General features: G+C 44.6%; 1 protein-coding gene across 1 annotated transcript; it reads right to left on the bottom strand.

Moving 5' to 3' along the window:
• Positions 1 to 32,394: 32,394 nt before the first annotated feature.
• LOC138256533 (myb-related transcription factor, partner of profilin-like) lies at positions 32,395 to 57,603 on the bottom strand. The gene is made up of 3 exons (XM_069205865.1): positions 57,228 to 57,603; positions 56,664 to 56,855; positions 32,395 to 32,963 (listed from the first exon to the last, which is right to left on the bottom strand). Exons 1-3 carry the CDS (start codon positions 57,601 to 57,603, stop codon positions 32,395 to 32,397), a joined length of 1,137 nt encoding a protein of 378 aa, XP_069061966.1.
• Positions 57,604 to 72,089: the final 14,486 nt, after the last annotated feature.

Genomic DNA, 72,089 nt, shown 5'->3' with positions numbered 1-72,089 from the left:
TCGAACATTGCCTACCTGACTGTAATCTACTTAGGATAAGAGTTATTCAGCGAAGGCAGGGCTTTAGCTCTAGACTTCCTTCAGATGTGCACTACTTTGCAACCTCCTGATACACTGAAAAAGTTTAAATCCTTGCTGGGATTTCTTAACTTTGGACATAATTATTTGCCTCAGAACACTGAGAGAGTAAAGCCCGTGTCTGACTTGATTTCACCCACATTTTCATTTAAACAATGGCTGAATACAACCACTGATATCTTGCATGCTCTGCAGGCAGCCATGCTTGAGACTAAGGCCCATATTTATACTATTTTAGCGCTGCATTTGCGTCATTTTTTGACACAAAATCGGCGCAAACTTACAAAATACAACTGCATTTTGTAAGTTTGTGATGATTTTGCGTAAAAAAACTACGCAAATGCCACGCTTAAAAAGTAAAAATATGGGCCTAAATATTTACAAACTAGGTAGAACAAAACCAACCTCGCTATCAGAGTCATACCCAGTTACTATGGTTATATCAAAGTGACTTACAATCAAGTGTAGACTGACCCAATTGCTTACAAGTCTCACTTGTATTCCCTAGCTGAAGCAGATTTTGCTAATATTACAAAGATCCTGATCCCTGTCCAAACAACTGTTTTAAAGAAGTGCCCTTTAGCGCAGGGAAAACTTGTCATTATTGTTTCTCACAGACCAGCACTAGAATCAGCCAACAAGGCCAGCATTTCTAATGCTTATGCCCAACTACCAAGATGGGTACAGTGGGCCTCTTCTTTAAGTACAATGGATGTGAAGTTTTACTATGATCCCTCTCTTCGTACACAAGCTTTTCTCAGGCTTGAATAGAATGTTGCCTCTTTACTCATTGAGTTTTACCAGAGCACATTCTATACCAATGGCTCTCCCCATCCTGTAGTAGAAGCAAAAATAAAAAAAATACTCCACAGCCTGTGTGGCAGTACAAGCTGTAGTGAAGGATGGTGAATTCATCCCACAGTGCACTCATACTAAACTCTTAGTTGACAATGCTGCACAACATGCAGAATTACATGCCCTGTTACTTGCATTGAAAAAGGCTTACTTGTCAGTTCCCGCACTTTATATGTCTGAATCATCCTTCTGTGTGCAAGGTTACAATTTTGACTTGCTGCATTGGCAGGTGAATGGATTCAAGGATTCAAAGAGAAAACCTATTAAGAATAAACAGCTCTGGGGAAAGGTAACTGTCTTACAAAATAAGCTTCCACTGGTCCATGTGATGAACACTGAATCATTTGAGTGCTGACATTCACACCAAAGAAAATTGTACAGGTGTTCTAGCTGCAAAAGCTGCAATTCAGCCTGCTAGAGTAGCATTCTTAACCAGATCTCAAATGAAGATTGGCACAGATATTTTAGCAGCCATAAATGCAACCAACCAACTTCCTTCAGGCTTTCCTCCCCAATACTCCTACAGCCTTAATTCAAATAGCATTACTGAAGTCATGATAACAGCAGTGGGAGACAGAATAATACCTAATTATCTGTTTAGATTAGATTTAGCCAAATAAGCCCATGCAGGGTTGTTATCTGCTTATGCAGACATTAATGCAACTGCAGCAATGCTAAATCAACACCATTGGTGGCCTAGTTTTATATCACAAAGAAAGAACAAAGATCAAAATGGGAGCTAATAGTGTGGGAGATGTATTGGGTCCTGTGCATGATACTCCCATACATAGAGAAAAAAAACAACAGATGCACAGTTCCCCAGAAGATGCGGATCCTCACTGCCTAATCGGGGAGGAATCTGCTGGTCCCTACGGGTGTTCAACACTAGGAACAGGAGCTCTCTCTCACCTCTTGGTAACATGCTTCATCATCAGGCTTTGCTTCTCACCAGGCCGGCACTGCAATGCCTGACAGGCCCCTCAAGGGGACTCTTTGCCAGAGATGTTTTGAAGATGTCTGCCGGTGGTGAGTGCAATAGTGTGGTATTGGTAGAAAGAGTTGTTAAAATTGACTAGGGAGAACCAGAAGTCGGACCTTTATTGAGAATATGGAACCATTGTCAAGGTTAAAAACTACCAAAGTAAGGCAAAGGTGAGTATAATGGCACAGATCCCCTACTGGTGGTTAAAGAAAAGAGTTGTGTACCCTTACTCTAGGGATTGGCTTTTTTGGCCTAGTTTTATTAACAGATTAGGGTTATGCTAGGCAGCGTGATATTTGTCAGCAGATTAAATCTTCCACTGTCAAAAGAATTCTACTAACTACCGTCTTGATATAAACAAATATCCTCTTCTGGGTGATTTATTTGCATCGTATCAGTTCCCTCCTCTCAGCCAACTGCTATCAGTACATACTGGTGGCTATTGATTCATGCTGTTGTTTCCTTTGGTTTTGGCCACAGAGAAATGCAAGTGATTCAGCTGTAGTAAAAGATTTGAGGTGCCTTGTCACAATAGGAACAGTTCATTCATTTAATTAAGATAACAGTCCTGCATTTGCCTCTAAGGCTTACAGGAATTCAATGTCTGCTCTGGGAGTTTTCTGCAGTTCAGTAACCCATTCAAAGCTGAATTGAAAGGCATTTTAGAGTGTGATAATCGCATGATTAAGCTAGAGTGCTAGGTTCAAGTCTTATTTGGTACTAGAATTTGTATGGAGTTCAGATAACATGCCTAGATGAGTGCTGGGAGAACGCACTCCACACAAGTTTCTTTCTGGCGTTCCTATTTATGTGCCTGACTAAGATAATTCTGGGAAGGTGGGGATGAATATAAATTTGACCTGGGGAAACATTTGAATATTTTACAGAGTATCCAAGAAGTCAAAGACAGGTTGTCTAACACCAACCACTCTGACGCTGCTACCTATAAAGAGAAGGTATTCACTGATGCCGGCAGATAGGTTCTCAAATGAGAGGGCCTATTTCGGGAAACATTCACAAAAAGCAAGCCTTTGGACCATCTTACAGACAGCTCATCACTGTCTTTGGAGTGAGAGGCTACCAACCTGTCATGCTGCCTCTTCTGCCTGGCTCAAGAAGAAACAGACAGGTATCTATTGACCACCTTAAAAAGAACTATGTGGCAGGTCCTCTATAGCTGCCCACCACACACAACAAGAAGGATTCAGATTTATGCCTCCCAGCCTCTCACTACTCTGAATAGGTGACCCCCGACCAAAGCTGTAATATTTCTGGCTCTGGTTCCCAGCAAGGGGATATTTGAGTAGAATACTCTGTGCAGAACATTGAGTGCAACAAACACAGCTGATGCTGTCAATAAGACAGTGGCTTCTGTGCAATGCAACTCCATGGTTAACTGTAAAATTCCACCTGACGCTACATCATTTGAACTGGTGCCCTTGTGGAAGCCCACGAGACCAGTGACATTTAAAATGACTCTGGATATTTCACCGGAGACTTTTCAACCCCTTCTACAATCACTTAACACCAAAGATTGCTTCACATCTGTCAATGGTTTCATGACAAGTACATGATTCCTCCATGGTCCAACGCCTGGATCATTTTGGGAACTTTTCTTTTCATCATGTTGTTGTCAATGATAGTCGGCATTCTACTGCTACTCAATGGACATTTCTTCTCTGGAAGAGCAATTGCCTTGCCTGTGGTTCGTGAGCTACAGGCACACTCCTCATCTCACAGAGACTGAAGAGGTATCAATGCTGCAAACATTATAGCTTATCTTGTGCCTGAGTGCATAGCCTGGGGAAAGATTCCATCTCAAACTATGGGGCCCATTGCAACATTGCAATTGCCATATGTGATAAATGTTTCAATTAATGATGTTAAAATACCTGGTTCTATTTGAGATGATTGGAACATTGACACTGTTAAAAGAATGATATCTGATTTACAGGCATATGCTACTTTGAATATTGAAGATCCTTGTTTAAATTCAGTTAATTACATTACATTATTTCATACATATCACAATGTATCCTTCAGGAATTCACAATTAAACACAAAGGGAACTTTGTGAGACTCCACCTCCTGACAGTCATTCTAATTTCTTGAAGAAATTCACTTTCTTTTAGAGTGATGACAGATCACACCATTCAGTCTTTTATTTCATACGGAAGCTACAGTAAATAACAAAAATTCAAATTGCTATGAACAAGCTGATTTACTTAGTTGACTTTAGTTAAAATCTGGCTATTCAAGGATATGAGTATTGGAAAGCAAATGTTGATGAAGAAAGTATTTGGGGAGCCACATTTTGTCAGATCCAAGGCAAAGAAACCTTATTTCAAGGTTCAATATTACCAAAAGAAATAATCTTTGTAAACAAAACTATCCAAAGTACTATCTAGGATTTGGAACATGAAGGATTAAAAGAAACCTTCTATACCAAAAGCCAATTTGACCATGTACAATAATTGGCAATTCCAAATTAATGTATCTGAATCCGACATGAATGATATAATAGAAAATAGAAGCTATAGTTCAACCCAATTTCCTGTCGAAGGTTTAGCCGTATGTTCTTGTGATTTTGATACCTGGATGCAGCGTTTCCATCTAGCATTCCATGACCTAAAATTAATTATCTTGACATACTTTATAATACACAAATTTCTAAAGCAGTTACCACCTAATGTCCAGGTACGTTATGCCAATGATGGCTAAAGAATTCTAGTCTATCATAGATGAAGTAACACTTTTCCTTAATTGATGAAAACATGGATTTTTCAGAACTTTTTGGGACCATGTCCTAAAAAAACCAAAAGATACCTTGCCACAGGTATAAATGTCATCTATATTGAGTTAAAAGCAGAGATGAAAGCAGCAGAAAGAATTAGGCAAAAAGATCAAGAAAACTGCCAAATGTTTTTTGAAGTCATTTACAATGGAATGCACACACTTTCTAAGAGAGTGTACTCATTAAATCACATTCTATGTTCAGCCTTAGACCTTATAAAAGGAGGACTAGGCTTATTACAACATGGGGAGGCTCAGTTAAGAGCAATTATACAACTAAATTGGTCACTACAAAGAATACGATCAGGATTTGTGTCTTGGCAACTTCTAAATGAAACAGCCCTGTTTGAACCATACAATTGGACACTCACTAAAAAACAATGGGCAAGAAAGACTCTACATATACACGGTTAAGTATAGAACAAGATGATGCACCATTTACTTTCAGTGGTATTTCACCTATTACCTGTTTAATACCCAGCATTATTTAATTGCCCATTACAACCTTTTGTTTCCATGATTGTCAAAAATATTAATTATTTGGCTGGTATGAAGCCATGCACAATTCACAATTGTTCCATTCATGGAAATGTCCTTTCTCTTACATGCGTGACTATCTGAACTCAGTGAGTACTAAATTCTCACATTGCACAAATTGAACAGTCCACAAGTGAAACCTATATTTTCTGGTGCATAAACTGTCTGGTTGAAATCATCTTGGATATACAGCCTGAACTGCCTGCAGTGGCCTATCTTACTATGGAAATGATGGTTCAACATCTACATGAGCACCAGGGGCAATGTCGAGCAATGCATCTGTCCCTTCTACGAGATGCTACCTATGACAGAGCAATATCAGCGGTGGCACCTTTTGATGCTGCTCTTGATGAGAGGTTTGACTCAGTGTAATTCTTTGAGCCCCCTGCAGAGGAACTACAATTACCACTTAAGTACCTCTGACAAGCACCCAGTTGCTGGTCCATCACATATACAAACTGTTAACTATGAAGTCCCTCTGTATGGTTTTCACAAAGATCCCACGTGTGCTGCATGTGCACTTGACGATACTGATATGTCCTCTGATGAAGAGTGAATTCAACTTGTAAGTCAACCAATGACAAGTATTCAATGAATATACCAAAATGTCCTGTATGTACTGTGAACTAAAGAAAACCTTTTTCTTTTTCAGAAATTACTTTTAAAATTATGTTTTTTATCTATTGCATGTTTTTAATATGGCCTATTTTATATTGCCACTGTTATTTAATCACCAACATACATAAAACACTCTCGTAAGATTATAGTATATATACATATATATATATATATATATATATATAGAGAGAGAGAGAGAGATAGATATAGATATAGATATTGTTAGAATTAAGGGCCCATATTTATACTTTTTTAGCGCCGCATTTGTGCGTCTTTTTGATGCAAAAGTGCACAAACTTACAAAATACAATTGTATTTTGTAAGTTTGCGCCTCTTTCGCGTTAACAAATGATGCAAAAGCGGTGATAAAAAAGTATTAATATGGGCCTAGGTCTCTAGTTGGCAGTCGCGTTGCACCCTGTCCAAGTAGGGACCCTCATTCTAGTCAGGATAAGGAAGATACCTGCGCAGATAACCCCTGCTCATCCCCTTGGCACGAGCAGTCAGACTTATCTCAGAAGCAATGTGTAAAGCTTTGGCCCATAACACACAGTAACAAGTGAAAACACTGCAAAAGACACCACACCAGTTTTAGAAAAAAAGCCAATATTTATCTGTGTAAAACAAGACCAAAATGATAAAAATCCAACATACCGTGCTAAAGATATTTTTTTGAAATATTTATCTTAAAAATACAGTTTCTTGAAGTCGATAGCTCCATCTAGGGCTATCACAGCATTGTGAGCAACAAAACCACCAGTTCAGGCTGGCCGCAGCGTTGCAGACCAGCTACGGTGTCGGAAAAACCTGCAAACAGTATCTTGGATTTGTAAGGCGTAGTGATCCTCGTGGTGAGCTCATGAGTGCGGCATCACTGGCGTCACGGTGTCAGTTCCGGAGTTGGTACGGGAGTCGTCTGGCCCTTGAACTCACGCACCTTGGGGATTGAACTCCAGGTTGATAAAATCAGATGCGCTGGTGTGGATGGCGTCGGGGCTGTGGTGCAAAGCAGGACAATGCGAACTGCGGTGCACACAGGTCATGGTGCAGGCATCGGCTCGGTGATGGAGTCCAGCAGCTTCGGTGAGATCAGGGCTGCGGTGTCAAGTGGGGCTGTGTTGACGTGCGGCGTCACCAGGTCATGGTGCAGGCAGCGTCGTCATTGTTGCTGAAGCGCTGTCGTCGGTAGGCCCAAGCCAGTGGTGCGGGACGGAATGGTGCTTCATGACCCTCACGAGCAGTGTCCACAGGCCACAATGCAGACAGGTTGCCTGGTAACGACACAGGAGTCGATGACGCTAGCGTCGGTGGACCGGGGCTACGGTGGGGGTGTTGCTTCATGTACCTCGTCAGAGGTGTCCACAGGCCACTGTGCAGGCAGCAGCACAGGTGTCAGCAGGAGTGGTGTCGTCAGGGATGCCCAGGCTGCAGTGTGAGCAGGCGATGCCGGAATGCAGGCCAACAGGTTGCGATGCGAGCAGAGGCTCAGAGAAGTCATCCAATTATGGCATTGGTGAGACCAAGGTCACGGTGCGAAGCGAGGCAATGCGACTCAGTGGGTCACGGTGGAGGCCAGCGGCTTCGTTGGTGGCATTGCAGTGATTTCTCCTCTTGAACAGCACAAAACCCACAGTTCCCAGTGCTGCAGGTCGAGGAAACTGAAGTCTTTGGTTTCCCTGAGATTTCCAACAGGAAGCAAGCAGTACTCCAAGCCCTTGGAGAACTTTCTCAACCAGGACACTCAGCAAAGTTCACCCTTTGCACTCTTGTCAGGCAGAAGCAGCAACTGCAGGCCAGTCCAGCAAAGCAACACAAGCAAATGGACAGTACTCTTCCTCCTGCTCTTCTCCTGGGCAGAGGTTCCTCTTGATTCCAGAAAGATTCTAAAAGTCTGGGGTTTTGGGTCTTCCTCTTATACCCCTTTCTGCCTTTGAAGTTGGCATACTTCAAAGCAAAGTCTCACATGTTTTCCAGATCCTTCCTTGTCTAGGACAGGCCCCGGACACACACCAGGTGGTTGGAGACTGCATTTTGTGAGGGCAAGCTCAGTCCTTTTAGGTGTAAGCAACTCCTCCCTCCCCTGTAGCTCAGATGGCCCCTCGGGATATGCAGGCTGCACCCCAGGCCCCTTTCTGTCACTGTCTAGAGAAAATTCACAACAGCGCAACTGTCCCCAGAGAGGGAATCCACAAACAGGCAGAGTCACAGAATGGTTTAAGCAACAAAATGCCTACTTTCTAAAAGCAGCATTTTCAAACTCACAATCCAAAAACCAACTTCACTAAAAGACGTATTTTTAAATGGTGAGTTCAGAGACCCTAAACTCTGCATTTCTATCTGTTCTCAGAAGGAATCTGCACTTTAAAATTATTTAAAGGCAGCCCCCATGTTAAACTAAGAGAGTTAGGCCTTGCAACAGTGAAACCGGAATTTGGCAGTATTTCACATTTAGGACATGTAAAACACACCAGTACATGTCTTACCCTTAAAATACACTGCACCCTGCTCATAGGGCTACCTAAGGCGTAACTTGGGGGTGCCTTACATGTATAAAAAGGGAAGGTTTAGGCCTGGCAAGTGGGTACACTTGCCAAGTCGAATTGGCAGTTTAAACTGCACACACAGACACTGCAGTGGCAGGTCTGAACCATGTTTACAGGGCTACTAATGTGGGTGGCACAACCAGTGCTGCAGGCCCACTAGTAGCATTTGATTCACAGGCCGTGGGCACCTCTAGTACACTTTACTAGGGACTTAACAGTAAATCAAATATGCCAATCATGGATAAACTAATCAACAGTACAATTTACCTAGGGAGCACTTGCACATTAGCACTGTTGGTAAAGTGCGCAGAAGCAATAAACCAGCAAAAACAGAGTACAGTAAACCAAAAAAACAGGAGGTCAGAATACAAAAAGACCAGGGAGACACGTCAAAAAGCTCCCAGGTCTAACAGATACATATATATATATATATATATATATATATATATATATATATATATATATATATATATATATATATATTAATCAATTATCTAAAACTATGCACGGCTTCATGCTTCACTTTACTTGCTCACTATAAGTGTAATTTTCTGCCCTGCTTATATGTTGATTGCCTTTGTTTTATGCCTTGTTTATATGTTTTATATATTAAATGCTTTTCATTGTACTTTACTCATAGTTTGATTACATCTCTATTACTCCAGGTATTTTAGACTGCAGTAACTTAAGAGCATAGATCTCCCTACACATTAGAGACGCCCTTATGATGTAACATTTAGACGTACAGCCAGAAATGACGTAAAGACCCTAAAAACTGTCTTCATTTTATGTAAGCCCTGATTACAACTTGGATAATGAAGATTGACATCTGCTCAATCCTAGACAATAGAAATTGTCATCTTTCTCTATTTATGTGGAATCATTGTAATGTTTGCGATTTGATGCAAATGTCATCTGATCTCATCTATCTAAGACCTGTGAAAGTGTCAAGTCACATGATTAATCACATAGATGCAGCACTTGATGCAACATTTGCCTGGATAAAATGTCTACAATTTACCATGTCAAGGTTTTATAACAACACATACAGACATATTGCTAAAATAGTGCAGTCTGAATTTACAATCCTTTTACTTTGTATGTTTACAGGGAAATGTCTGGGCTGCACACCTGATGCACATCATCTACTTCAGACATTCCTAACCTTATGGGTGGAATTCCAGTTTTTGATACTATTTAGAATATAAGGGCTGACAATTGACCATTTGTCAGGAGCGGTCCTTCGCCCACATTATCACCTGAGATTCTACCAGAAACAGTCTCACCTACTGCCAGCATATTTCGTACATTTCACAGATGCTACATCTCAATTGGCATATGTAATTTACTTGTAAGTTCCTTGTAAAGTGGTATACATATACCCAGGGCCCGTAAATTAAATGCTACTGTGAGAAAGTAGCCTCCTTCTAGCATGGTTACCCCCAGTTTTGGCCTATTTGTCAGTGTTTTTGACTGTGTTACTGGGATCCTGCTAACCAGAACCCCAGTGCTTATGTGCTCTCTCCTCTCAAATATGTCACTACTTACTGGTATCCCAGTATTTCATACCAAATTGGCACACTGGTCACCCCTTATAAGGCCCTAGTATATGGTACTTAGGTACCCAGGGCATTGGGGTTCCAGAGGATCCCTCTGGGCTACAGCATTATTTTTGCCACCCATGCAAAGGCTTCTCCAGGACTGCCATTGCAGCCTGGGTGAAATGGTACATGCACCCTTTCAGAGCTATTTTCACTGCCCCAGGTCACTTAAAAGTCACCTATGTGTCAGACCTTCCAACCCTGAAGACTGGGTGCATAGTACATGTATGTGAGGGCACCCCTACACTAGAAGAGGTGCTCCCATGTCACCCAGAACCATTTTCCCAGACTTTGTGAGTGCGGAGATGCCATTTTATGTGTGCACTGGACATAGGTCAATAACTATGTCTGGCTTCACAGTGTTAACTCAGAATATGGCCATGTAAGGTGTGTAACACCTGGGAATTGTACCCAAATACTGATTCTAGTATTGCTTGTACAATCCCAAGCACTCTGAGGACTCCACCATACCAGCCTTACCAGGTTTTCCAGGCAGCCCCAGCTGCTGCCACCTCGCAGACAGGCTTCTGTCCTCCTCTTGCGCAAGCAGCTCAAGTCCAGAAAGGCAGAACAAAGCATTTCCATTTGGGAGAGGGGTGTTACACCCTCTCCCTTTGGAAATGGGTGTTACAGGCATGGGAGGGGTAGCCTCCCAGAGCCTCTGGAAATGCTTTGAATGGCACAGCTGGTGTCCCCCTTGCATAATCCAGTCTACACTGGTTCGGGGACCCCCAGTCCCTTCTCTGGCGTGAAACTGGACAAAGGAAAGGGGAGTGACCACTCCCCTGTCCATCACCACCCCAGGGATGGTGCCCAGAGCTCCTCCAGAGCGTCCCTTGGTTTTGCCATCTTGGATTCCAAGGTTGTGGGGCACTATCAGAGCCCTTCACTGATAGGTGCTTCCCTGTGTAGCTAACCAATACCCCCCTTCAGGGCTATTTAGGGTCTCTTTCCTGGGTATTCCTCAGATTTGAATTGCAAGACACCAGCAGGAATCCTCTGCCTCTTTTACTTCATCTTCTACCGACAAAACTGCATCAGGGACCTCCATTAACTCTACAAACTGCAACATAGAAGCAAAGATGACTTCTGCAACATTGTATCTTCAGCTCCTGCCAGCAACTGCAACTGCAACTGTTTCCAGATCGTTTATCCTCCGAGGACTGTCTGTCTTCAGCCTGCTCTAGAAGAGACAAAGAAATTTCCCTTGAAGTGAAGGAGTCACTTCCCTGGTTCAGCAGGCATCCCTCTGCAGCGATGACCGGTGGCGTGGGTCCCCTCTCCTGAAGAAGTGCATGGATTGAGCAGCACAGGTGGTGGACTGAAGTGGTCATGACGGTCCTAAGGTCCAGCTGTCCAACTTTGGCGGGGATAAGAACTTGCCTCCTTAAGCAAGACAGTCCCCTTGTGCATCACGTGTTTTGCAGTTACCAAGGCTTGTGTGTGACCTCCCAAGAAAGAAGTTCTTCATCATGCACAGAACAGCTCAGACGCACAGCTCATGAGTGGTTCTCCGGCAGCGTGGAATCCCTTTGTGTCGTGCTGCCTGGGCAGCCATTTGCACCTTCTTTGTCCCTGTGTTGTGGGGCTCCTGTGTGTGCTGCTTGGTCTTCTGAGGGCTCTCTGAGTTGCTGAGAGCCCCCTCTGTCTGTCCCACCTGTCCCTGGCACCACCATTTTCTGCTAACCGGGTTTGCGTGTGCCAATGCTTATTGGCAGAATCCAGTGATGCAATCCAGACTGCAATCATCCACCCGGCGTAGGACATCATCTGCGCCAACCAGGAACCCACATCCGTCTTCTTGGGTGCAGTACTGACTGTTCTTCACCTGTGGTTCCTCTTTTGCACCTTTGTCCGGGTTAGCAGGGGCTCCTGTTCTCCCTGGACTCTTCAGTACTTCTTGGACTTGGTCTCCTTCTTCCAAAGGTCTTCAGGTCCAGGAATCCATCATTGGTGTCTTGCAGTCTTTTCTGGTTCTTGCATAATTTTCTATCACATGTTTTTGTGTGTTCTAGGAAACTTACTGTGATTTATTCCTGCTTTCCTGGGCTCTGGGGTGGATTCTATTACTTACCTTTGGTGTTTTCTTACACTCCCAGTGCCCTCTACACACTGCACTTGCCTAAGAGAGAAACCAACTTTCTCATTCCACTATTTTAGTATATAGTTTGTGTTCCCCCTAGGTCCATTGCTATCTATCGTGATTTTCACTATTTGCACTGTTTTCTAACTGTTTTTGCAGCTATTTCTGCATTCTACTGTATTTACTGTGGATAATACTTAGCTCCTAAGGGAGTATAGTCTCTAAGATATTTTTGCCATTTGTGTCACCAAAATAAAGATCCTTCATTTTTGTAACACTGAGTACTTCCTTTCATGTGTTTAAGTACTGTGTGACTAACGTGGTATTGCATGAGCTTTGCATGTCTCCTAGATAAGCCTTGGCTGCTCAGCTACCGCTACCCCTAGGCAGCCTGGCTTCTAGACACTGACTACATTTCACTAATAAAGGGTAACTTGACCTGGTATAAGGTGTAAGTACCTTTGGTAGCCACTACAAACCAGGCCAGCCTCCTACAGTTACTCGTGGGGAGACAGCACTGCCTGTGACACCCACACTAGTAGCCCTCAAAACATGTCTCAGGCCTACCACTGGGAGCCTGTGTATGCAGTTTTACTGCCCCTTCAACTTGCCATTTAAAATCCATTGCCAAGCCGTCAACTTCCCTGTTACTACATATAAGTCACCCCTAAGGAAGGCCCTAGGCAGACCATAGGGCAGAGTGCTGCATAAGTAAAAGTTAAGGAATGTACTTTTAAGCTTTGTATGTCCTAGTAGTGAAAAACACCCAAAATTTTTTTTTAGTACTTTGAGGCATAATCCTCTCGTAGGTTATCGTAGGGCATTCCTTATTACACTTTTAAGCTGTTATTCCTTACTGAGAAGGAGTAGCTATGTCATGTTTTATTTAATTGGAATAGTAATGAGAAATCCCCTTTACTGGTAAATCAGGTTTAACATTGCTATTTTAGAAATGTCACTTTTAAAAAGTGGACAGTCCTCTGCTCTTACAGCTCTGTGTGCCAGCAGCCTTCCTCCAATACACGTCTGAAGTAGGTGAAAGCTACGGTTTGTGCATTCCGTCTAGACAGCCACAAACACAGGTAGATTAGTTGTGCTGGACTACTCATCTTCATTTTGATGCTCTTGCTGGGCGGGAGGGGCTGACATTACCACCTGAATAGGCAGCGCCTGTCCCCACACAAAGGGCTGATTAACCCACTACTGCAAGTATGGAACCAAGGCTCGGAGGGAAGTACCTCTATGCACTTGAAAGACCCTTTTTTGATGTCACCCCCAATTCAAAGGCACAACTGGGTATAAGTACTAGGTCTCTGACCCTACCACATCAGACACTTCTGGACCTATAGCCGGATTCTGTCAGAAGAACTGGTGTACTGCATCAAGGACTGACACTCTGCTGGACTGCTGACCTTGAACAACTGCTTTTCTGTTGTGCTGTTCTGCTGTCTGCTGCTGCCTTACCCTGCTGAGGGAGAGCTGGACTCTGCCTTGCACCCCAAATGATCTCTGAGGGCTTCTTGGCTTGTTTCCTATTACTTGGGACTCAGAGATTATCAAAGTCTCTACCCCTGCTCCTTTGCCTGGTTCACTGGAACTGTACCCAGATACTTGACCCAAACCAATTTGGTGCATCTCCAGTCCGCTTGGGGCAGACCTAGTGAATACACCTTGAAAAACCAGCACATCGCTCTTGAAATCAATGCAACACCTTGAGAGCCCAATGCTCTGAACTGCACATCGCTGTCTCAGCAGCTTGGAAAGATTGACAAATCCATTCAACTGCATGCAGAAACCAGGTGCATCGCACTTTGGAACTAAGGCATTCCAGCTCAATGGGAACTGTTGCATCGCTACCACTGCATGAAGAAAATTGACGCATCACCTTAACTTCAGGACCAACCTCAATGCATCACTTGACACATCACTCGTCTGCACTCCACATCTCAATGTTGCAACCAGGATCAAGGTACTCTTTTCACCGAGCCTGTGTAGCTCTCATCTCCGTGTTGTGCTCCATCACAGTTGCTTGAACTGTTGACTTGGCCCCTGTCCAGTGTGACCAGATAACCCCCATATTCTTCAAAATTCATAACACAACTTCTACGCATTGAATTTTGTGACATTTTTGTCTTGATTTGTTTATAAAATTATTGTCCATTTTTCTTACCTGGTCTGGAGGAGTCCTTTTGTGGTGTTTTCATTGTGTTACTGTACATTGTATTCTCACAAATACTTTACACATTGCCTCTTTAGATAAGCCTGCCTGCTCTGTGCCAAGCAACCTGGTTATCTTTTAGTGTGTTACCCTGACTAGGATTGTGGTTCCTGCTTGTACAGGGTGCATACCCTGACAGCCGGAAACCCAATTTCTAACAGCTATCAACAAGGTATGTAGTTTGTCTCTTTTCCCTGTGAAACACTAGAATGCAAGCTTCTCTGCCTTTCATGCTTTCTTAGTGCAGCGTGTACATGTTAGCTTTAGCATGTTATGTTTTAGATGACATTTTAACCAGGTTACTTATTTTCATTTTATTCTTGTTATTTATAACGTGCCTCCTTTCTGTTTTTGTAATATTCTGAGCAGTTGATTTAGATGTAGAGAGAAACAGTTTGTTCCTACAGTAATTAATATGTTTTACTTAAAAGTGTTCATTCTTCTTAGTACACTGTGTGTAATACTGTGAAAATGAAATGGGTTTCTTCTTCTTACTGTTACCGTCCTTCATAGGGATGGTTAGTAACCCAAAAGCAACATCTCCATTTCAATAACAAACTGAGTAGTGTTTTTCAGGGCCACAATAACCTGTCTTTAACATTCATCATTGGTGAATTGAACTAACTTCACAGGTTTCACCCGTGGGTAGGAAAGCACGGCAAAGCTGTAGCTTTCGCAACACTTTTAAGTGATGGTCGCCATGAGTTCATACTCATGGATGGAAGAAACTTTTTATGCATTTTGTAATATTTTTAAAAATGATTTTTGAAGATGGCCGCAGTGGATGCACATGCATTCACATCCATGAGCAACACCTAGGAACAGCAAACTAAAAATTAAAGTGGCTCCACAGTGTTATGTGATTAGGCATGCCCAATATATAAACTCTAAGTTAGTTTTTTTTTTTCGAATCAGTAATACCGATTTTTTTTTTGCCAATGCTGAACAATATCAAAGGAGTAGAAAGCACAAAACAGGGTAAAATACAAAAAGCAAGACTTGTTTACTTTAGTATGTGTTATTTCAGAAAGCTTTTATGGTTGAATCTTCAGAAACTGAAATATAATATTCGTACAATAATGCTGTAATAAAACAGGCATCTCTGTGTAAGATGAAAGTTACAGGTTCCAGTCAACAGTTCAGACAATGAATAGGATTGAGTTGGGCAAAAAATAACGTGACAAAAACACAAGTACAAGGCAGTCAAATAGGCTTTGTAAATACCCACATTCTAAGCAGCACTTTGATAGTTGAACCAATCTTAATGTTTCAGTCCCTACTATAATGCCCCGAACTGAGAACTGATAGTGAAGCTATTGTTATGTTGTGGATAACAGCAAAATGGTAGAAAGTTCTGGATCGCCAAATCACAATATGATGTTTGGCACAATGACCCGTATAAGCAGGCATTGGCCAGGCCAATGGATGTGCTACTGGCTGCCAGACTTTTGGCTTTGGCAATTCTTGCTTTATTCTGTCATAGTTTTTGTAAGACAATGCTGTTGACAGAGCTGCCAAGCCCTCATAAATACAAAAGCGAAAATTGGCTAAGGATAGAAATATGTTTGTTTTCAAAAAGTACACATTACACTGAATAGAACTACTTTGGGTACCTTCTCAAAGGCAGCATGCCATAACTGAAGTCAAGTTAGTCAACGGCTGAGGTGGCCTCACCCATTGCCCCATGATGCATGCTGTTGTGGGTGGCAGAAGAATTTGAATGTAACAACAAAAGACTACAATTTTAAGTCTGTCTGAAAACCCATATCACTATGTCATACATATCATTTTAGTAAAATCAAAAGGTCTCGACGAACATCAGACCTAAAAAAAGATCATCAGCCTGATGTTAGCTGCCAGCCTCTTGCCTTTGCCAATGCTTTTGTTTAATGTTTTATTAAATCTTTATTGCAAATAGATAGAAAAGGTTGAAAAGCTAGATAAAGAGAGTGTTCAAGCACTACATAAATAGATTGGTAAAGAGACAGACAGAGACACAGGCACACAGGCACACAGACTGACAAATGGAAAGTTGCATTGAGAACGTCCATAGAGAGAGTGTTGCATAGATAGATAGATAGATAGATAGATAGATAGATAGATAGATAGATAGATAGATAGATAGATAGATAGATAGATAGACAGGTTGATAGTCAGATAGTAAGACAGGTAGACAAACAGACAGAAGATAGACAGGAAGGCAGACAGACAGGTAGGTAGCCAGATGGGCAGATAAGTAGACAGGTAGATGGACAGACTTTAAGATAAGGTTGCATACTCAAAGTTTTCTTACTTATGAGTCCAGAGAAATATCGAGGGAAATGAGGGGGAGAGTGAGAGAGATAAACACCAAGAAAGAGCGGATTGAAGATAGCAAGAAATAAATTGTTGGAGGGTGGGTCATTAGTCATGTGATCTGCACAAGTTATGGTTCTGCACTCGACCACGACTGGTAGCCAAGCACCCCATCGTAGTGCTTGACTCGCATAGGGTAGTGTTGCAGAGAAGTACAAAGCTTACTCAAGGGAGGTGGTGTGGGCTAGTAATCACCATTCATAAACACACAAGAATAACACCCAATAAATGATTGTCCAGTCTGTGCTTTTTCTTTTGATGAAGGAAAAGTAAATTTATCTCACACAGACTACTCAATACTTTGCAACAATTTATTGAGATCCTTAGTGGTTGTCAGTCTCATTACTTAAATAAGCATCAACAAGAAACATGTATAAGCATATTGTAATGATTTGTGGTGTTATTATGGCTCTCAGCATGATCTACACAGTCTAATCACACCTCTAAAGGGTGTGGGAATAGGTTCATCATATTCCACATTGAAGCATTCAACAAACAAATGATGCACAGTTGTCACTGTCTCTAAAGGACATCACTTGGGCCCTCATTACAACCCTGGCGGACGGTGTTAAAGCGGCGGTAAGACCGCCAACAGGCCAGCGGTAAAAAAATTGCAATTACGACTGTGGCGGAAACCGCCAACAAAGACAGCCACTTTAACACTCTGACCGCCACAGCGGTACAAACAAACAGCGCGGCGGTCACCGCCAACAGACAGGCGGAGGACAAAGTACCGCCCACACTATTATGACAGGCCAATCCGCCACCTTTTCCGGGGCGGATTCACTGCAGATAAAAACACAGCAGAAACAGGAATTCCGAAGGGAAAACGCTCACCTCTACACACCCCACGAGGAACGAGGACACCATGGAACCGGAACTCCAAATCCTACAGGCGATAGTCTTCCTGCTCCTCTACCAGGAGCATGAACGCCGGCGGCGAAGACCACAGTGAGTACTGCACCTACGACACAGGGGAGGCAAAAAACAGGGACACACACACGCAACACCCCCACCCTCACCCACTACTACACACACACTAATACATGTTGATACATTACAGTTACACCCCCCAAGCCCCCTGGAAGAATGCAAAGACAAAAGGAAATGAGTGTAACCATTGTAATATATTAAAATCCAGTACTCAAAAATATATATACACTATAAACAAATATATACACCAATATTGGAAGTCTAGGTATTGCACCATTTATAGTCCGTTGACCACTGGGCCCAAAATGCATGGGCGAGGCCCACACTCGATCAAAACAGAGAGAACACTGCAGGGGCATCAGATAGAAATACAACAGGCAACTCAGGGGGAAGGGAAGGGGGGGCACCTCAGCCGGATGAGTGCACAACGCGAGATCCATGAGCGGGCTCAATGCCCACTGTTCAATCCTGGGGAGTGCAAAGCCACAGTCTCTCAAGTCTCTCCAGTGGGTGGTTTGCCCACTGCATTATCCTGGGGAGTGCAAAGCCACAGTCTCTCAAGTCTCTACAGTGGGTGGCTTGCCCACTGTTCAATCCTGGGGAGTGCAAAGCCACAGTCTCACAAGTCTCTACAGTGGGTGGTTTGTCCCCTGTTCAATCCTGGGGAGTGCAAAGCCAGAGTCTCACAAGTCTCCACAGTGGGTGGGTTGCCCACTGCCATATCCTGGGGAGTGCAAAGCCACAGTCTCTCAAGTGGATAACAGTCTCCACTGGTTCTGGAGGGGAACTGGTGCCCAGAGTGCTTCATCCTGTGAAGGATAGAGGTAGTGGATGGATCTCTACACTGGTTCTGGAGGGGGACTGGTGCCCAGAGTGCTTCATCCTGTGAAGGACAGAGGTAGTGGATGACAGTCTCCACTGGTTCTGGAGGGGGACTGGTGCCCAGAGTGCTTCATCCTGTGAAGGACAGAGGTAGTGGATGACAGTCTCCACTGGTTCTGGAGAGGGACTGGTGCCCAGAGTGCATCACTCACCCCGTGACGGACCCAGTTGTGTCAGTGCCCCTGCCGCTCATGGGCTAGCGGTGCTTAATTTGGCGGTGCCCTGTTCAGCGGTGCTTGAGTTGGGGGTGCCCTGTTCAGCTGTGCCTGATTTGGCGGTGCCCTGTTCAGCGGTGCTGGAGTTGGCGGTGCCCTGTTCAGCGGTGCTTGAGCTGGTGGTGCCCTGTTCAGCGGTGCTTGATTTGGCAGTGCCCTCACCAGCGGTGCTTAAGTTGGCAGTGCCCTGTTCAGCGGTGCTTGATTTGGCGGTGCCCGGCCCAGCGGTGCATGTGCAGGCGGTCCTTCATGGCACAGCGGTGCTTGTGCTGGCGGTCCTTCATAGCCCAGCGGGGTTTGTGCTGGCGGTCCATCATGGCCCAGCGGGGCTTGTGCTGGCAGTCCTTCATGGCCCAGCGGGGCTTGTGCTGGCGGTGGCCTCCTGGGCAGTTGGGCTGGGGCTGGCGGTGGCCTCCTGGGAAGCTGGGATGGGGCTGGTGGTGGCCTCTTGGGCAGCTGGGCTGGGGCTGGCTGGGCCCTCCTAGGCAGCTAGACTGGCGGGGTCCTCCTGGGCAGCTGGGCCAGGGCTGGCAGTCGCCTCCTGGGCAGCTGGGCTGGGGCTGGCGGTGGCCTCCTGGGCAGCTGGGCTGGGGTTGGCGGCGGCCTCCTGGGCAGCTGGGCTGGGGCTGGCGGTGGCCTCCTGGGCAACTGGGCTGGGGCTGGCGGGCCCTCCTGCGCAGATGGACTGGGGCTGGCGGGGCCCTCCTGGGCAGCTGGGCTGGGGCTGGCGGTGGCCTCCTGGGCAGCTGGGCTGGGGCTGGCGGTGGCCTCCTGGGCAGCTGGGCTGGGGCTGGCGGTGGCCTCCTGGGCAGCTGGGCTGGCAGGGCCCTCCTGGGCAGCTGGGCTGGGGCTGGCAGGGCCCTCCTTGGCAGCGGGGATGATGGCGGTCTTCTCCGCCGTGCAGGTCTTCCCAGACTTGCCGGGTTTCTTGTGGCCCTTCCCCACCTTGGGAGGTGTGACAGCTGACTCCACACTCCTATCGGGACCCCTGGGAGCTGCTTTGGTGGCTGGAGTCTTCCTCTTCTCCCGCCGGGCACTGGACAAATTCTGATGCTTCACAGGGGGGGGGGGGACTGGCTGTGCTGTGGCTCCGTGCCACACTGGCTGTCCTGGTGGCCGGTGCACTCCACATACCTGTGACAACAGGCATCACTGGTCCCGTAGATGTTGTGGCTGAGGTGCTACTTCGGGACCTATGTGATAGGCGGGGTGGGGGAGGTGTGGGAAAAAGGTCAAGGCTGGACAGGAAAATTCTTTTGGACACACTGGGACGGGTAGCTGGAGGGGGTTTGGGAGTGGAGGAAGAGGTGGTGGTAGAAGGAGGTGTACGTTTGGTGACTTTGGGTGCAGATGCATGCGCTGGAGGATGTTGTGAGGTGGATGGCTGTTGGGTGCGTGTGTGCCTGCATTTGTGTATCTTGGGAGGGGGCGTCAGAGACACACTGGCAGAGAACACAGGGGACGTGTGAATGGTAGTGGGGGTGGTGACTGCACGTGAGCGGGGTGTGCTGGTGGGTGTGCTGGTGAGGGACGTAGTGGCTGTAGAGGTAGTGCATGCAGGTGTGAGTGTAGAAGAGACTGGGAGGGAGGAGGGAGATGAGGAGGAGGGGGACACAGTGGAGGCTGTGGATGTTGGTGTGTCTGCATGTGTGTGTTGCTTGCGTGAGTGCCTGTGGGATGTGTGGTGCTTATGTTTGCCTGAGCTTCCCTTGTGTGTTGAGGTGTGTGCAGGCTGGTCTGATGGTGTGCTTAGAATAGGCAGAAGTACAGGGGATTGGGTCTGGGTGGAGGAAGTTGGAGGGGGGAGGCTAGAGACAGGGACAATGGCTGCCATCAGTGCTGAGGCCAGAGTTTGAAAAGCTCGGTGAAGGGCTGCCTGACCAGAATGAATGCCCTCCAGGAATGGATTAGTTTGTTGCAACTGCCGTTCTACACCCTGGATGGCATTCAAAATGGTAGACTGCCCAACATTGAGGGACCTGAGGAGGTCAATGGCCTCCTCACTGAGGGCAGCAGGGGTGACTGGGGCAGGGCCTGAGGTGCCTGGGGCGAAGGTGATGCCCACCCTCCTGGGTGAGCGGGCACGGGGTGAAGGCTGAGGGGCTGCTGGGAGGGCAGTGCTGGTAGGAGGGGTGGCGGCTGTACCTGTAGATGTGGGGGCACAGATGTTGCCGCCACCACAAGGGAGCTTCCATCAGAGGACGAGCCTGTGTCGCTGGTCTCAGCTCCTGTCCCCGCCGTGGAGCTCCCCTCGCCCTCCGTCCCACTGGTGAATTCCTAGTCCGTAGTCTCGCCCTCCAGGGCCATGTGGGATGCAGCTCCCTCGTGCTCCGGTGCCACTGCTCCTCCGCCTGATGATGCTAATGCACAAAAGAACAGGAAGACCAAAAAAAAGGGAGGGAGACAGAAGAAAGACATGTTGAGTGCATGGATTACCGCTACCGTTGGCGGACAAGACAGACACAGAGGCCCCCTGCACTACACCGCGCTCTTGGGCTTCACAGTGCAATTCCTGGGAAATGGCCTACAAGGCTATGGATGACATCTGCACACATAGATGACACAGAATCATGAATAGCACTATTTGGCACTCTACAGAGGTGGGGTGAGGGGCCACAGGGCCATGCCTTATGGAGGGGCCTAGCCTACGGAACTCGCCCTGCCCTAGGTAAACCCACAGCCTTCCTCCCCCACCCAGACAACTCCACTGCGCGCAAAGTCAGCTGAATGAGAGTGTATTCAGCCCCCTTGTGTCTGCTGTGATGCCCTCAAGCGCCCATCCAACTCCGGGTAGGCCACCGCAAGGATCCTGAACATCAGGGGGCTCATGGTTCGACGGGCATCCCTCCCACGTTGGGAGGCCATCCCCAGCTGAGCCTCCGCCATCTTCTTGCTCCAGCGGCGAATGTCCTCCCATCTTTTCCGGCAGTGGGTGCTCCGTCTGTGGTAGACCCCCAGGGTCCGGACGTCCTTCGCGATGGCACGCCAAATATCTTTCTTCTGGTGGGCGCTGACCTACATGAAATGTACAGGGGAAGAAGAGAAGTCATTACCAACTGCACCATCAAAGTGAGTGGCCCCCATCCTTACCCTTGCCATGTGGCACATGCACTCACCGTCTTACATGCACGCAGCACTCTGCCCCCTTCCTTCTTACATCCAGCCCTCTCCACACAGGCATAGCCCATACAAAATGCTCCCTGTGTACTTACCTGTTTGTCTGGAGGACCGTAGAGTAGCGTGTACTGGGGGAGGACCCCCATCAACGAGCTTCTCCAACTCCTCCGATGTGAAGGCAGGGGCCCTTTCCCCAGATGCACAAGCCATTGTCTCTTCCAGACTGAGGTCACAGCAGCACTTGCAGTGTAGCTCCTCTCCTGTCGAAGATCAGGTTTCGAGTGATTGAAGTGATAGAAAATGGCGGTCACGTCCGCGGCGGTCACGTCCGCGTAGGGTGCGTACCATCACCGCCGGCGTACATCGTCATTGGCTCCTGGGACGCATAGGGTCCAATGTTAACCAATGCAGAATTGCGCCGCGGTCTGCGACCGCCTACTGCGACGGTGTACAACGCCAGCGCAGTTAGCTCACATCCCATTGTCCCACTTTAGAGGTCAGGCAGACGCCATTTCAGGGGCCCACATGGCCTCATTTTCAACTGTGTCACACATACCTAGGCCTAGTCTCAACACACATACAGGCCACCTTTTGTGTATGATTGGTGTTCTGTGTAAACTGTGGGTACGTACCTCTGAGTTGTTTGACTCTGTGCGTGCTGTTGTCTTTCATAGGCACCGTCCGCTGGGACATGTGAGGAGATGGCGGCATCCTCCGGTGTACCGACCGTTGGTGGACCTGTCGACAATGGAGGAGCGACATTTGGTAATCACCTACAGATATGACCGTGCCACAATCCAGGAACTGTGTACCCAGTTGGAGCCAGACCTGATGTCAGCAATCCGCCATCCCACAGGAATCCACCCTCAAGTGCAGGTGCTGTCAGTGCTCCATTTCCTTGCAAGTGGGTCATTTCAAACATCTGTGGCCATGGCATCAGGGATGTCCCAGCCTATATTTTCCAACGTATTGTCCAGAGTGTTGTCTGCCCTTCTGAAACAAATGCAGAGCTACATCATTTTCCCTCAGGTGGAGGATTTTCCTACAGTGAAAGGTGATTTCTATGCCCTGGGACATATCCCAAACATCATAGGTGCCATTGATGGGACCCATGTGGCTTTGGTCCCCCCCCACAGGAGTGAACAGGTGTACAGAAACCGGAAGAGTTATCATTCTATGAATGTACAGATGGTATGTTTGGCAGACCAGTACATCTCCCATGTGAATGCCATGCTCCCTGGCTCAGTGCATGACGCCTACATCCTGCGGAATAGCAGCATCCCTTATGTGATGGGTCAACTCCAGAGGCACCGTGTGTGGCTATTAGGTGAGCCCCTGGAAGCAAGACAGTGAGAATGGTTGTCTGGGGTTATCCCTACAGGTTAGTGTGTGTCTAACAGTTGCCCCTCACCATTTGCAGGTGACTCTAGGTACCCCAACCTGTCATGGCTACTGACCCCAGTGAGGAATCCCAGGACCAGGGCAGAGGAACGCTACAATGAGGCCCATGGGCGAACTAGGAGGGTGATCGAGCGGACCTTCGGCCTCCTGAAGGCCAGGTTCCGGTGCCTCCACATGACAGGTGGATCCCTATTCTACTCGTCAAAGAAGGTGTGCCAGATCATCGTGGCCTGCTGTATGCTTCACAACTTGGCTTTGCGATGACAGGTGCCTTTTCTGCAGGAGGATGGTCCAGATGGCGGTGTTGTGGGAGCTGTGGAGCCTGTGGACAGTGATGAGGATGAAGCAGAGGAAGAAGACATGCAGAACAGGGACTCAGTGATCCAGCAATATTTCCAGTGAAACACAGGTGAGAATACAATCCTGCCTACTACATGTACTTTTACACTACTACCTCTGTCCTGTCTGTCGTTTTCACCCAGTGTATGGTCACTGAGTTGTCACTTTCCCTTACGGTTTCACAGTCCAGTCTATTAGTCTCACAGGTGCATTACCCATATCGGCATAGGAAGTGGAGCTGGGGCAGTTTAATTATGGAAAGGGTGACAAAGTGGGACAGTAGGATGACAATCAGGGTGGTCTCATTTCTTGGCGGGGGTCTTGGCATCATTCTCTGTCTTGTTCCTGGATCTCAGGGACCGTTTGCGGGGCGGTTCTCCGTCTGCAGGGGGTGGGGTGCTGGTGTGGTGGTCCTGTGGCGGGGCGTCCTGTCCACTAGTGCCGGCGGAGGTATTGGCCAGTTCATCGTCCATGCTAGTTTCAGGGGCCCCTTGTAGTGCCACAGTGTCACTCATGGTGTTGAGTAGTTCCTTCAGCACCCCTACGATGGTGCCCAGGATGGAGCTGATGGTTCTGAGTTCCTCCCTGAAGCCCAAATACTGTTCCTCCTGCATGCGCTGGGTCTCCTGAAACTTGGCCAGTACCGTTGCCATCATCTCCTAGGAGTGGTGGTATGCTCCCATGATGGAGGAGAGGGCCTCGTGGAGAGTGGGTTCCCTTGGCCTGTCGGCCCCCTGTCGCACGGCAGCCCTCCCAGTTCCCCTGTGTTCCTGTGCCTCCGTCCCCTGGACCGTGTGCCCACTTCCACTGCCCCCAGGTCCCTGTTGTTGGGGTGGTGGGTTATCCTGGGTTCCCTGTAGTGGTGGACACACAGCTGATTGACGTGTCCTGGGGACGGAGGTATGGGCCCGCTGGGTGGGTGCTGTGCTGGTGTTTCCAGAGGGGGGAAGGTCTGTGGTGGCCTGTGCCTGTGTGAGGGGAACCGACTGTCCAGAGGTCCCCGATGGTCCGGGCTGGTCATCTAGATCCAGTTGGACAGAGCTGCTGTCATCACTGTTGGCCTCTTCTGTGGGTGGAGTGGACATGTCTGTACCCTCCTGTCTGGTGACGTTGGGTAGGGGTCCTGCAAGGGTGGAAAGGCATGATTATTTCATCTGTGTGTGCCATGGTGTGCAATGGGTGGGTGACCGTGTACCCCAGTGCTGGCATTCCTGTGTGGGAGCTTGTGTGATGATGGTTTAGGGGGGTGTATGGCTATGTGCAGTGTGTATGTTTTAGTGATGGGTGTCCATGCTTTGTTGTTGCATGCAGGGCTTGGTATTGGGATGGGTTGTTTGTATTATTGGTACATTTGTGAGGAGTTGGTGTGATGGGGGTGAGGGCAAGGGTGGGGGTATGTGATAGCATGCAGGTAGGGTGGGGGGTGTAATTGTAAAGCTTTGACTTACCAGAGTCCATTCCTCCAGCTACTCCTGCGAGGCCCTCAGGATGCAGAATCGCCAAGACCTGCTCCTCCCATGTTTTTAGTTGTGGGGGAGGAGGTGGGGGTCTGCCTCCAGTCTGCTGAACCGCCAGGTGGTGTCTTGAGACCACGGAACACACCTTCCCCTGTAGGTTGTTCCACCTTTTCCTGATGTCCTCCCGATTTCTTGGGTGTTGTCCCACTGCGTTGACCCTGTCCACTATTCTTTGCCATAGCTCTATCTTTCTTGCAAATGAGGTGTGCTGCACCTGTGATCCGAATAGCTGTGGCTCTACCCGGACGATTTCCTCCACCATGACCCTGAGCTCCTCCTCCGAGAACCTGGGGTGTCTTTGCCGTGCCATGGGGTGGTGTAGGTGATGTGTGGGGTGGAGTGTGTGGTGATAAGTGTGGTGATATGTAGTGGTGTGTTGTGTGAGGTGCGTGGAAGTTGTGTGGGTGATGGTGTTATGTGCCTGTGGATGCTGTTGTACTTGCTGGTGGTGTCTCTCTCTGGCCTTCTTTCTGTATTTTTTGTTGTGGGGGTTTATGGGTGATGTGGGTGTGTGTTTTATATTGTAATAGGTGTGTGGGAGTGGTATGTGTATGTGTATTTTGAATCGTCCAATGTGGCTGTGTTTTGTAAATGTGTGTGTATTTTGATTGCGGCGGTGTGTACCACCAATGGAATACCGCGGTTGAAAGACCGCCGCGTGGATTTGTGTGTCGTGATAGTGTGGGCGTATTTCTGTTGGCGTGACGGTGGAGGTTTTGTTTTCGCCAGTTTATCACTGACCTTTGGTGTGGCGGACTTGTGTGGGTGTCTGACTTTTGGCGGATTCCGAGATGTGGGTCATAATAGCTGTGGCGGAATTCAGCGGTCGCGGCGGTGTGTTGGCGGTCTACTGCACGGCGGTAAGCAGCTTTTACCGCCAATGTTGTAATGAGGGCCTTGGTTTTTTAACATTTTGTAATACCATCTTTTCACCCCTAGAGGGTGCCTTTTCATATGGCACTACACAACATATCATTGGCCACAAAGCTGCAGCCATACATGTTTAAGCACATTAAGCACAACTGTTGCACTTTAACCGTAGTCTCTGAAGGACTCCATTTCTGTAAAAAACACGCATAGTTACAGCCTTTCATCCCAGACAGTGTTCACCATTGCAACAATCTGTTGTTTTCACCATCCAGGCTACAAAGACTGCAGCTGTGATCTTCACCCCTAAAGGGCACAGTTCCACAACCCAGAAACAAAATTTCCAGCTGGGAGAGAGCTGGAAAACATGTTGTAACCCTTGAGATGTTATCCTTTCCCAGTCCCCTCAAACTGAGGCTGGGGACATTTGATCAATTCCACCGGGGAGGCTGTGCTCATCCTGCAGCTCCCCTGCACTTGGTGATGATTTTGGTGGTGATCTCACACTCCTGGACTCACTACCATGACAAACGAGTGCTTGTTGGCAAAGGCATTGGTCCAGGCCCCACAGGGCATTTTGGGGCACTCCTTGCAGAGCGTGCATATGTAATTAGCAGCTTTCTAGGTGCCTCGGGGAGAGCCGCGCTGAGCCATTCTTGTTTGGGGGTGTCCGGTCCCACCACGACACCACCCCACATCCTTCTCCATGTGGCCAGCACAGTTGCTTGCTAACGCTGAAGCCGGCTCTCCACTAGAATCTGTCCGCTCCCTCAGGCGCGTGTGGTGCTGCGCCAGGGTTGGCCTCAAGGGGGACTGCAGCAGCACTCCCCCTCCTTCTCTGGCCATACGGGGTCCCAGAATGGGGTCTGGAGCCCCTCTCCTCACCTTTGTGGGGAGCACAACTTTGCTTCATTGTGGGGCCCAGGATTGGGTCCAGGGCCCCTTTCTTTATCTTTGTGGGGGGCCATGGTCCTCCGCAGCTCTTTTCTTGTGGGGCCCCTGGATGGGGGCTCGGGCCCCTCTCCTCATCTTTCAGGGAGCGCAGCCACACTCCCTCAAGCTGGCATTTTCACCAGGGATGTGCGACAGAACTCCCTGGCTACCCTCTTCTTTGGGGGAGGCCCCCGGACCCTGGCCCACCTTGGGAGCAGGAATCCAGCACAGCTGCGGAGCCCCACATGCTTCACTACCTGAATTAGGTCAAAGGTCGCTCACCTTCTCCAGGGCATATCTTGGGCCCCGGAGGGCTATTTCTGACGATCTTCAGCTCATTGTTCTTCTGGTGGTGACCCCTTGCCACCGGGAGCACTTCCTTTAGGCTCCTGTCCTAGCAGGCTCCTAAATCAGTAGGGAGCCAGTCCCACTGACTTCCTGCACCAGCCTTTCATCTGGGTACCTTCCTTTCTTATGGGAAGTGCACTCTCATTGCATCAGAGCCCAGTCTTTCCCCCAGCTGAATCTAAGGGGAAGTAAGGGGACCAGCTTCCCTGGTCCTGTAGTGTGCCCCACTGGGTCTGGGGTCATTCAGGGGTAGAGTCCTGGCCCCAGTGGGCAGTCAGGGTTTTTTTCTTTCCAATTGTCAATGATGCCTGTCTTCAGTCCCAGTGTTCTGTGGAGAAGTACAGCCGAGAGAGAGCCCTCCCTTGTGCAAGACCTTTTAAGTGGGGGTGGAAATGTCCAGCAGGGCTGTGCATCTGGCCTATCCTGATGTGCCTCTCCCTTCTCCACCCATGTCCCCACCTTCCTGCACAGTCTTAAGGGATAGCTCAAAATAGCGGTGTCCATGAGTCAGTTGCGACATGTGCTCTGAGGGACTCAGCCCCTCCTCCCTGACATTCCTGCCAAGGCCTCTCCCAGCAATTCCCCCAAGGAGCCCCTCCTTAATGAGGGGCCTGAGCAGGTCTGGTTCCCGGCCTGGAATGACAGCTGGACAGAGCAGTAATTATCCCTAATCCTGAGTTGAGTGCGAGAAAGATGACATTCCTGACTGACCCATAAGCTGTACAGATAGACTTGTGTAACCTACTGCATTATTCTTTTCATACAGGTTACAGAGTACGTTGGGGAACTCTGGAGTCTGTGGACCCTATGGAACTGGAGTTGTGCCTTAGTTGTGCACTAGGTCAGCCTTTCCCATTGACATATAATGGAGTGTCACCACAATGAAGATAGTAAGCACACTGACTATCCCTCACATGTGTACACCCATATCATAATGCCTACTCCAGGTCACCACCAACTCTTCATAGTCCCTTCTGAGCAAGGCTATCTAGGCACAGTCCTTGGGCTACACACAACAGAAATCCTTCCCATGCAGCCCTCACATGGGTGCACTCGTGTGTGCACACGTGATCTCATGTAACCAGCCTGTAGCCTCTTATCCTTGCTGCACCACAGCAGCCTTTGCTTAACCAGGGGGCACTAGCAGTAAATAGATGCAGACCCTTTTACCATGAATTTACTGTGGGTGAGTCCCAAACTATAAGGCTGACTCACAGTAAAATGTAAAAAAACCAGGTGATTCAAAAGCAAAAAAGTCAGGGCAGACCAGGTAGTCAGAACCATCCTCTCACAGAAAGAATATAAGAGAGACAGTAAGAGAGAAATGAAGAGAGCAAGAGAGTGAGGAGAACAGAGGATGAGAGGGAGAAGGAGAGTGAGAAAAGTACATTGACAATCAGTTCCCAAATGTGTTTAGCTCCCACAAAGAGCGAGCCACCTTATTAATTAATCAGTAAATCAATCAAGCTTTTGTAGAGTGCACAGTGTAATGAAGGCGAGAGGCAGCGTTGTGGTATGGCAGGTAAGCTTTATTTACCGAGCTTTCCTCTAACGCGGTGTCTTCTTCCCCTGTCAGCAAGCAACTGCCAGGAGGAAGAACCATCGCTAACATTCTAGGCTCGCGGCATCAATCACACATCTAGCCGCGAGCCATGTCATAACACATCCCCCACCGTTGACACCCACAAAAAGAACCACAAATAAATAACAGGAAAGAACTATAACAAAATAAGAGATAACAAGGTAAAAACAAAAGAAAATCTATACACAGAGTCATTACCCTACCAATTTGCTTTATGTTACATAGTCATTCAAGAACACTGGAGGTCTCCTACATCTAGTAGTCCTAGGAAACCCAACAGTTCTAGGTGACACAATACTTGGAACACAAGTAGAGGCTCCTATGGAATCTGAACAGGTATTAGGAGCATCAATAATCACCTCACTCCTGCCAACCGTGGCATCACCACTTCCACTACCAAACTGTTTCCTCTCACTACCACTAGGACCATTCACATCTTCATCTTTCATCAACATATAACCACTACAATCATCACCCCTCCTTGCACATCCAACATCCAATGCAGAAGAAAATTTTGCAACACACCTGAAATTCCAACGTTGACCATTTTCAAGCAAGACGTGCCACCTGTGAACTTGATGAACTCTAAACGGACCTAGGAATTTGCTAAACCCCTGTCCTACTCTACCAGATTTGATTTTTACCCAATCACCTGGTTTAATTCTCTCAATGTCATCCCCTGTCTCATTGGCTGGGTCTCCATTGAATGCGCCGCCACCTCCCAACAATCTCTCCATCCATGCAGGTCAGAGTTTGCTGACAGATTTCCTACCTCTCATGTCAACAAACGGTACTCTGCCCGACGCTGTGTTTTCTGTGGTTCGATATCCCCACACCGATTCTGAGATCACCGAACCAGTATCCAAATCATTGACCACAGCCAATTGCAGACCACCCTTAATCATGCAATTAGCTCGTTCCACAATACCATTAGCACGAGGATTGTGTAACGCTGTACGGGCGTGCCTTATACCACACAAGTCTAAAAACCCTCTCATCTCCACAGACGTTAATTGTGTACCATTATCGGTAATCAACACCGATGGAAATCCCTCCTCAGCGAAAATTTCTCTGAGTACACTTATGGCAGCAGATGTTGTAACCTCTCCCATAAACTTGACGATAAGCCATTTGGAGTACACATCCACCATAACCAGGGCAAAATTCCTTCCTCTGCCGATGTCAGACAAAGGTCCTATAAAGTCCAGGCATACACTATGCCAAGGTTTGCCAGGGTCAGTTATGTTACCACTAACAGACTGCTCTCCCACTCTCAACCGTTTCTCACTCTGAATGCACTGAGAACATCTTTCTACCCATCTCACCACATCATCATCCATACCGGGCCACCAAAATTCCATTCTCAACCTTCTCTTGGTAATCGTTTGACCAAGATGACCCTCATGTGCAATATCAAACAAGCGTTTGCGCACCCCCACAGGCGGAACAACCTTTTCACCCCGCAGGATCATTCGACCATCAACTTCAAAAAGCTCATCCACCACCTTATTGAAAGGCCGTACAGATGCCGGGAGAGTACTGTCTCTCCTCCCACCTTTCCTTATTAAATCAACGACCCGCAACAAAACTTCATCTGCTTTCATAGCCAAATCCCAGACGGTTTCTTTCACTGCTCCTTTACACTAATGCACAACCTCAACCACAGATGCAACAGCTCCCTCTTGTTCATGCTCTAATACATTGTCTCCGTCTACTGTCTTCCACTCAAGCCAGACGAGAAAGACAGTCCGCTTGCACATTCTTCCAACCAGGAATGTACTCAATCTTGTAATTAAATTCTTGCATACGGGAAGCCAACCTAGCCAGTCTCGCTGACCCTTTACCAGTCCCACCTGGTGACAAAATCTTTAGCAATGGTTTATAATCAGAACGCAATGTGATGGTACTACCCCATATATATGTGCGAAAATACTCCACACCCCATGCCGCAGCCAGAGTTTCATGCTTAATAATAGCATAATGTCTCTCAGCAGAAGACAAAGTCCAAGAAGCAAAGGCAACCGTCTTCGCCACAGACCCATGCATTTGAGACAAGACAGCCCCAATGCCCACAGCGCTTGCATCCACCGTGATTATTGTTCTTCTCTTCGTGTCAAAAGGCACTAGAATGCCAGCATTGCATACATCATCCTTAATCAACTGAAAACATTGGCATTGCTCTTCTCCCCAGACAAAACTAGCCCCTTTGCTCAAAAGTACTTTTAGGCATTCTGTCTTGCTAGCGGAGTTCTTGACAAATTTGGAATAGTACTCAATCAATCCCAAAAAAGATTGCAATTGGTCCTTGTATTTGGGAGCTGGAGCCGACCTAATTGCATCCAACAGGTCTTTTTTCGGCTTTACACCATCTTGCGACAGTTAGTGACCAAGATACTCCACCTCTGTCATCAAGAATTGACATTTTTCACAGCGCAAAGTCAAACCAGATTGCAACAACCTGTCCAGTAGCATCTTCAGAGTTACATTATGGTTCTCAATAGTTTCACCAAACACTAGAATTTCATCTTGGAAAAATAGGATATTGTCCAACCCTCTGAAAATTTGGTTCATCATCCTTTGGAAAACACTGGCGGCAGACGCCAGACCGAACGGCATCCGAGTGAACTGAAATGTGCCCACCATGGTGATGAAAGCAGTGAGGCCCTTAGAACCAGGATGAAGTCTAATCTGATGGTAAGCGTGCTTCAAATACAATTTTGAAAAGTATTTAGCATCCTTCATTAGTAGAACCAATTCATTAATGTTTGGCAGAGGAAAATTGTCTGTAACAATATCCTGGTTTAACCCTCTCAAATCTACACAGAAACTCAACTTGCCATTTCTCTTCTTAGAAATCACTATAGGCGACAACCATGCTCAGGCCTCCACTGGTTCAATTACCCAACTGTCTAGCATTTCATTCAAGAGCTCCTTTACACCCTCTCTTACCGAGTCTGGAACCTTTCTAACCTTGTGCTGCACAGGAACAGCACCGGGCTTCAACCTAATCTCGTGAACATAGCCTTTCAACTCTCCCATCTCCTCTCTGAATACCCCTTTAGCCCCATTCAATATACCAGCAAGAGAAACATCTTCGATTACAGCTACCTGACTAGGGGCACACGGACTGATGACTATGCGAAGATCGTACTGGTGTTGCCAACCCAAAATAGGCGGACCAGACTCTGCCACATACACTTTGCCTAAGACCTTTCTCCCCTCGAACCCTATCTCAGTGCGCATATAACCTATGATGTCTATCTGTTCACTCTGATACCCGCCAGGATTGATGTCCTTTGGCAATAGTCTTGTTGAAGGCCACTTTTGGAGAAATAAATCCTTAGGAACTATTGTATATAAGGAGCCGGAATCCACCATCAGTTCTACGGACACATTCTTGACAGTAAATTCTGCCTTAGGTCTCTGCATCCTTTCTTCTCTCACCCCTGCCTCATCCAACCCAGAAACACACAACACTCTTCCGAACTTGTCACCTACGGACGCATCGCCTGAGGCATCACCAACCATGGCCACCTTCCCTTTTGAATGCTCTTTTTCCCTACATACCCTCACAAAATGCCCTTTGCGCCCGCACCTTCAGCACTCTTTCCCTAGGGCAAGGCAATTCTTGGACTCAGAAGTATGATACCTGCTCCCACACTTGTTGCACTTCCCATTTTTAGATCCACTAAGCCTTTCCCAGGACGATTTACTTGTCACAGCCACATCACCCTGAACAGAAGATACCTCTTCTGAAGCCTTAACTTTTCTCCTCTCCATTTGTTTCATACAAAACTCTGACTCCTCAACCACCTTTGCAATTTCTATAGCATCCTTCAGCTTGGGGTCCTTCGCTGCCCACAGTCTTTCCTGCATTTTCTTGCTCCTACACTGTACTATGAGCTGGTCCCGAATCAACTCCTCCGTCATCGCCCCAAATCTGCATTTGACAGAAAGCTCTCTTAAACGAGTGACAAACTCGTCCACAGATTCACCTTCCCTTTGAGGTTGTGTGTAAAACATAAATCTTTGCATGACTACATTCTCAGTCTTGGCAAACCTTAATTCTAGTCTCAGCCTCACTTCCAAAAATACATCATCTATGGGTTGGCCATACTGATCAACAGCCTTAGGCAGGTACTTGATGACATGCTGACCTTCACTGCCTAGAGAACTAAGTAAGATAGCTTTTTTTTCTACTGGACGAGAATCCTAACCCATCTAAGGCTTCAAGATAATGATCAAATATGTATATCCACTCCTCCCAAAGTATTGGCGGATTCCCAGGTTGCAGCAAGAATAGAAGTGGAGAGTGTACAGCAGTGGTTGACATATCCATTGTGTGAATCCGTGCTCAGTTTCTAATAAAACACAAATTTGGTATGAAGGTATGCTCAGAAGAAACCCCAAAAAACACAAAAATTAATGTTCCTCCAGGTATTTGTCAGGATATAAACAATGTAGCAATCAGCAGGGTTCAGGTGTGTCTATCACCGTAGAAGACACTTGTACATGCAATGTTGAGCAGTTCGTCGTGGCCAGAATCTATTTTAAGGGAAGTTTTCCCAACACTCTAAGATTGCCACCACCACAAGGAGCAGTTCGTCATGGGCAAAATCTAATTGAAAGAGAGTTTTCCCAACTCTCTAAGATGGCCGCCACCAGTCTACTAGAACGTCAGTGATGTCATTGCGACGTTGTCATGACAGCAAATCAGCAACACTCACGTGACACGAGGCCGATGCAGTTGTGTCTCCAAATCCAAGCCTGGACGTGCAAACTGTAAATATTTTGGCTGGCGGTGAATTCCAGGAACGAAACTCCCGCTGGAAAGACATAAAACGCCAGTAGCTGGTGATAATGCCGCTCGTTATGCTGCGTCTGCGATCCCACAGCAAAACGAGGTTTGCGACGTTCGCGGCATCCGCGTCAAGAGGAAAGCGACCTGCTTGCTGACATCTCGTCGCCAAAAATGTAATGAAGGCAAGAGGCAGCGTTGTGGTATGGCAGGTAAGCTTTATTTACCAAGCTCTCCTCTAACGAGGTGTCTTCTTCCCCTGTCAGCAAGCAACTGCCAGGTGGAAGAACCATCGCTAACATTCTAGGCTCGCTGCATCGATCACATATCTAGCCGCGAGCCACGTCATAACACACAGCTACTCAAAGAGTGACCCTGCACTTCAGGCTCATTGATCACCTGTGCTTCAGATAAATTACTGGTATGCCAAATCGAACAACCAGGTTTTAAGGCTGTGTTTAAAGGAGCCCTCATTCCTCATGGCCAGAAGATGAAAAAGGAGGGCATTCCATGCAATGGCACTAAGAAGCTAGAAGGAAGAGCCACCCCTTCTCTTCCTTCTAATTACTGGAAAATATGTCAATATGACATCTGAGGACCACAGGGTTTTTGCAGGAAGGTATGGTGAAAGCCTTTTAGCCAGATACTGCTGGGTCTGGTGGAAGGCTCTTTGGGCCAGTCTAAGTCATTTGAATTGTACTCTTTCACTTCCTGGCGGCCAGTGCAGCTGGTTGAGATTTTGGTGGATATGCTTTCTTCTCTGAAGATTCAATGGAAGCCAACCTGCACTATTCTCCACCAGATGGAGTCTTCTCAGTTAGTAAACTGGTAACTCCAATGCACAGAATTGGCATAATCCATCCGAGAAGTGATAATTGCATATATTACCGGCTTTTGGCGCTGTATGGCTGGCAAAAACAGGAACTTCTTTAAAGATCTCAGTAGACTGAAACAGATACCCAACACACTGTTGATCTTTGGGCTGAAGGATATTCTGTTATCGAACTTTACCCCAAGGTTATGAACGGCAGTGGCAGGGGTTGGTGGAGGTGGGACAAAACTGGTTCAGCATTCTCCATCCCAGGTGGAAGAGGGCGTACCAAATAGTCGAATTTCAGTTTTGCTCATGTTACTTTGTAAATTGCTCAGACACGACCACTGAAATACTGCCAACAGGCAGGCCTTAAGTCTGCTCAGGGCATTAGGAACATTGCTGTTCCAAGTGAGATAAATCTGCATCTGTAAGACACCACTTGTATGCTGAAGGATTCCCGCAAAACTGCCAGAGGGGTTACATACAGACTAAACAACGATGGACACAGGGAAGATGCATGAGGGATGCCAAATTGTAGTTGCTTAAGGTCAGACATTTAAGGAAGCATCCAGACTGACTGGTTTCTATTGGATAAAAAAGAGTAGATCCAAGCCAATGTAGATCCATTTATTCCTATATTTTCCAATCGTTGTAGAAAGATAGTGTGAGATAATGTGTCAAACACCACAGGTAGATGTAAAAGTAGTAATGTAACTTGCTTCCCTTGGTCAACCGCCAAATTGATAGTGTCAGAAACTTCTACTAGAGTAGATTTTGTGCAATGTCCAGGGTGAAAGCCGGATTGGGAGGGATACAGCAGCTGGTGGTATTCTAAATATGTAAACAGTTGATCATTAATTAGTTTCTCCATGGTATTGGAGAACGCAGGAAAAAGGAAGATGGGCCTGAAGTTAGCCGGATTTAATTTAGCGGTCGGTGGCTTCTTCACAGGGACGATTCATTTAGCTTGTTTTCAACAATTTCAGACTGTGGCCTGAAGTATGGAGTTATTTAAAAGAAGGTTCAGAGTTGGATTGATAGCAGCACTATTCACTTGCAGAATATTGTGAAAGACATGGGTCATCCAGTGAGCCTGGTTTACAAGTTTTTGGGGGTCATCCTGACCCCCGTGGGCAGCGGAAGCCGCCCGCCTGGCGGGAACCGCCAGAAGACCGTACCGCGGTCAAAAGACCGCGGCGGTCATTCTGACTTTCCCGCTGGGCTGGCGGGCAACCGCCAAAAGGCCGCCCGCCCGCCCAGCGGGAAAGCCCCAGCAATGAGGATGCCGGCTCCGGATGGAGCCGGCGGAGTTGCTGGTGTGCGACGGGTGCAGTTGCACCCATCGCGATTTTCAGTGTCTGCTAAGCAGACACTGAAAATCTTAATGGGGCCCTGTTAGGGGGCCCCTGCAGTGCCCATGCCAGTGGCATGGGCACTGCAGGGGCCCCCAGGGGCCCCACGACACCCGTTCCCGCCATCCTGTTTCTGGCGGTGAAAACCGCCAGAAACAGGATGGCGGGAAGGGGGTCGGAATCCCCATGGCGGCGCTGCTTGCAGCGCCGCCATGGAGGATTCCCTGGGGCAGCGGGAAGCCGGCGGGAAACCGCCGGCTTCCCTTTTCTGACCGCGGCGGTAAAGCCTGTTGCCGGTGCTTCCGCGGTCGTTGGCCCTGGCGGTCCATGACCGCCAGGGTCAGAATAACCCCCTTTGTGCCAATTTCTCCAACAAGAATGGAGCAAACTTAAATAAACAGGAAGACTTGATTATAGTGAGAAAAGTAGACTGATCCTCCGGCCACCTCATATCCAGGGGACTCTCAGATCCCGAAAGATTAAGGGCATCCAAAATGCTGTTAATGTTCTTCAAATAAGTCGGAAAGCTGTGTGTATAGTTTAGGGAAGGCCACTAGAGGCTGTGCCGAAGCATCTGATTGAGAAAACATTTTGAAAATCTTATGATTACTTTTTAACAACCTTATGATAAACACCTCTCAGGTAACGTTTTCAGTTCTAGCCTATAAACAGATTTAGCTTTACAAAACCACATTAAAACTATTAAGTAAATAAGCGTTGAGTCAGACCGCTAGAACCATTGCACTGTTTCAGTAACATTAACATGTGGACAAGCCTTCAGGCAGGATACTTTGAGTGGACATAGAGTCAGCCCTTTTTTAGCCATTGCTTTAATAAAGTGTTAGTCACATTTTGGACAGACCCACACGGCAGCGATTAAGGGGCATATTTATACTCTGTTTGCACCGCGTTAGTGTCCTTTTTTTTTACTTTAATTCGGTGCAAAACAAACTCCATATTTATACTTTGGTGCTAGACCCCTCTAGCGCCAAATTTGTGGAGTTAAAGTAATTTTTTGAAAGTGGAGACCTACCTTGCCTTAATGAGATGCAATGTAGGCATTCCCATGCAAAAAATGACTCTATGGCCTATTTTTAGGAGCATATTTATACCCTACGGCATGTTTATACTCTGTTTGCAATTAATTAGAGTAATTTTTTTTACTCTAATTCGGTGCAAATCTAACTCCATATTTATACTTTGGTGCTAGATCCGACTAGCACCAAGGCACTGATTTATACTTTTTTTGTGCTGCATTAATGTAATTTTTTGATGCAAAAGTGGCGCAAACTTACAAAATATTGGCCTTTATTTATACTTTTTGCTGCAAAACTGCACTAACTCAGTTTTGCACCAAAAAGTTTAGCACCGGCTTGCACCATTTCTGTGAACCAGCCGGGCACCATATTTATGGAATTGTGCAAGCCGGTGCAAAGGGTAGGCTAGAGTAAAATAAAATGACTTTAGTCAGCTGGTGGTGGCAGTATAGAAGAAGAGGGTTCAGCACCAAAAAATGACTTTAGGCAGGTTAGTGTAAAAAAAATGACTCTAACCAGATTAGCGTCATTTTATGGTGCTAAACCTACCATGATACATGACTCCTGCCTCAGAAAAGGCAGGAGTCATGCCCACCACCCCAATGGCAAGCACAGAGGACAGGGGTCCCCTGGGCATGGCCATTGCACCCTGTGCCATGTATGGGGGTCCATTTCAGGGCCCCCTATGGCACTTTCAAAAATAAAATGCAATCTTACCTCTACTTACCTGTCCCCCATCCTCTGCAGTCCCTCTGGTGTGGGTGGGGGTGCCCCTGGGGTCTGGGGAGGGCACCTGTGGGCTTATTCCATGGTGTTCCACCATGGAAATGGACCCAAAGGTCCCCTGACGCCTGCCCTGACCCAGGCTTTAAAAAATGGGGCAAAGCAAGCTTTGCCCCATTTTTTTACCCCTCCTCCCTCCCTTGCACCATTTTTGCATGGGAGTATAAATATGGCGTTAAGGCCATAGAGTCATTTTTTGCATGGGAACGCCTCCCTTGCATCTCATTAAGGCCAGGTAGGTTTCCACTTCCAAAAAATGACTTTAACTCCATAAATTTGGCACTAGACGGGTCTAGCACCAAAGTATAAATATGGAGTTAGTTTTGCACTGAATTAGAGTTAAAAAAAATGAAGCTAATTCAGTGCAAACAAAGTATAAATATGCCCCTTAGCATTAAAAAAATGATGCTAATCTGGTCAGAATCATTTATTTTGACTCAAACCTGCCTAATGTCATTTTTTTTAAGCTAGCCTACCCTTTGCACCAGCTTGCACCATTCCATAAATATGGTGCCTAAAAAATGATGCAAGCCGGTGCAAAATTTTTTGGTGCAAAACAGCGTTAGTGCAGTTTTGCACCAAAAAGTATAAATAAGGCCCTGAGTGCTTAGAGGGTCAAATATTGTGCGTGGTGGCATTTTGCCTGTTTCCTGTGTGACTCTGCATGCAGAAAGGGCAAGACTGAAAAGGAAAGTAGACTGTTTTCTGAGACTGCCATGGCACCTCGCATACCTTCCCTACAGATATTTTGGTGGTCATTCCGACCTCTGCGGTCTTTCTTCCAGACCGCCGAGGCCGGGGGAGACAGAATACCGCCATTGCCGGCGGTATTCATGCCTCCCTATTCCGACATTTCCACTGGCCCAGCGGAAATGGCACATCAACATTGCCGCCGGCTCGTAATAAAGCCGGCGGCAATGTTGATGTGCAGCGGGTGCAGTAGCACCCGTCGCACATTTCACTGCCCGAAATTCGGGCAGTGAAATGCGCGACGGGGCTACGTCTGGGGGCCCCTGCACTGCCCATGCCAAGTGCATGGGCAGTGCAGGGGCCCAGTGCGTCCCCTTACCGCCAGCCTTTTCATGGCGGTGTCTACCGCCACAGACAGGCTGGCGGTCGGGTACTCATAATCCCCAGGGCAGCGGTGCTTGCACCGCTGCCCTGGGGATTATGCCCGCCAGGTGGAAACCTGGCGGGAAAATGGAGGGGCTGGCGGCATGGCAGTGGCTTTTGCGCCACGGTTATACTTCCTGGCGGGACACCAGGGTCGGAATGACCCCCTCTGTGTCTAGTGCTAGTGGTGATAACGGAGGAATCAGCTTGGCCAGGGCACACAGAGGGTAATGGTGTTTGTCACACTCCTCAGAAAATGGCACCAATCCATAACATAGACATCAATGGGTTAAAGTAGAACTTAAAGGGCCTGCCATAATCTCATAAGATTTCAAATCACGAACAGCCTCATATGCGAAATATGCATATGTGTGAAATCTGGCATTCCTATAAATCAATAGACTTAAGTCTGAGCTAACATGACTGCAACAATATTCCCCAAATGTTCTGTTTCTTGTTTCCCTCGAGATACTTACCCATATTTATACTTTTTCAGCACCGCATTTGCGTCATTTTTTACTCAAAAGAGGCGCAAACTTGCAAAATACAATTGTATTGTGTGTTTGCGCCGTTTTTGCGTCAAAAAGCGGCGCAAATGCGGCGCTAAAAAAGTATAAATGTGGGCGTTAATTCCTGTTGGAGCAACAGGCCACTCTTTATCTCTAGCCACAAGAAATAATGCACACCGACTCTCTTCCCAACACATTCTCTTATATATGCCTCATCGCGCATCAACACCTGCCTTGGTTCTCAGCATGGAGATACTCTTGGTGTGGCCTCAATCAGGCAGGGCTGCTGTCTCTTCCCTTGATCTCATTTTCCTGATGTGTCTTGTGATTGGTACAGCCTCGCCATCAGGAGCAGAACCAACCAATTCCCACCCTACCCGCACCCCTTCAGTAAATAATGACTGAAATCTGGGGCCTGACCGCTGTGCACGTGAATCTCTTACCAGCATGGATGACGCTCTTGCAGAGGAGACCCGTCACTGTATCGATGGTGACACACAATGACACAATCACTAGTGACGTTGTGCATGGCCTGTCGTGTTGTTGCAGTAAGAAACTGAGCGAAGGGCCTCCTTTGGATGTTAGAAAATGAACAAGCTTTGAAAGCTTTGATGTGCATTGGAGCTTCTGCGCTGCAGGAGAGGAGGGGGCGACCAAGTGAAAGCTCGAGCCAGGGTCAAGTGAGTTGCCTGGCTCTGCCTCAGCTCGAGGACCTCTTGACCACTCAATCACTAAATAAGCAGAGATTTGATGTGGCTGCTGCCTGCCAATCCGGCTGCCAAACCATGCGCCATGAAACAAAAACAAAGCTTTGATGACAAACCTTTTGTGTAAAACGGACAAGAGAAAAACAGATACCCATCTAGAGTTCCCAAATGATCACATAAGTGCATTCCTTAATGAATGGATATGTGAAAACATGATTGGATGAATGGGTTTGTTAGTTGAGTGTATTCATGGATGGGTGGGTGAGTAAAATCTTTCCTGTGCCATAGATTTGACTCTACATGTGAAACACATTTATTTTAGAGGATGGAGAGTTAATCTTTCCTCTCAACAATCAAACCTCCTGCAGGACTGCACTGGGAGCTGAAAGGGATTTTATACAAGCCCTGACAAAGTCAAGCGTATGGCTTTAATGTGGTGATGCATGCACGCAGGGGCATGCACACACGCTGTTTGAGAGCCTGCATTTTCCCCAATACATATTTGTGTTATCTTATGCTTCAGATAACACAATATTTAGCACTGTAAACACGACAATGCAACAATGACAACATTTTAATAGGAAAACTTGCTGAACAAAGAAGGTAGCAAGAGACCTTTTACTAGTCAGGAATAGGCCAAATTGTGCATTCTCTTTGCAAAAATGCGTAATTTTCTCAAAGCTTTGCAGGCATTTTTCGATGCTTTCCAATGGCCGTCTGCGTGAGCGTGAAGTTTACCTACAAACCATACGAGATACCAGCAGGGGTCTCGTTTGATTAGAGAACGTCTACTGGCTAGGAATCCATTGCTCTTAGTCTAAAAGACGTTTTGTTTTGCAATAAGTCTCTCGCAGGTGAAAAGTGAACGAAAAGCGGTAACATGCTGAGAAGAAAAATTATGCGAACTAAACTTTACCCAAACAATGAAAGTTATACAAGATTTTGTTTGTGCAAAACAAGTTTAGTCCAGACCTAACTCTAAGGCTACAGTCTCGCCTTGTTACTTGTTTTGAGAAAAGAAAACACTAGAAACCAAGTCTTCATAATACATAAGGTCAGGAGTATTTCAAGGAAACCAGCATTAGATGTTAATAGTTCCTTGTAAAGAAACAAAGAGTATTTTCAGAGGAACATAGACCTCTATACTATTCTTTCAGACCAAAGGTCACGCTGCCCTACAGACGCTTTGCACACAGGAGGCAATTCAGATGAATTTGACTAGTAACAATACTAACATAGGATTTGGAATATATTAGTCTCAGCTACCAGCAAAACAATCCTATATAGTCATGATGTTTTGACAGTAGCCTGACTTGTCGAGTTCATCATTTTATCTGTCATGTATAATTCACCTCTAGTGGCTCGTGAAAAGATATGATGGTGCTCATGTATTCTACCCAATTAGTGCCTAACAATAGCAAACGTTTGACATCACAATCTACATTTCTTGCATGTAAGAAGACAACTAATATGGATTTATTTAATCATCTGACACACTGGTTGTATTGGCGCATGCTTTTTGTCTCTGTGTATATGTGATGGTGGCAGTGACTCATTATCATGAACAGTGCATGAGATTACATGTGACATCTTGAATATGATATTATGGATGAAGCTTACGTTATGACATTTGAGTCTGTGACATTTAGAAAGGATGCATAAGAATATCCATGCTGTAATGCAGACTCATAATGGCAATTAGCATCATAAAAAAGCTGCATGCATGTCGGGTTTATAAAATCCGCCTCACATAATTGCAAATGTAGGTCATTTTCACAAGAGAAAATCGAATTAAATATTTAAGGCCACCCTTCCTGATATGCAGTGCCGATTTTCATATATTGCTTCGTGACTTTTACATGCTTGGCTTTTTTTATTTAATCATGAATTTTCATGAAATCGTGAATGCTATGTAATTTGATTTTTTGTTTGGCTCATTTTCTTTTTACCTTTTCGTGCTCCTTTCTTCCTATAAGCCTCTTTGTGATTCAGCATTAGACTGAATGTCTGCCTTTCTGCTTTTCCGAAATGCATTTTGGCCTCGTGTTCTTCTACCTTTTAAAATTATGAACTTCTTCACTCGAGGCAACTAAATTAGAATCGTTAAACCATTGGCAGACATAATAGTGCCATTGCTAATTACTTTACCTTTCAATTTTTAATAAGCAAGTATTACGTTCAAATGATAATATATCTTGGACAGCGTGTACTATCACATTTCCATAAGAACACAATGGATAAAACCTTTAGCTAGATCAGGCCTCTTGTGTTGTATATTTTACCAAGACTCAGCATGGTAATCCTAACAAAGTGCAGCAAATATGTTACTAAATTGAAGAGCAATACATTCAAAAGATAAATATATGTGTATGGAATGTATGTTATACTTTAAATTAAGAATGCATATACCATATCAATAATTATAGATAGGGTCTCTACATGCTGTTTACCAGAGGGAATGCTGGTGTAATTTAAGATGTGGCTCTACTGAGATATGTTGGCTTGATATATGACAACGAGGTCTTCAGCTGTTTTGATTAATTTCAGATGTTGATATTCGTCTCATAGGCCCTGTTTACAATGAATCTGCAAATCCATTTTCGACACAAATATTTGTTTGCACCCGCAACTGGATTGCAAAATTGGTGGAAATTGCATTTAACAGATTTGTGTTTATCCTTCAGATTTGCAGCAGGCAAACTCAATGACGAATGGGATGATCAAATTCTGCAAACGTATGCTTTGTGCACTCCTGAACAGATCAGGCACAATTTTGCCATAACTGCCTACTCCAATTTGCTTGTTTAACCCCATCCACATTGTATATCCTACCTGCGCTCCATCACGGTCAACTTTAACTATGCTCCAATCTCCCACAGTGTGATACCAAAGGTTAAAAATAAGTTAATTTAGTGACTTTTGTGGTTTCCCCTGACAAGGATTATGGTTGTTGCCTGAGCGGAACTTCACACTTGCCCCACTCAATAATCCAATGTTTTACAGTGCCATGCACAGAATCTGGTTCAAATTGAACACTTAATAACCAAACCTGAACAAGCAATCAGTAGCGGGTGCACATTTGACACCCATGCATGCCCTCGTTTTTAAATAGGAATTTAAGCTCAATTGGAGGGAGGAATGAAGTTTAGCATCATGTTGACGAACAGGATAGTGAATCTTTGAAAACATTTCTTTAGATAATTTGGACCAAAATTGAAAAAAATCCAATAAATTGTACCAAGGGATTAAAACAAATTTCTTCTGCCTATAGTTCTGTATATGGAACTGTAAAGAAATGCCTCTTTGTATTGTCACCCATACATATTTATAATGATGCTGCTACCTGTGGCATGCAAGTCAATGGGTCTTCCTAGGGATTGCAGTACTGGCTGTGTCATCCTCTGTGGGATGGAAGTACAACAGGAATTCCAGGACACCATTTGCAGGCTGGAAGAGGAGTTTTAACTGCTTGCCTGACTTTGCCATTTAAAGCAATAGCAAAGCCAGAGTTCCCCTGATATATGTGTAAACTCTCCTATGGTATGCCCATCGAGTTCTAAGACAGGGTGCAATTTATTCCACAGGCAGAACATGTCATCTTAAATGTTCAGATAGTAAAAATGTGGAACTGTCATTTTTACTGTGGAAAAGCTTGGCCACCTGTTAGAATTGGGGTCTTTGGTTTGCAGTCAGGTTACCCCCTGTCCAAGCAAGGACCCTCACTATATTCTGGGTAAGTCACACACAGTCCAAATTATCCTGTGCCCACCCTCTGGTAGCTTGGCACTGAACAGTCAGGCTTAATTTAGAAGGCAATGTGTAAAGTATTTGTGCAATAACTCGTGCAATAACACAGTAGAACACAAAAATACACCATACAGTGTTTACAAAAATATATAATATTCATCTGGTAAGAAGCAATAATTATATTTTGAAATATCACTGTAAAAATTATATAAAGTGTCTTTAGTCTCTTAAAAGCAGCAAATGTCTCTTGCAAGCACAAAGTACCTGGTTTGCATACAAAACTCCGCAAGGAACCATAGAGGAGGAGATGCGTGGAAAACAGGGAGGTGTGCGTCGATTTCTCAGGCCACACACGGCGATGCGTTGTTTATTTTTCACGTGGGAAAGGCTTTGCGTCGATTTGCGGTGCTCGGTCTTGGATCCTCTTCGGGTTGTGGGGTTTTTGGACTACCCAGGGACGATGCATTGAAATCTGGCACTGGCAGGATGAAGTCACAGGGGCTGCGTCGATCCAGTGGGCGTTGCATGGAAATTTCTACTGCACCGCAGGCGCTGCATCAATTCCTGTTAGGAAGTCGGGCTGTGTCGTTCGAGCTTGGCTTTGCGTCGATCCAGTGGGCCGCGCGTTGAATTTCCGGTCGCCACGCTGGCGCTGCATCGATCTTCTCCTTGCGAAGTCGGGCTGCATCTTTCCGGTTTGGCGTGCAGTGATTTTCTCACCACGATGCAGGCTGTGCGTTATTTCTGGCAGGCTGTGCGTCGATTTCCGCCGCATAGGAAGTTCTTCTTGCGGGAATGAAGTCTTTTTGGTCCTGAGACTTCAGGGAACAGGAGGCAAGCTCTATCCAAGCCCTTGGAGAGCACTTCTTCAGCACAGCAAAGAGCTTCAAGGCAGCAGGGCAGCAGCAAGGCAGCAGTCCTTCTCAGAAAGCAGTCAGGTGAGTCCTTTGGGCATCCAGGCAGTTCTTCTTGGCAGGTGGCAGGTTCTGGTTCATGTTCTTCTCCAGGAAGTGTCTGAGTTGGTAGGGGCAGAGGCCCTATATAAATACCCAAATGTGCCTTTGAAGTGGGAGAGATTTCAAAGAGTGGCTTAGAAGTGCACAAGGTTCCCTTTCAGTTCAATCCTGTCTGCCAGGGTCCGAGTAGGGGGGGTGGCAGTCCTTTGTGTGAGGGCAGGTTACTGTGCTTTGACATGTAAGTGTTAGGCCCTCCACCCTCCCAGCCCAGGAAGATCCATTCAATATGTAGATGTATGCAAGTGTGACTGAGCATCCTGTTTGGGGTTTGTCTGTGTGAATGCACAAGGGAGCTGTCAACTAAACCTAGCCAGACGTGGATTGTAAGGCACAGAAGGATTCAGGTGCAGAGAAATGCTCACTTTCTAAAATTGGCATTTCTAAAATAGTAATATTAATTCCAATTTCACCAGTCAGTAGGATTTTGTATTACCATTCTGGCCATACTAAATATGACCTTGTTACTCCTTTCGGATCAGAAGCTACCACTCAAACAGTATATGAGGGTAGCCCTAATGTTAGCCTCTCAAAGGGGCAGGCCTCACAGTAATGCAAAACGAATTTAGGAGTTTTACACTGCCAGGACATGTAAACTACACAGGTACATGTCCTGTCTTTTGTCTACATATCACCCTGTCCTATGGGTTACCGAGGGCCTACCCTAGGGGTGACATATATGTAGAAAAAGGAGAGTTTTAGGCTTGGAAAGTACTTTTAAATGCCAAGTTGAATTGGCAGTGAAACTGCACACACAGGCCTTGCAATGGCAGAACCGAGGCATGCTTAAGGTGGTACTTAAGTGGGTGGCACAATCAGTGCTGCAGGCCCACTAGTAGCATTTAATCTACAGGCCCTGGGCACATATAGAGCATTTTACTAGGGACTTACAAGTAAATTAAATAATCAATTTGTGTATGATCGAACGTCCTCATGTCTAAAGGGGGAGCATATGCACTTTAGCACTGGTTAGCAGTGGTAAAGTGAGCAGAGTCCTGAAACCAGCAAAAACAGTGTCCAAAAAGTGGAGGGAGGCAGGCAAAAAGTTAGGGTTGACCACACTAAGGCTGTCAGGTCTAACACCACCCACTTGGCAAGTGCATAGTTACACATTGACCCTTCAGCTGTGCTAATTCTGGAATCGTGCAAACAAAATGGGTCTGCCAAGGTACCAAACAGCTCATTACTTTAAGCGTGACCTAACTCTGTAACAAGTTGCAGTGTGCAACTTTAGCAAAGTTACCACTTGGTTGCCTTCAGTCTCCTGTGCCCATACTGGCTGCACACTGGGCTCTGAGGCCGAGACAGCCCTCTGCCCTCCTTGGGAGACATGCTAATGAATCCTAGGAAAGGATACAATAAGGGCCTGGTCTGGAAAGAGGTGTTACATCCCTGCTGCTGGAAGATACATGGGGGTTTGGCGATAAGGCGAGCTTCAGAGGTGAAACCACATTTGAAAGGCAAATGGGTAACACTTGGAAGAGATGCTGCTCTATTGTTTAGGCAGACAAGATGGCACTTGGGATAGGAGAGGGGAAACCAGTTGCCAAATTGTTTTTCCAGGGGCACGTAGTTCCTTTGGTAGCCACTCCTCTTGGTTGGGCCAGGGAGCTCCACACACCTGGAGAAGGGTACTGTCATATTGGAAGTGGGCAAAATGGTGCATGCTGGGATGTCCAGATGACATACTTTACAGGAAATGGTAATCAGGTTGAGGGAATGTGGAAGCTTATTGGATGTCAACCACATCCTGCCCTGAATGTATTTTCTGAGCATAAGAGCTCAAATCTCAACCGGATTGAAAGAGGACTGAAGAATGAGTTCCCTACTGCACCGTGGAACCAGCAAAGAGAGGTTGCATTGGAGTGGACTGCACATGTTGAACCTGGTTGCTGGCAAAGGAGAGGGACTGTGACAGCTGTGTCCTGCTCAAGCAGAAGCCGTCTCCAGAGGCCAGCAAAAGACAAGAGACTCCAAGGGTCAGTGAGATGGCCTCCTGTTCACAGCACAGGTACACAACAGCTTAAAAGCCTGCTGGGGCAAGTTAGTAGCTGAAAGTCTTCATCTTAGCACCAACTGCTGCCATGCATCACCAGGGATCATGACCCAACACACAAAGTTGAGCCTGGGAGTTTTGTTGAAGTGAAGATGAGAACCCAGAGGATAAGTTATTGACCCTGCAATGATTGGCTTGTGAATGCGATACTGTGCGGCCCGCAGTCCAGTTGTGACTGGGCATTTGCCAGCACCGAGAGGTCTCAGAAGGACATCGACCCTGTGACCAAGATCACCTCACCCCCCTTTGTGGACCAAGGACTAGTCGCAGCAAGATCCGCCCATCAATCACATCGTATTTATACCATACTTTGAGCATCTTCAGCTGTCTTCATCCCTTGCAATAGGGCCGCTACCATAGAAAAGGCCTGCAGAGGATAAATGTGCCTGGAACTGTTGGTTGCCAAAAGTTACTCCAGGTGACTGCATTATAATGAGCCCAATCTTTTTAGTGAAGAAGTTTCTGTGTCAAATTTGTTGAATTTGCCAATGCTTGTTCACATTAGAGTCAAATGCTTTGATTTACTATACCTAGTAAATGCAATACCGCCAGAGCCCTCCTGTGGATACTTTCATTGTGATGAATAAAATGCAGTCTATTTTTATAAATTGGTGTTGGATTTCTTTGGTGTCTTGTTTATTTCTTCTTCAATTGTTTTGGTGCTGTTTAGATGCTTTACACTACTTCCTTTGTATAAGCCTTGCTGCTCAGACCCAGAGCTACTTACGGTTGAGATAAAGGTTTGACAAACAAAACCCTAGGGGACTTAAGATGTTGGTAAATGTATTTCTCAGGTGAGGTTGCACAACTACACCATATAATACACCCCATTTCCTCACAGTAACTAATTAAACACCACCATTTAATAAACATCAGTGGCTCCTGTGTTCTGGATGTGTTGTATTCATTGAGCATTCCACTTTGTAAATAATAAGCACTGTATATCAGCCAGTATAGAGAGGAAGACCACAGAATACATGTTTCAACAAATCGAATTCAGAAGAGGGGACAACAAGAAGAGTGTGATGAATTATGTAGAAAGTAATATGAGAGGATTGAGTCTGATGCATAGAGTCACAGATGTAAAGGATAAGGGTGCAGTGTTCTACAATGTGCACTCAGTAACTGTTGTTGTAAAAGGGCCTTTCCAGTAGATTTAGACATGGAATTTCACTCCAGAACAGAAGGAGTTTGTATTGTTAAATTTACACTCAATGTATCTATCATAATATTTTGTTATTAACTTTGCACTACTTCTACAGTCTAGTCTTTATGTGCCTGAAACTGTCTAATCATATCAATGCCTTTTCACCTTATTCTGATTGCGAACAGAGTAAAATATGTGTGCCTCATAATGCAGTGCTAGTCTATACCTTAATAGTTCAGTTAGCAACATGACCGCTCAGTATAAAGCTTCTAGCCTTTGGCACTAGACTAAAAATAGCAAAGCCTATCCTCAAAGATATTTCAACAACATACACAAGTGTTTACACCTAAAAGGAACTCTATTAGACTTACCAGAACTCAAAAAAATGATTCCTTGTGGACTTAAACGTACTTACTGCTGTCGATTTCTCTGCCACAAGTGCCAGAAAATCTCTGGTAGTAAATCCTACTCTGGGGACGGAAGGCAGGCTTTCCAAGGCATGGTTTGCTTTGGAATTATAGAAATGCTCCCAAACATGTACCTTTGTGAGCATGCTCAAAATGCTCCCTGGCACGTTTTCATCCTGGAAATTTTTAGAAATTTACAACAACCAAGGGCTCCAGGAGGAACTTTTCCAGGATGAGAAATTGAAGATTCTCTGGGTGTGTAGGGTAAACACTTTCGCCACAGGAAAAATGTATATTGTACTTGAAGCAAAAAATATTATTTGTACACGAGGCTCCATTTACTCTGTGCAAGGGAATGGAACCTTGTGCACATCCATCCAAACTCAAAATAAATACAGCATCTCAAAAAATCCACTGCACTCCATCTCAAAAACCATGACTGTAGTGTCCTTCAAATAGAAAGGCAGATCTTCAGCCAGGGGAAACAAAAAAAACAAGGTCAACCCAATTTACTAAGACATTTATGAATATATGCAGTAGTACGCCTGCAGTCTTACTTAATGTACTTATAAATGCAATTTGTACAGGTATGGTGTAGATCCGTGCTTACATCTGTCCTATCTCTTATGTGTACTCTACATATATTCAGAGTAAATGTAGAATTCCACACATGTAGTCCTACAGTTAGGTCTAAATGTGTGTGGGTTTCAGAGAGTTGCTGGAGAGTGGGGAATAACTATTACAATGTCTGAGGAACTAAGGGTAAATAAAGGAGGGGCATGGGGCAGTTCAAAAACACACCTACAAGTAAATTACAATTCATCAATGTTACTGTGTGAACGCTGAATTTTTTACTAATGAATTTTCATGTATTTTGGAATAGAAGTTTGCATAGAATTTAACTAACATAGACAATAATGTGTGACTTGGAAAATGTGCCCACTTGAGCAGCACCATTAATCACATTTTGTCATTAGTAAATGTATATTAATAGTAATTGAAGTGCCTGTATTAAGAGAGTTTGTAGTAGTGCATTATATTAATGATTTTGGCTTATGTATTTTCTTTATTAATTACAAGGCCTTAAGTTAGCGAAGTTTGGGCCTATTTGCACAGACTCATGTTAAGCTGCTCTGTTTAATAAATCGTGTGAATGCATGTCTAGAAAAAATAATTATTGTATTATTCACATTGTGTTGACCAAACATTAGCAGATTTCTTTAACTTTCTCATGAGAACTGCTTGATAGAAAATCTTGTATTAGTAATTGTTACATTGTATAGTTTGAGGCGTGAGACAGCGATGTTCCCAGGAGCTAATAAGGGATGCACTGACTGGAGTACAGATGGAGCAAAAACGTTACCTGATGAGCTTGACGATGGGAATACAAGAAGAGGAACCAATCATCCACATGTGAAAGGCAGTTTAGTTATATCTTAGATTTGGAGTTTAATCCTTAGTGGACTAATTGTAAATGTACGTTTCTTTGGAGCATTACAACTTGGGAAGTCTTTTAGACGATTCTAACTTAGCCCAACAGCACAGAGAGGAGAGAGCCTATTTCCACTTTGATTTCCTCCTGAGAGGTGCTCTCATTCTATTCTGTCTGAAAAGCTGAACAGTTCCTGATGATTAATTTCTATCTTTAACGTTATTGCTTAACTTTAATGCTGAATGCTGATCCCTTAGATGTTCCTTCTTAAAGGTTCGGATAGTTTAGATTCCCTGTTTTTGACCCATTTCCCTTTCACTGCCCATTGCTGATGCTGACCAAATTGGTGTCAAACTGACGAAGATAATTGCAGCTTGCTGATCCCAATGAGGAGAGGTATAACAAAATGTTATTGATCTTGATGTAAGCATGTTCCTTGTTTCTCGGTACCAACCGCTATTTTGATAGAGTCATAGTTAGATATTTTTCCAAATTAACTTTGACTAAAATTGTTTTGCATGAAACCCAAACATGCCATTCTAATCTGAAGGTTAGTTAGGTAGACTTAGAAAATGCTAACAAATGATTATTAAAAGAAATGATGTTGTTCTTTTGATGAATCTAGATGTATGCTATCTCTGTTACGCAATTGTTCTTGCTCTTAATTTGTACTGTGACTCTCGAATGTTTAATAATCACTGTGTTAGCTAAATTGAGATTCTTTAGAAGATTTGGTCAACGTGTGTTGTTCTCATATGTTTCTCAGTTTTGAGACTAATTTATGTGACACTAACATTGTTAATATAGGGAAATAAACATTCTAACTTTTACAGAAAGGGGTGCTTATTCGTGACCAAATGGGTCATGGTGTGTGAAGGTTTCTGACTTCAAAGGTTATTGATGTTGTTTATTGATTATGATGATGTAACTGCATTGTATTTGGGATTTATGGTGGGATCACTTTAAGCGCAGTCGAAAGGTCTATCGAACCTCTAACGCGTCCCCTTATAAATTAACTATAAAAGACCAAATAAGGACAGATGCGCTCACAACAGTCATATCTACCTCAGTAGTTTCACAGACCAAAAAGGCTCAATTCTACTCCAGACAAGCCTTGGAGTAAGACATTGAATATGCAGATTCACTCACAGGTACTGCAAGGGAGCCACAAGAAAACAATGGGGGCAAAGGAATTATACTACCAGCACCTCCTGCAGGCAAAGTTATCCTTTTTTACCAGTAAAATTCTCCTTTCAATGAACAAATCTAAGGGGATTTTTAAAATAAAATCAGAGCTATCCAGTCCAGATAGACTCACATGACCCTCCTCCTCTTTTAGGAACTTCTATGACTTTCATAATGTCTTCTTCATGGATAAGACCAAAACTATAAAGGATAACATACTTGCAAGTATGTTCATAAACTGTGTCACATCTGAGGACAGGAAATCCAGCTGACTTGCTACCTTTCCATCCATCAGTAACAATGCCTTATGGAAGTCCTATCCAAGTTAAAATTGGGCTCATCCAATGATCCCTTTCCCTCTATGGTTCTAAAGTCTGTCTTCTCAACCTTTCAAGGGCCTGATCTGTCTCTTCGTAAGTCCTCCTTATCTCAAGCTTACAGGGAGTGCAGAATTATTAGGCAAGTTGTATTTTTGAGGATTAATTTTATTATTGAACAACAACCATGTTCTCAATGAACCCAAAAAACTCATTAATATCAAAACTGAATATTTTTGGAAGTAGTTTTTAGTTTGTTTTTAGTTTTAGCTATGCTAGGGGGATATCTGTGTGTGCAGGTGACTATCACTGTGCATAATTATTAGGCAACTTAACAAAAAAAAAATATATACCCATTTCAATTATTTATCATTACCAGTGAAACCAATATAACATCTCAACATTCACAAATATACATTTCTGACATTCAAAAACAAAACAAAAACAAATCAGTGACCAATATAGCCACCTTTCTTTGCAAGGACACTCAAAAGCCTGCCATCCATGGATTCTGTCAGTGTTTTGATCTGTTCAACATCAACATTGCGTGCAGCAGCAACCACAGCCTCCCAGACACTGTTCAGAGAGGTGTACTGTTTTCCCTCCTTGTAAATCTCACATTTGATGATGGACCACAGGTTCTCAATGGGGTTCAGATCAGGTGAACAAGGAGGCCATGTCATTAGATTTCCTTCTTTTATACCCTTTCTTGCCAGCCACGCTGTGGAGTACTTGGACGCGTGTGATGGAGCATTGTCCTGCATGAAAATCATGTTTTTCTTGAAGGATGCAGACTTCTTCCTGTACCACTGCTTGAAGAAGGTGTCTTCCAGGAACTGGCAGTAGGACTGGGAGTTGAGCTTGACTCCATCCTCAACCCGAAAAGGCCCCACAAGCTCATCTTTGATGATACCAGCCCAAACCAGTACTCCACCTCCACCTTGCTGGCGTCTGAGTCGGACTGGAGCTCTCTGCCCTTTACCAATCCAGCCACGGGCCCATCCATCTGGCCCATCAAGACTCACTCTCATTTCATCCGTCCATAAAACCTTAGAAAAATCAGTCTTGAGATATTTCTTGGCCCAGTCTTGACGTTTCAGCTTGTGTGTCTTGTTCAGTGGTGGTCGTCTTTCAGCCTTTCTTACCTTGGCCATATCTCTGAGTATTGCACACCTTGTGCTTTTGGGCACTCCAGTGATGTTGCAGCTCTGAAATATGGCCAAACTGGTGGCAAGTGGCATCGTGGCAGCTGCACGCTTGACTTTTCTCAGTTCATGGGCAGTTATTTTGCGCCTTGGTTTTTCCACACGCTTCTTGCGACCCTGTTGACTTTTTTGAATGAAACGCTTGATTGTTCGATGATCACGCTTCAGAAGCTTTGCAATTTTAAGAGTGCTGCATCCCTCTGCAAGATATCTCACTATTTATGACTTTTCTGAGCCTGTCAAGTCCTTCTTTTGACCCATTTTGCCAAAGGAAAGGAAGTTGCCTAATAATTATGCACACCTGATATAGGGTGTTGATGTCATTAGACCACACCCCTTCTCATTACAGAGATGCACATCACCTAATATGCTTAATTGGTAGTAGGCTTTCGAGCCTATACAGCTTGGAGTAAGTCAACATGCATAAAGAGGATGATGTGGTCAAAATACTCATTTGCCTAATAATTCAGCACTCCCTGTATGTACCTGGCTTCTTTAAGGAAGCTGTGGTCATTCCACTCCAAAAGAAATTTGGTGAAGATCCCCTCCTTTTGAAAAACTATCAACCAATACCTTTGCTGCCTTTTCTGGCAAAAGTGCTGGAGGCTCACTTGACACAGTGTCTCTGTTCTTTTCTTGAAGAATCAGAATTTTTAGAGCCGTGCCAAGCCAAGTCAGTAATTCTTTCAGTGGTAGATGATATACATTGGAAGTGTGATACAGACTCCACATTGGCACTAATCCTATTAGACCTCTCAGCAGCCTTTGAAAGAGTTGACCATAACCATTTGTTGTACAATGTGGAGGCTGCAGGGCAGTGCAGTTCTACACTGGACAGTATTAAATGGTTCCTGAAGATGCTTTCCCATCCAGTATGGTTTACTCCTTTTAGGGCAACAAAAGCCCATTTGGATTGTGGAGTACTCCAGGGTTCTTCCATCTTACTGCATCTTTTTAACATATACATATTCACCACCTCATTCATGTGCTCAAAAACATGAATTGCATACATTATAGAATTCTCCATTGTCTAAGGAACATTTTGAAAATACTACGCATTTTATCCACGATGGGATGAATAACAACTATCTCAAACTCAACACAGATAAAACTGAGTTGACCATTACAAAAAGAACATTGAAATATTGGAATTCCTCATTTTGTCTGACTGATATGGGTGATCCTCCACTGCAAATAAATCTGTAAAAATCCTCAGAGTCATCATTGATAATGAGTTAGCAATAAAACCCCAAATAGACGCAGTTGTTTCTAAATCCCTCACCATTGAAGCTCTAATCCAAGTAATCAGCACCTTGATTATACCTCAGCTGGTCTACGCAAATCTGTTTATATTGGACTCCCTAAGAAGCTTCTTTTCAGGCTTCAAGTGGTTCAGAATCAGGCAGCTTGCCTGATATTTCAACAACCTAAACATTGTCATATTACCCCTTTATTGAAGGTCCTCCATTGGCTCCCCATGGAGCAAAGCATTGTCTTCAAAACCGGATGCATTAAAGTTCTGGCCGGGAAGACCTCTGCCTTCAAAATCTCAGGAAACATGTAACCCATGAACAGGACCTTGCGATCCACTTCTATGAATCTTCTTGTTTTACCCAATTTTAAAAAGAAACGACTGGATAGGTCCAGATTCTCTGTTTTGCCCCCTCCCAATCTCGAACCCCTTTTCTCCTAATATACGGATGGCCTCAAACTACATAAAATTCAGACAGACCTGGCTTTTCTGACAAGTGTATACATATGGCATCTTTTTTCACAGCAGTCTGTTTATTATTCCTCTGGCTAATATCGCTAAGAAACCGTATGGTGAACATGTGCTTTATAAGCTTAACATAACATAGCATGAGATAACATAGCACGGCATGACATGGAATGAAATGACAAAATATACCAAACACTTAAACCTAAAAAGTATAAAATTGACCTACAGGAAAAATTGGTCATATAACTTTAGGCATTATACGCTACCATATAAATCACATTATTACAATGTACAAATAGCGATTCCCTAAAAATGCGACTAGGTGTAATGAATCGCAAATTGTGATTCGCAATTGAGGAATCACAAATCCAATGTATGAAGCAGTCGCAAATTTCGAGTAGTCGCAAAAGGGGTATTTTGCATGTGCAATTTACCACCAAATAAAATCAGGTGGTAAACAGGTGCAACCTATAAAAAGTGGCCAAGAATGCATCATCCCTTTTACACAATGGCGGCACTCTACATCATGGCGAGGAGGATGATGATCCTGGAAGATTTGAGGAGAGGGAGGAGGAGACAGGAGCGCATTTTCAGAGTGTGCATTACTCTATTTGATCAAAGAGAGAAGGAAATATATGACAAGTACAGGTTGAACTCTGCCATGATTCTGGACTTACTAGCAGATTTACAAGCTCTACTGCAGCAACACACACAGAGAACCAATTCCATTACCACCCATGTGCAGGTATTATGCTCCCATAGCCTCAGGATGCTATTAGGGGGTCATAGCAGCAGCTGGAGGTGTATCTCAAAGTGAGCTTTCACACAGATTTTAATGCATTCCTACATGCTATTTTAACAAAATTAAATCTGCACATAAAATGTCCCAACACCCCACAGGATTTGCAGCCAACTTAATTAAATTTCTACTCTGTGGCCCAATTTCCACATGTTATTTGCTGCACTGATGGGTCACGTGACAATCTGTCCACCATCTGCAACAGACTATATCTACAGGAATTGTACAAATACCCATTCAATGAACTTTCAGGTCACATCACAACTGATCTAGTGGCCAGATACCCTGGTAGCACACATGATTCCTACATCTTTAGGCACTGTGGAATGTACACAAGACTTCTTGCTGGGGAGTTTGGTTAAGGATACCTAATAGGTGACGTAACGGAGAACAATGCTGCATATTGTATAAGTGATGTCACAGATAACAATAACTAATATGACACTCCTGTCATTGTAGGAGACAGTGTATATGCAGTGTGGTCCTTCATCCTTACACCGTATCTCAATCCGTCAACCAAGTGAGTGGCGATACAATGCGGCACATAGGAGGACAAGCAGTGTGATAGAGAGGACCTTTGGACTGCTGAAGAGTCTCTTTCGGTGCCTGCACAAAAGTGTAGGTGCACTCCAATACAGTCCAGAAACCACCTGCAAGATTGTGGCCACATGTGCAATGTTGCCTAACATTGCTACAACATGAGGTATACCAGTGGAACCAACAGAGATAGACTCTGATGAGGATGATGATCACTTGCCACCCCTTCACCCAGCAGACAGAACCAGAGCAGCAGATGGCAGGCAAAGATGTGCTGAGATTATGCACAACTATTTCTAATGTAAGTAATGACAACGCCGCATCTCGTTTTGCTACAGGTATCACTTTTATTGCCTTAACTCCAGGTCAATTATGGGGGCATAGGACATGGGTATTTCAAAATAGCACAATCAGTACACAATAACAATGTCACACTATTAACATCATAGTACCAATGCATTGAGGAAAAATATGTTAGGCCCAGAACATGTCCAAATCACTTTTTACGTCCATGAACTCTGCTAGAACGCTCAGTAGGCTCAGCTGCACATCTTGTTGAAGGTACTGAGATAGTACTGTGTTTCGAACTGTAACACCTAGGATCTATTACAGGAGCTGTGACACTACTGAGGCTAGAGAGCTCCTCACTGTCCCCACCACCCAGATCACTGTTTGCAGGACTCCATGTTGTCTGCATTGTCTCCAATGCATTAATGACTTTCACCAATTCTGGTGCAACGTCCTGACTGCAATGTGCCATTTCCACTTGCATACCCACAGCACGTCGTGACAGCAAAAGCGGTTGAATTAGTGAGCTGATTACAGATCTCCTGAACCCATCCAACCTACCCATCAATTAGTGATGGCACCTACGGTGGGTGACATGCTCCTGGTGCAGTACAGTGCAGAGTCTATTAATTGCAGTTGTCATTTCCCTTAAGTGTTCTACTCTAGCTTGTTGTCCCTCATGCAGATTGTATATGTTGTGATTGTGAGACACAAGCTGCCTGTGGATTGATGTTATTTGCTTACATTGTAGGCACTGCACCTTCAACATGGATGCCTCAAGACCATTAAACAGAGATAGGCCCTCTTCTTCCACTGTGCTTTGTCTGCCTTCTTCACAACTCCTCCTGAGTGGAGTATACTTGCGCCGAAACAGTGACTGCTGTCTGTGGGTGTGTCTACCAGCTGATGGTGGTGTCTGCACATCTTCTTCTAACTCATCAGAGTCCTGAGAGAAATCTGGGGGCTGTTCCACTCGTGCCCTGCATCTGGGTGGTGCTGGTATGATGGACTCAGTGTTGTTGGTATCAGACTGTGGCTGACTTTCCTCATTCCCCCCTGTTTCAGTCTGCGCTGCATCAGGTGCAGGAACATCTGCAACAACAATGCGCAGCATGTCATTCAATATGTTTTTTTTGCATGTGTCATGAAACAGTTACTTTTGTATTAAACATTTCCCCTGGCATTGTATCTCTATATATCTTTTGTATTGTCTCTCTGTTTGGTTTTACACAATACTGCTATTTTGGCACTAAATGCACATTTGGGGTCTGGACTACCACTCCCATAAGGCATTGTTGTGTTGCATGGACAAAGTGGCATGGACTGTTTCTCACACTGCATGGTGACATTGAAAATTTCTAAGGGACATTTGTACATGCACATATGGTGATTTAAATAATTACTGCCCTTACCTTTGCTGGTGCCCGGTGTGCCTGAGGTGTCCATGTCAGTGACACCACCTACTGCTTCGGGGCAGCAGTGTTGACTCCACAATGTCTTCCAAGGGATTAGACGGTGTCTGGGTGGATGGTCCTCCACCAGTGCTCCTTGCCTCCTTCAGCTTGCTTGCTACCCTCTCCATTGGGTGTGATTGTAAGTCATACCAGCGCTTGCGTATCTGTTTGATTGTACGCTGCGCAACCCCCACTGCGCTGATTTTGGTCTGGATGTCAGTCCACAATTTCCTTTTCTCACTTTCTGGGACTTGTAGTGAGTTCTTCCCAAATAACTGGGCATGGTTCCTGACCACCTCTTCTGTGAGCACCTCCAATTCCCACTCACTGAATTTCAGTTGCCTTCTTCTTTCTCTTGTGTCCTTGCCATTTCCATCATTGGCCATTGTGTTCACCTGGTCCTGACTCTCCTGAGTGCCTCCCTGGTGCTGTGCTGGGTCTCTCTGCCTTCTCCTGTGGCTCAGGCTTCTGGAAACAGCATGCACTGACTCATTTCCTGGTTGTGATCTCATCAAGGTGCTCCAGAATACAAAAATCACAATTTGGGATTTCCAAATACTGATTCGCTTTTTTACTTAATCGCTATTTGGTACTCACTATTTGCTATTGTGAATTTTTGGTAAGTACAAAAAATTCTGTGATTGTCTTGTTACATCACATTTTGCGAATCTCATATAGCGATTTGGTTTAAATGGCTATTTGGGAATTGCAAATGTGGACCTTCATACATCTGGCCCAAAGTTCCTAAAATATAGGTGGGGAATCTATCTTTTAAACAAAGAATCATTTACTTTTTTGTACAAACGTAAAAATAGTTAATTTTTTTAATTTGTAAATAAAAGCCAATCATCCTATATGTACTGCATACAATTTTATAAAACTGTTTGCATTTTACAGATTCAGGAAAGTTTAATTTCTTTCAGGTTGTGTTCAATTCAGTATCCACAACATGTATACAGATTGTAAAGGGACAGCCAAAACACATTTTATTGTGCGGAGTTCACTGCTTCTTTAGGGCTGTGTAGAAACAAGTAGAAGACCTGCAGTAATACAAACACTTATGTTTCATTGTACATATCAGATGAAAAAACATGCAGTTTTTATTGATATAGTTTTGGTCTGTGTGTATAAATATTTCATTAGGAAAATGTTTATATATCTATTTTCCAACATTCTGAACAGTTTATGGCAATAGCTAATGGCAACATTTGTTCAAATCAAACTCACAAAAACTAGGACCACACTTCTATTTCTCTGTTTCTTGGAGAGAGCAACAGCAGAATCATGTCCCATAAATTATAAAATATGAAAAACATCTCATTTGACATTAGGCTTACAGTCGAAAATGATAAACACTCACTCTTAGATCATTTTCTCCTCAACATTTTTTATTCCATTTCCATGCACATTTAATATAAAGCTTTATAATCAAATCATTAGCTAACTGTAAAAATGAGATACACCTTTAAATGATCCACAGTCCACTCATTTTTAGTCTAAGAAGGTTCTGCAACTATCCTATAATATAATCTATCAATACCTTTCCTAATTAAACTACTTATCATAAAACTAAACTAAAAATCATTAGAGCAAAAGTGTCAATGGCAAAAATAAACACTCTTTGGATTAAGATGGGGTTACCTAATTACAATGCCAAGAAAATTATGATCATTTTCACAACTTCTCCCTATTCTCACACCAAAGATACAATGCCTTCTGTTGTGTTTCAAGTTTTCATCTCCTGTGTGAGAGGTTAGAGAATGGAATGCAAGTGGGATGGAATGTAGGGGATGCCAGTTGGTCAGTTGAGGGAAGGGGAAGACTGAGATTACTAGTGTGGATGTAGTTCCCACAATCGAGTCAAATACGCAGAATTAGACAAAGGGATTTGTAGAGCAGTCTTTCTTTCAACACCACAAAAGTGGCAACGTGTTTCAGCACTGGCAAAGAACCCACATTGGCAAGTGGATGTATGAAATTTAACAACTAAGAGGAGAAGCACTGTGCCTGACAGCAAGAACACAGTAGAAAGGACAGTAAAAAGGATAGAAAATAAAGTGCGCTAAGGAGAAATGCTGTGTCAGACCACAAGAATGCACCAGAAAGGAGAGAAACTATAGTGTGCTAAGAAGGAACAATCTGTAGTCATCAGTTTACTTACCACACATAGAAGCATGTGAATCAGGCACATGTTGCTCTGTTTTCCTCATGTGCATGTGGAGTGTGTATGCTTGTTCTGGCCAAGTGCACTGCAGTGCAGACAGAAGTGTGGAGAAAGGAGCATGCGTAGTGCATCAGCACTGCGTACTTGTCAACAACACTAAGGAAAGACATCCCAACGTGACATCACACGTTGGTAGGTCGCACAGTGTGAATCTATTAAACGGCCATTTTCTTTGGCTTGTTGATACTTGTTTATTACATACTTATTTTCAGGGGCCCGAGGGGACAGCCTTGTGTAAATGCATAAATCAATTAACCACATACCGCAATATGCAGGAGTGGTGAAGAAGCTATTAACGTATGCAAACTGATTTAAATTAATGGTGATTTCTAAAGGTGGAACAATTTGTAGTTTCTTTTTGCTAGTGCAAAGCAGTAAATTCATTGCATCATAAAGCCTATGGTGAACAGTACCTGTGGTAAGCAATTAAACTATAGTGGCACTATTGCTTTTAATAGAAGCACCCGTACTAGTGGGGGAATGCCCCAAGAATAAATGAAGGTGATTACATCTGTGCACACAATTGTTACAGTTATTGCTTACAAGTACTTGGATTTCACAATATGTTTGTCACAAACATTTTCTTTGACACCTCCACATGGGTTTGTAGCAGTACCAGGAGATCCACCACTAAAGTCGCATGAAAGGAAAGAATATTTCTTGAAATATATAGATACTATAGAAGATGAGGAAATGAGTCAGGAGAAAATAAGAAGAATTGTATTACATTCTCTTGGGCCACAAGGTTTAAAGGTTTGTAAAAGAACAAAGAAAAAAATGAGACTTTCAGAAGAGGAGATATTTTTGGGAAAGCCTTAGCCGAACTCAATAGTTACTATTCATCATCAGTGTGTGTCGCTATAGACAATTTATGTTTTTTCCACAGAAAACAGGGAAAAAGTGAATCCATTGAAGATTATGTGTAGGCTTTAAAATGCTTAGCAATCAATTACAAGTTTAGTCCCTTGAATGACAAACTCATATGGGATGATATAATTATGCATGTCAACAATGAGTATGCACAGGAGTGATTATGATTACATGGGGATTCTGCATTGGGAGAGATAATCTCAATTGTGAAGAAAGCGGAGTTATCCAATAGACGTGCAAAGTTCTAGTGGCAAAAAATTGGATCTGGGAAAAAAGAAATGGGCAGTAAATAATGATGATAGAAGAATAAAGAAGGAAAATGGCACCAAAGGTACAAACAGTGGTAAGACACAATTTGGGGAAAAGAATCAGACTAAAAGATGTTATTGATATAGAAGTGCAGAATACCTAGCATGCAGAAAAATCACCCTGCTGTCAATCACAAATGCTCTGCATCCGGATTTAGGAGACATTTTTCCAAAGTATATAAAAGGAAAAACAAGGAGAGGAGGGTAAAATTAGTTAACAACAACAGTAGCTCTGAATCTGATTCACACTTTATGGAGGAAGAAGTTGAGAGTAAGAAAAGGAAATATGTATTGAGTATAGATGGGGTGAAAAAAACTTCTTCAAAGGTCATATGCACTTTGACAAAAATGTGGAGGAACAAACCTGTATCTGAGATTAATTTAGGTAGACTTCCACTTATGAATGCAGCAGATTTGGGATCACCTTATGCTATAGTGGACAAGGAAGTGTGAAAGGAGAAATTTGAAAGTGCATTGGTCCCCATCTATTATGAGCTGGTATTGCCTCTGAGAGTTTCACTGAGGCGCCTATACCAGTGGTGGGCTGCAGATTAGACAACTTTGAGTTTTAAAACAGGAAGGCAATGGATAAGTTGTATGTGGTGGAAGACGTCCCCTCGTGTCTTAGGATGAAGGGCCCAAAGAGCCCTTTTCCTAATCTTGGACCCTAACAGTCCTGAACAGGTGTTAGTGGTTGGAGAAGTGGGTGAGACGAATAATGCATTTTAAAGGAATTTTCAGAAGTGTTTTCTGGGAAGGTAGGTCTGTTGAAGGGATTCTCTCATAAAATAATCCTAAACAATGATGCAATGTCTAAGGTGCATAAAATGAGAAATGTACCTTGAAGTGTGAGAGAAGACATGAACATTGAGTTTGAAAGGCTGTTAGAAGATGGCATTATTGAAAAGGGGGAAGCATCAGAATGGACTGCTCCCAAAGTAGTTGCAAGGAAACCTAATGGGAAGATTCACCTTTGTGTGGATCTAACATACTGTAGTGCTATCTGAATTTAACCACCAACTCCATCTTGACCACTAACTCCATTTTGTGCTTAGTTTAGCTTCAAATGCCATCACATTAGTGGCGCAGGTATTTTTCAGTGCACAGCCTGTTAACTTGTTTTTGCTTTCTTCTCCAGGGAAGGGAACATAATGTGGGGGATGAAACCTGGATAAGACTGTATGAGGATGAGAATGTTTATGGTAGAGAAGGCTACAGCTTGGTCTTGGAAATACACCTTGGGATTTGGCCAGTCTCTAGCGTGTTCTTTCAACACTAACCTGGTACGTCCAGTGCTTGAATTTCACAACTTAGTTGATGGGACAAAGGTTTCTAGAACCTTCCTCTTAAGTTTGTTTAAAGTATACAAGGTGGAGAAGCTTGACACTGGGGGAGAAGGAACACATCTCTGAGGGTGGACGCATTGCTCAGAGTAATCCTATTGGGGTTGCTCTCTTCTGTCTGCTGTCACAGCTTCCACAGCTTGACGTTGGCAGACAAAGGATGATATTGGATTCGAGTCCCATGGTGATGCATTTTTAATTCTTAATATCTAGCTTTGCTGTGTGCATGCAGAAACATGTAGTCACTGCATATATATAAATTGTTGATGTATTGCATTTTCTTTTGAGAGTTTCACATTATTCTCTTAATATATATGAAACCTGGGACTTGCCTTAATAAATTCATTACTCAAACTAAGAGTGCTGCATTCCTTGCATTCTTTAGCTCTGTTCCCTCTCCGACTGAAGCAAAGGAGAACAGAAAGCTGAATAATAATATAGTAGTGGAGAGATTTCCCATACCAAAGATTAATTAGATGCCGACTATGAATAGGGAAATGGGATTGTTTTCAACAGTGGATTTATCATCAGCATACCACTAAATTTGTCTGTACGAGGTTTGTAAAAATGTAACTACTAGCATGACATCTTCAGGTTGCTATAGATTTGCGAGGATGCCACTTAGCTTAGCCTTGGCAGCCGCGCTTTTCCAAAAACGTATGCAAAAACTATTTAAAGAGAATGAAGGAATAATGTTATTGAATTATGATAATTTTGTGATGGGAAAAGACAAGTATCAACGTGACCATCGCTTCTGGAAGGTATGGACAACATTGCATGAGAATGGATTGTCAGTAGAATTTACTAAATGCAAATGCAGAGTGCAAACATTGAACTACTTGGGCATGAAGTAAGTAAAGAATGCATTAAACCTAAGAAGGAGTTATTGAGTGTCATTCAAAATGCTCTGGTACCCAAGAACAAAGAGGAACTAAGATCCTCTTTAGGCCTAGTGTTTTCTTACACAAAGTTTACAACTAAAATAAATTATAATAAAACATATGGAATGGGGCAGTTATTGAAATGCAAGGTAAAATTTGGTTTCACAGAAAGATTACAAGATAAATTTGAGCCTATTAAAGGAGATTTAAGCAAGGCCAACCCTTTGCATAGATTTGGACAAAACATGACACGTCCTGTTACTAGGGATAGAAGCTGCAAATGAACTCAAGCAGTACTAACATAAAAGGATCATTGTTGTATGGAAACATCTGTAACCTTTGCATCTAGACCACTTTCCCTTGCAGAGGAACGTAGCTTAGTAGTGGAAAGGGAGGCACTGGCAGTGGTATGGGGACTGGAGCACTTAAGAAAATTTGTGTGAGATTTTGAAGTGCTGGTTCGATGTGATCATAAGACCCTGAAGAAATTGTTGTCTACAGAAGTGTTGTTAACAGCTACAATGAGAAATGCCAGATTATCCACAACGTTTATGAATTATAACTATTAAATATGGTGTGTGCCAGGTGTGAAAAACAAAGTAGCAGACTGTCCTAGTGGACTTATATTGCCATTGTATAAGGTCCAGGAAGGTACTTTGGAGGAGTTAAGAGTGGCTTGGACATAAGCGGATGAAGAGAATGCCATAACTAAGACTGAGCGTGAAGAGGCCATGAACAAAGATACTGTACTGTAACATGTAAAAACATACTTGACTGAAGGGTGGAAAGGAAAAACGTGGTTGAAGTGTTACAAATTCTGGGAGGTACGGGAAGAAGTATCCATCTTGAATGGTACTTTACTGAAGGGAGAGAGAATGGTACAAGGAACAGAATTGTAAAATTATGCCATTTAGGTCATTTGGGCATTTTAAAAGTAAGAAATGGGTTAAAAAAAGATACTGGGGTCCTGGGATGGATGATGAGGTGAATGAATGAATGAATGTGGTACTTATAAAGTGCACTGCCACTCCTAAGGGAGCATCTTGGTGCTATGCAGAAGGAACTGACTCAAATTAAGAGAATCACCAACACAGATAAGAAGAATTAAGGAATAACAAAGTGCATCTGATGCTAAGAAAAGCCATGTATTTAATTGCTTTTCAAACAATGATTCAGATCCAATAAATCTTAAATGATGGGGCACTGGTTCCATGCCTTGGAGCAAAGGACTGAGAAGGATTTTCCACCTCGAGTTTTGAGTTTGAAAGATGGTGGTTTTAGAAGGTTTGAGCAAGAGGACCTCAGAGTTCTTTTAGTGGAATAATAGGAGAATAATAGGAGAGTCTCGCCTTTAGGTAGCTGGACCCCGTAGATCTATATTCTTTGAAAGTGAACAAGAGAATCTTAAACAAAATTCTCTCATGAACTGGGAGCCAGTGAAGGGCTTTTTGGGCTGCTGAGGCCAAAGAGTGTCTGGGGAGTTGTAAGACAAGTCTGGCTGCCACGTGCTCTACAACCTGAACTTTCTGGATGTTTTTTTTTAAGACCCTGTATAAAGACTGTTGAAGTAATTTAATCTTGACGTGATTAAGGTGAAAGAAACGGTCTTCCTAGAAGTCAACAGAAGCAGGTCAAATAATTTTCTCAAAATAATGCAGGGCTAAGCAATGAACCCTGTGGGCCTCCTGATGATTCTTTCCCGGGAATGAAAAGGAGCCCAACAAGGCAAAGGCCCTTATTATGAGTGTGGCGGTCTCAAGACTGCCACACTCACAGTAGCGGTCTTACCGCCATGGGCCCGGCTTCAAAGACAGCCATATTATAACATTGCGGTTTGGCCAAAGCCAAACCGCCACAACGCCGCCAGTACCACCAGGGCGGTTGGGCGTCAGCCGTAAGACCACCGGCAGCATTACGACTCGGCAAACCACCAAGCTTTTCGTGGCAATCGCACTGCCATGAAAACCCTGTTGAAAATGCACCCAGTGACAGGAATCCCCATTCCTGTCGCTGGCACATACACCCCACATGTCCACACACCTGCAGACACACACCCCCACTCACCCAAGCACTTCCTGACACCCCCCCCCACCGGACTGCTTATTTACACCCCCTCCATATACTTACACTCACCACCCCCTCTGCATACTTACACATCCCTCACACCCTCCACGCATGCATACTTACACTCTCCCACACCTTCTATTCATGTATACTTGCACACCCCCACCCTCCACGCACACATACATAGACACCCCCACCCTCCACGCACACATACATACACACACACACACTCCACACATGCATACATACACACATACACACCCTCCACACATGCATACATACACACACGCACTCACACATACCCATTCTGATACACACACACATACATGCAAACACCACACACATGCAAACCCTTTCTCCCCTCTTTGCTCGGTCCACCTACCTGTCCAGACGAGATGGTCGTCCGCGAGGGGATGGGCATCTGTAGTTTCACCTCCAGCGTCACACCGCCATGCATATTACGTGATACAGCGGGCAGAGTCCTTGTGGCTTGGCGGTGTTGGTGGTTGAACTGCCTCTCACCCTCCATCATTCAGACATACAGGCGGTCATTCTAGAGTGCCGCGGAAGCACCGCCAACAGGCTGGCGGTGCTTCTGGGGCAATTCTGACCGCGGCGGTCAGGCCGCGGTCAGAAAAGGGAAACCGGCGGTTTCCTGCCGGTTTCCCGCTGCCCCAGGGAATCCTCCACGGTGGCGCTGCAAGCAGCGCCGCCATGGGGATTCCGACCCCCTTCCCGCCATCCTGTTTCTGGCGGTTTTCACAGCCAGAAACAGGATGGCGGGAACGGGTGTCGTGGGGCCCCCTAACAGGGCCCCATTGAGATTTTCAGTGTCTGCTTAGCAGACACTGAAAATCGTGACGGGTGCAACTGCACCCGTCATACACCAGCAACTCCGCCGGCTCCATTCGGAGCCGGCTTCCTCGTTGCTGGTGCTTTCCCGCTGGGCGGGTGGGCGGCCTTTTGGCAGTCGCCCGCCAGCCCAGCGGGAAAGTCAGAATGACCGCCGCGGTCTTTTGACCGCGGTATGGTCTTATGGCGGTTCCCGCCAGGCCGGCGGCTTCTGCCGCCGGCGGGGGTCAGAATGACCCCCACAGTGTTGGATTTCTGCCTGTCAATGGGCGAAAATCCATTGGTGAGTCATTATACGGCAGTCTGCGGACCCCCAACACTAGTGGCACGCCGATGGCAGTCTTACAAAAACACCACCAGTGTCATAATGATGGCCAAATTGTCTAAAGTTTTCCAGGAAATATTTTACCCGGGCCTGATGAGAAATCATGCAGTCTTTGATATGTTAGAGCTGGATGTCATGAGAGAGTATCAAAAGCAGCATATAAGTAAAAAAAAAATCAAGACTGCCTTATTTGCCACATCTAAAATTAATTTCAAGGTATCATCAACTTCCATTAGAGCAGACTCTGTGTAGTGCCCCAGGCGGAAACTGGACTGCTCTAGATTAAGACTGGAAAGTTACTAGTTGATTGTTAACCAATTTTTCAAGGATCATGCTCAGGAAGGTGAGAAGTGAGATGGGGCAGAAATTGGACAATGTTGTAGGATCAGTTAAGGCTTTTTTTGCAGAGGTTTAACAATTTCCAATCAGGTGGAACGTCCACATTGTTTAGTGATGTGTTCAAAATTTGATTGATTAGAGGATAAACAATGTCAACAACTTTGTGCAAAATGGAGGACAGGCAGTGGCCCTTGGGGGCTCATGATTTACAGGACAATATGACCAGTAGAGATTGATCCAGGATGATTTCTTTAAATGCTGTCAGAGTTTTGGTTCCTACTTTAGAAGACAGATTTTCTGCCAAGTCTTTAACCCAGGGTGGGGTAATTATAATGTTCTGTTGAATGGTATCTATTTTTCATCAAAGAAACTGGAGATGTGATCACACAGCCTTTGGAAGTATGGAATCTACCTATTCAATGCTTTGGGTCATAAAAAGATTTTGTGATATTAAAAATAGTTTTGGGTTGACTTTGGCTTTCTCCATCTGAGTGGCAAAATAACTATTTTTTTTGCAGCTTTTATGTATCTATAGTACAATTTCAATGCTGCTCTAAAGTGGAGCAGATCCTTGGGCAGGTATACCTTCTGCCATTTCCATTACAGTTGCTTACAGATAAGTGCTGGTTTGCCTCCACCTGGGAGTACCATGGGGATGAGGGCCAAGAACAATGCTTGTCTTGCAGAACAGTTTCCGGGGCTAATTCATTCACTGCAAGAATGATCTATTTATTAAAAGACGAAATATCTGCCTCCCAAATTTCCCTCACAATGGGTGCAGTATTGGATAGGCATGAAGGGGGTTTGGGGTCAGACCGCAGCTTACCCCATTTACGTATAGTCTGAAGACCCAGACTATGGCAGAGTGAAGGAAGGTTTTCAGAGGGTCAGCGTATGGTCTAACCAGGGTAGGTAAATGGGATCTCCAATTTCCAGGTTGGATTTATTAGAGCATACACCATCCAAGATATGGCCTGCATCATGCGTGGGTGCTGTGACCAGTTGGTGGAGACCAACAATACTTGGTGACTCCAAAAAATTGGTTACATTAGAACCATTGATGCATCCATTGAACTCTCCAAAGATCTTGAAGTTCGCATACCGGGATACTGAGGTGGCTAGAGTTTCACCAGTGAGGCTAAGAAAGTAGACCCTGACGCTGGGGGTCGGTAAAATAAACTGCCTACATAAGACTGGGAAGTGGTCATCTTAAAACAGAATCCTAAGCTTTCTGCCCCTTTCAGGGGAGTTAAGTCAAAGGTATCACATTGGAATGTGCCCGAAGGATAACAGCTAGGCCACCTCCACGCATCTCTGCTCTGTCTAGCCTAATGATAGTGTACCCTGGGGGAAGAGCAAGAGCAATATCAGGGTTACAACAATCTTTCAACCAAGATTCAGTAATAAAGAGGAGGTCAAGTTAAGAATCTATGATCAGTTCATGAGTTTCCTGGGCATGATTGCACAGCGAGCGAGGGTTAAGACCACCAAAAAGAAACTTCTCTCCTTGTATCCGTGGAGTAACTAATGACGAATCTGAAAGAGATTCAAACACTCATCTGCACTCAAGACAAGAGAATAAGCCTTGAACGCTGTAGGGCAAAACAGAGATGTCACAGTGTGGAACACATTATTTACAATATTTTAGAAAAATGGGAGACAAACAAATACCTGATGTGGAACAAGCAGAGTGGCTGGTGCTGGTCGCAAACTCTGCATGGACTGGTGCAGATGGGCTTGCCTTTGGGGTACATTCGGCATGCCCGTGGCTGCATGCATCTTTGCACGTCCACCCTTGAAGCAGTCTTTGATGGAAAAAGACTAGAGAGGATAGGCCCAGAAATTGGCGGCTCTGGTTGTGACTCCGGAAAACAACAGGAAATGGAGCTTCAAAATAAGTAGAAAAATGCATGAAAGAACACTGTCAGGAAGACCACCACACTCGTAATGGGGACCTTTGTCTTGTTGGGCTCCTTTTCATCCCCAGGAAAGAATATGACATCAGGAGTCCCACAGGGTTCATACAACATACTATAGCATTATCTGAGAAATATACCTTAGAATTATTTTTAAAACCCCCCAGAAATCAGTTGCTAAAGACTAGCATTGCTTTATTTAAAAAAACAGGCTTCAGGATTAAAACAACTTAACGGGTGCAGATCAACCGCTGCACGTCAGCAGCATATGCCCTCGTGGTCTTTGAGAGGAAAAGACTAGAGCTGCTAAGCACAGAAAATGACAGCCCTGGAAGGGACTCCGAAAAACAACAGGAAATGGAGTGTCAAAATAAGTGAAAAAATTCAAAAGGTACATAGGGCCAGATGTATCAAAAAACCAAATTGCATTTCTTAAATAGCGAATTTTAAGAAATCGCTATTTAAGAAATGCAAAATGATATGCATGATTTTTGCGATTCGGTAATAGCGATTTCTTAAAATTCGCAAATGCTATTACCGAATCGCAAATAGAGAATCCAACTCCATTTGCACCTATGGGCCTGCTGCAAATGGTTTTGCATTTCCTAAATTGCGAATTCCAGTTAGGAATTCGCAATTTAGGAAATGCAAATCACAGGGTGCCTAAGGCCCCCTCTGCTGCACCCCAAAAATATTTTTAGGGACATGTGAAGCACACACATGCCTTAGGGGCATGTGTGCGCTCCATGTCAATTTTAAAAATATATATAAAATGCATTTTGAAAATTTCCACATGGTTACCACCAAACTTCTGTTGGTGGTAATTGCATTTCCTAAATGCCCAATTCGCATTTAGGAAATGCTTGATACATGTGCTTAAGAAATCGCAAATAACGATTCCTTATTTGCGATTTCCTATTTAGAGAATCGCAATTTGCGATTCTCTAAATGGGTTCGCAATTTTAAGGAATCGCTATTTTTGCGATTCCTTAAAATTGCACTGTGAATGCCTTTCATACATTCTGAAAGGCATTTTTGCATTCGCAAACGGACGAATTTTGCGATTCACACCTTTTGCAAATGCAGAATCGCTTGATACATCTGGCCCATAGTCTCCGTACAACACATTATAGCATTCCCTGAGAAACATACCTTATAAAGATTTTTAAAAGCCCCCTCGAAAACAGTTGCTACAGAACAGTATTGATTTTTTGTAAAACAGGCTTCAGGATTTTAACAACTTAAGGGGTGTGTTGGATCTGGCTCTTTTTTATAAGGTTGAAAGAGCGTAGTATAAATATCATATATTATAGACGTGAAACGCTTACATTTGGCAAAACAATATTAATAAATAATAATTAAAATGCATTAATAAACGTCAAGATTTACTCATTTATGAACACTAATGTTGAATAATAATAATAAGATATATGCAAAACTGTATTCATTAGAACTTGTATGTCTTAAGTTAGCATGAGTCGCGAACTAGCTGTGTAACTCTCATTTCAAAGCTTATTTTCCTGCTTCTTCTGTGTGCGGACTCGCAAATGACTATGACCCAGCTATTGTTCTTTCTGTATTAATTCGAAACATGAAGAAATCTTCCCATCCGCATGCTAGCAGCTTTTAGTATAAAAGATATGTGCTTCGAAACAGTAATGGACACTCTCAAGGACGATGAGACGAGGGGAAAAGAACTCCTGACCCGAGACGTGTGCCAAGATGGTGAAGTAACCCCGGACGTACCACCTACGAAAATGCTGATTATGAAGACCAATTGAGAAACAATTCAATATCAAGAAATAACAAATGCATTACTTAATGAATAATTTGATTGGCTACCAATGATGGGGTGTAGTTAATAACCAATAGAATTTTAGGGGAATGTATTATGAAAAAGGGATAAAAACTCATGACACGGGGAACGAAGTTCAGTTAGGAGGGGATGACATCGATTGCATCCAGAAACTCTGTCACTCTATTTGGTGATTTGAGACTTAGACTAAATTATCATAGCCCATAAACCGCTCTATTATACTTTCCTCCATATGAGGAGAGTGTCCCTTGATTCTATTTAGATAGATTGACGGTGAGTCATCTGATGTCCTGAAGACGAAGACTGATCCTGTATGCTGACTTAACTCGAGGAGGGTAATTATTAATGCTAACAGAATCTATATGCCTTTCTTTCTAGGTACCAACTGCTGTATGTTTAATTAGATATCTTAGTTAGATGTTTTCCAAATTGATGTTCTAAATTGTTTTGCATGAAGCCCAAAATGCTAATGCTAATCTGAGGTTAGATGAGGTATTCATTTGACGGACAGAACTGACGTGACTGACATGTCGCTATACTGAACTGATATTCTGTTGTTTATCATGCACTATGGTCAATTCTCTTCTAACATATCTATTCTATGATTCTGATTATCGCATTGTTGAAATTACATCATAAATGACACTTTGTGATTATGCTTTTATGCTTCTTGGTTTTAAGAATAATACGTTTATTATTAGATTATAATCAATAGGGAATAAAATTCACAAATTCTTCTTTCGAGGTGTGATTATTTGAGTCAGAAAACAAATGAATGCGTCGAAGATTCTTTAATGGTTTTTGTGAAATATACGTTGATGGTTGGTAATCTCGTCCTACGGAGACTCACCACTGGATCAAAAGGTTCATCGACCTAAAACGAGTCCTGATGTGTATAATTTAACATAGACGGACGCGTTAACAGTTCTGGTAGCAGAGCGACGGTTTGGCCCTTGGGGGCCCTAGGACGGAGTTTTTGTTGTTAATTTTGTTTTCTGTGATGATGAAATTTGGCAAAACAATGAGTGGCTAGGTTTACCATGGGCTCTCCTGGGATCTCGGAGCCTGCCTAAGATGAGTTGGGAATGTTTTCGGTGCCATAGTATGTGTGATTAGGGTCTTTGCGCTTGCTCAAAGCTTATGCATCTTGCAGGAGATTGTGAAGATTGTGTGTATTTAGGCCAAGATAAGTGTCGTTTAGCAGGAGTGGGCGTACTCCACAGTATGAGAGTAGGGAAGTCGGCGTACTTCATGTGAATGCAGCGCTTATTGTTCAAAATTATCCACATGGTTGGTAAAGGTACAGGCCTGTTGAGGTCTAAGACTCCGGAGTAGGATGAAAAATATGGTTTATGTTGTAATCTGTGCGGTTTAATAGGTCAATCGGGTGTGGTTGACAAGTCAAGTTTGAGTCACAACGTATGTGTGAAACCTTCGATGGAGATTTGACAAATTCTAAAGTGCACTAGAAGGAGTCATTGACAAGTCGAGAGTAGGATTTGCGGGTCGAATTCTGCTTGCGTATGGGGGAACTGAGAAGGAGAGAGTAGCGGCCGAGGCTTCAAGTGAAATCTCTGTAAAGTTCTGAAGCGAATGTGTTACCCTTCCTGTAGTAAATCGGCAGATTTGTATTGTCTTTTAAGGTGTCTGCAGTAATTCGCATTAGTTTGTATGAGTTATAAGAAGTTAGTGATGTGTGGACAAGCCGCAAGACTTTGTCAGCTGCAGTGTGTATGAGTGTGACGTCAGTAGTGCCGCGCTGGGATAGGTCAGATGTTGAGAGGGGTCGCGCACGGATTGGCTGCCATCCGTGAGAGGCAATAGGGTGAGCAAAGGGCAGGTGAAGAGTGTCCTGGGAACTAAGCCATTTTCCTGATTAAATCTAAAATAAAATGAATTTTGTTAAGGCATTCAAAAGCGCTTTGAGGGGAGAT

Source organism: Pleurodeles waltl, chromosome 1_2, assembly GCF_031143425.1.
Source record: "Pleurodeles waltl isolate 20211129_DDA chromosome 1_2, aPleWal1.hap1.20221129, whole genome shotgun sequence".
NCBI classification, from domain to species: domain Eukaryota; kingdom Metazoa; phylum Chordata; class Amphibia; order Caudata; family Salamandridae; genus Pleurodeles; species Pleurodeles waltl.
This window is presented reverse-complemented; position numbering and strand designations above follow the sequence as displayed.

What these genes read in the sequence shown, in the direction of transcription:
- LOC138256533 (XM_069205865.1), bottom strand. Translation starts at nt 57,603, where the DNA reads ATGGCCAATGATGGAAATGGCAAGGACACAAGAGAAAGAAGAAGGCAA. An exon ending in AACACTGCTGCCCCGAAGCA is followed by an intron (nt 56,856 to 57,227) that starts GTAGGTGGTGTC and finishes TTGTTGTTGCAG; the next exon opens with ATGTTCCTGCACCTGATGCA. An exon ending in GCAGACACCACCATCAGCTG is followed by an intron (nt 32,964 to 56,663) that starts GTAGACACACCC and finishes TTAGTTCTCTAG; the next exon opens with GCAGTGAAGGTCAGCATGTC.